General features: G+C 43.3%; 1 protein-coding gene across 1 annotated transcript; it reads left to right on the forward strand.

Moving 5' to 3' along the window:
* Positions 1-5253: 5253 nt before the first annotated feature.
* On the forward strand, positions 5254-60703 carry CHMP4C (charged multivesicular body protein 4C). Its single transcript, XM_073631876.1, has 5 exons — positions 5254-5621; positions 42802-42979; positions 57215-57329; positions 57453-57561; positions 60136-60703. Exons 1-5 carry the CDS (start codon positions 5426-5428, stop codon positions 60198-60200), a joined length of 663 nt encoding a protein of 220 aa, XP_073487977.1. The 5' UTR covers positions 5254-5425; the 3' UTR covers positions 60201-60703.
* The last annotated feature ends 245 nt before the right edge of the window (positions 60704-60948 follow it).

Genomic DNA, 60948 nt, shown 5'->3' on the forward strand with positions numbered 1-60948 from the left:
ACTTCTTGGATGCAAAAAAGTTTTTATTTCTTTTAACAGTCCTTTTTATATTTTGCAAGGGAAAGAGGGTTAGGGCCAGGACACCCTTAAGTGGTTGCAATTTCAATAGGCAGACTCCGAGACTTCAATAAGAAGACAGCCGTACCGGGAAAGGCCCCAGCAAGGTGCTACTTCTGCACGTGCAGTTTTGCTGTCTCCTATGGCAACAGTATCTAACAGTCCCTAACACAAAGTTCAACAGTTCTCCTAGCTTCACTACAATATGCACTTGTAGCTCTTTAGCCCCTTGAGCATTTAGTGTCTCTCACTGGACTCTCTGATTCAATGACTCTAAATCCCGTGAGTTCCTCAAGACTTTTGCGGTGGTATCTCCCTCAAGCGTCACCCACGCTTCCCTGCTTGGTCCCTAGTTTGGCACTCCAGATACCTTTCAAGCTTCACCCCTGCTGACTGGCTCGGTCCCTGGCTTGACACACAAGGCTGCTCTGCAAGCGTCATCTCCGCTGGTTGGGTCCCTGACTTGATCACCGTCTGAAGTTTCCCGATTCTCCACCGTGCCCGTTTGGTGAGAAGGTTGCTCCGGTACTTGTTTTAGTTACTCGCTGTGGTTCCTGGTAAAGGTGGTTGGTTCCTTAGTGGTGACCGCTTCCCTTCTACCTCCGATCATGGCAGGTTCTCCGGCCAGCAGAACCGTCACTTTTGGTTGGACTGCAAGCCGCAGTCCCAACTCTGCACTGCCTTCTTACTTCTGGATAGGCCCTCACACAGCCTGGCAGCCAGATGCTCCTGGGATAGGCCCAATCTCCGGCCTAGCAGCCCTGGGCATACGACACACGTCCACCCAGACGGCAGTCCGGGTGGCACAGAACATAGATCACCTGACTCCACCCGAATATATAGGTTCTCCCAGCAGGCTAAAGGATTCAAGAAAACCCCTGCCCATTGGCTGAGATATCCCATATACCCATAACTTGACATTGAGATGTCCTTCTCACATCTAATGCCACCAAGTGCCCGGCCACCTAGTGGCAGAAGAGAAAAGTACAACAAGGACAAACTTAGGTAGAAATCAATGAATCTCTAACAACTATCTACAGTAGCTAGCCCTGACAAGGAATTTGGTGAGGAGCTCCCTGACTAAACCCCACAGGGCTACACTTGCAATCCAAGGTTTTACTGTATACTGTATAGGGCTAATGAAATGCAGCTATAAGGCTGAAGGCCATTACAAAACATATTGTGCAGAGGAGAGTAGTTATGCTATTACACGTGAACAATCCTTCCTGACTGTATGGATTGTACTGTATTCCAGTGACATGTGCACTATTAATTTGTGACATGTGCATTATGATTATGTGGGTGTTATTGTATAAGATGTTTAATAAATAGAGTTATGCTGCTGTGCATTTTATTCCCTTTATTCCTCCGCCCACAGAGACATTCATAGGACATTATGGAGTAAACAATGGCCATAGGAGGTAAGTTTTCTAGAATCAAAGTAATGCTGAATTAGGAGTATATTCTTGCCATAGTTGTGGCTTATATTAAATTTATTAGTAAGAGGCAGATTGAAATTTGGAGTCCATTTCCAACAGTGTGCTAGTGATGGTTCAAAAGGAACTTGTTTGTGCGTGGTTTTGGATGTGATTCACAGGATTTATGAATGGACTATTGTTACTATATAGATATTGTAAAACTCATGCCTTGCAGCTCTGCATTCTGTCTTTGAATCCCACAAGGGGCATTATATGCATGGAATTTCTATGTTCTGCCTGTTTGTCTTCCTCCAGGTGCTCTAGTTTACCCCCCAACCAAAGAATAATATGTAGGTTATTCGGAATCTGACAAGCTCTGATATGTGAATGGCTGTGTTTTTATAACTGTAAGTTGCTGCATGGATCGATATGTGGACAAATTATTAAATGTAAATGTCTGTGTATTTTGTCAGTTACTGTACATTATATAATACTCATTTTGAATCACTACATTGCAGCCAAGACGTACCCCATTTTTGTGACAAAATGCTAGATATGTGCGGTGTGGTAGGCTGCCCGATACTGTTTATTCTACATTAGAGTGCCTTTCAAAACCGATGGCACCGCACGCAGTACACAGTGCAGTTAAACATGCTTTTTGCTGTGCATTAGGGCAATTTATTTTTAATAGGTCCCTGCAGGTTTATGCCATAATGTGCTAGTCTTCTTTCCGGGTTAGCATTCTCTGGTCATTTGAATGGCCAGGCCACTATGATGTCACTCCTGCGCATGTGGTAGTCACGATCGCTGCATGGTGTTCTCTGTATTCACAATACACTCTGTGCACCCTGAATACAGAGTGCACTGACATCATGTGACTTTGTGAATATCTCCTAAACAAAGCATGTTTAGAAGATAGTCATGGTACCTACAAGTTTTTAACTGCATCCAATTAACAGAACATGTGAATGTGACCTGCTTTCAATGGAGCCGACATGTCTGGGGCAGCTGCGGTTCAGTGTTGAAAAGGGTCCTGTGCGTTTTTGGGTCTGGTTTAGGTGCGAATTCAGGCAAAAATTTGCATCTGAATAGCACCCGAACTGGTGAACAGGAACGCAATGGACTCTGGACTGCAAACCGCAGCCGGACATGTGTGCACCCAGCCTAAGTATACGCTTGCAGATGCCTTAAGGTTGGCACAGCAGAGAGAGGCTGGCACAGAATAGCGGCAGGCTGTAGGTGACACCATTACATGACACAACTCTTTCTACCACAAGCACTGCAGAATTTTCTGTCAGGAATACGATGTTTATACATCAGTACTGTATGGTTTTACACGATGTGCAACTGCTTGGTGTATTTTCACATGTACATCGGTTCTGAAACAGACGACAGGTCTATAGTCCAGTCTTTCTATACCAGAGCTGTGGGGATTTGAGTTGTCCATACAGGAAACACCTGGGAGATCTATCTTGTCTGTTGAATGTCTACTTACCTCTGCCTGTGTGACTCATTATCTTACTGTATTTGGGTCCACATTTTCTGGTAAGCGTACCCTTATCACCCTTGCTTGCAGGATTCTCACATTGGTGGCCATCCATATTCAAAGATCACCATCCTAAGCACTTATATGTAAGGATGAGCTCAGGTGTGTTTTTGCAAGTCCACGTGCCTGTGCCCGTGCCTGCCAGGAAGCTGACACTCCGCAGCGCTAATCAGAGGCAGTGAGATCGGATCGGGAAATGTCTCACTGCCTGTGATTAGCGATGCGGAGTGTCAGCTTCCTGGCGGGCGTGGGCGCAGGCACGTGGACTTACGAACACACCTGAGTTCATCCTAACTTGTATGCACTTTTATGCACCGTGTTATTGCACGGTTACACTATAGGTGGCCCTTTATGGACAATTTTATATATGAACTTTCGTTTGTTTTATTTTTTTACACATGTAAAGTGTCGTCACTTGAGTGTACCTTTTGTATTTATATGTATGGATTCATTTTAGGTCCACGTTGCAAATTGTGATAACCATATTGCACTTATTTGGCGCGGCACTTTTATATTTCTGTTTTTGCACAATAATTGTCAATTGTGGTGCTTGCTGCTCTGTTCAAACATCAGCACGGTAATTTTCTCTGAATTTTATTTTAAGTATACGCTTACCTGTAGGTCCAAGTTTTAAGTTAAGTTCACTCCCCTGAAGAAGTCACGTGATCGGTGATGACACGCGTAGGGACGGAATAGGCTGTTTCACATTGCTAGACACAGAACGAGTTCGCTGCTCGTAGGAGAGAGGTTTGCTCTGCATTGTTTTTATGTGAGTACATCTACTTACATAAGTAGATGTAATAATAAAGCATTACCTGGTTAATACATACTTCACTATCAAGTACCTTTGTCCTGCATATTCCTGTACATACATACCTGAGATGTGGAGGCTGAGCTAGGATCCGCGCTGGTCCAGGACCCCTGATAGGACCATAGCCACTTGTAATCAGCTGCCATTAGGATAACCCAACACCGGCAAGCGTGGATATAGGGACGCGATTGAGGCTCAGGACCTGGCGTTTTAGCTACAATTCATGCGGTTGACCTAGCACCGCTAGGTAAGGGGCCACTGCTTACATTAGTGTTTTATGCACGAAGAGGACACTGAGTGAATTGCATCCCAGACACCCCACTGTTGTTTTATTGAATTCACCAGAACTTGCTTTTGCACCTTCAATGACTTTTACACTGGCACTTTAAAGCTGGCCATACACCTATAGATTATCTGCAGATTTTCTATGGTTAGATGGAAAAAGTGCAACAGATTTCTCCATGTTCCCTAAACTTTGTGGATGGAGGAATCTCCCACTTTTTCCATCTAACCATAGAAAATCTGCAGATAATCTATAGGTGTATGGCCAGTTTTAGTTTGCTGCACTTACTGGCATGTCATTGGTCATTTGTTTCGCAGGCCAGCACAATATATTTTATATCACTATTATTGGGACATTTATTTATATTATTTATTATCCATATTGCGTTGGATTGATGTGTTTTATTTGCGATATCTAGATCACCTTTAAGCACTGGCACTTTGTATGTTTTGCACCATTTATAAGGATATGTTTTTGATGGTTATTTCTGATTTATTCTATGTATTTTTATTTAGAATTATTCACATGAAGTAGTGTTTATGTCCCTTTGTGCACCAACACATGATTATCTAGATTTATATGTTTTTAGTGTCAACACTTATTTATGCGATTTAACATGCAATTTTTTTTGTCATTTAGTATATACCAATTGAAAAGGATTTTTTATGCACTTTTTATCACATACACATGATGCTGATTATTTAGACTTGAATGTTTTTTAGTGTCAACACTTATTTATGCGATTTATTATGCGATTTTATGTCATTTTATTAATTGACCACAGACAGAGATTTACAGCTTTCTTCTGGTTAGCGCAGCACCTCCCCCCCCTATACCTAAGTTCACTACCGCTTTCATGGGCCTAAATGTTTTCATTATTTTCATTCTAATAAGATAGGCAAAAGAAAACTGTCATTCATAATTTCAGCTTTTGTTGATACATATAATTGTACATGGGATTGTGACACTTACTTGCTAAAAGTAGCAGGGTTAGTCATTGTTTAGCTGTGGATGATGTCAGTGAAACATATAATGAAATTTAATTTGGTATATGCCATGTGGTAGGGTGTGCGATCATCAGAAAAGGTATTCACCTACGTAACAAGTCACTTGATCATGCTAATCTTGCCCCACCCCACTGGCAGGTCAGCTGAAGTTGCCTTTCAAGTTTTACTAGTCAGGAAATGACAGGTGTCTGCCTAGCAGGACTGTTCTCCGTTCCTCTCTTCCTGAATCCAGAGTTCTGAGAGGGATAATCCTGCTGGGTGGCTTATTTCTCACTGGTGACAAGCAGAAAATAACACACAGCCATGAGTAAAATCGCCAAACTTTTCAAGCCCTCCGGTGGGTCTTCTAAAGACAGGAAAGGGGGCCCCAGTGCCCAGGAGGCTTTGTTCAGACTGCGGGAAACAGAGGACATGCTAACTAAGAAACAGGAATATTTGGAAAAGAAGATCGAACAGGAATTGAGCACCGCAAGGAAGCACGGAACCAAAAACAAGAGAGGTGAGGACGTCACCACCCTTCCAGGATCTTGTCTTCACTTTAACCCTTCCTATTGCTTTTATTAACAGTGTTCTTCATAACTTGTAACTATGAACACTAAAACTATTTCTTAAAAAAAAAAAAAAAAATGTAGCACACACTTCTTAAATAGGGAATCATGTTATAGTCTTTATAGTACATAATTTATCTGTGCCTTGGGCAAGGTTTGTCTGGTGTTTTGCAAATGGCTGTCTGGGATCTTAGGACATCCGCTTCTGCCCTGCTGTAGTGAGTGTGGCTGATTTAGTATATTATTCCTGTGAGATCTCTGGTGAACAGTGGGACGGTGTAGAATAGGCTTTCTCAACCAGGGTTCCCTGGAACCTTGGGGTTCCTTTAGGGATTACGAGGGGTTCCTTAAGCAATGAACAATTCCTGACTCTCTGATAAGCAACCACTGATACCAGTCATCTTTATCACTATCTGTAAGGGGGGTATTCTTTCCACAGACCACCAATGTAAGGTGCATTCTTTCCAGTGGCCACCAGTGTAATGGGGCCCTTCTCTCATTGACAATTTATAAGACCGTGTAAGGGAACCTTTCTACACTGACTACCAATGTAAGGAAACAGTTCACTAACCACCAATGGATGGTGGCACTACACTGGCTACTAATGTAAAGGTGCACTTCACTGGCCTCAGATGTAATGGGCCCTTTACACTGACCCTCATAATAAGCAAGCCTTTCTAAACTGACCTCCAATATTAGGGAAAACTACAGACTATTATTACAATTTGTTTCATTCCATTAGCACTAAAAATAATTTTGTCATATATGTAGATCAACCCTGGGTGTAAAATACACCCCCCACATTCCTTATTCTTTTTCTTATTGTGTACGTTCTCAACATACCATAGTAAAAGCGTTAGGAAGCGTTAAACTAAAGACTAACAACCCACATTCCTTTTTCTCTTCTTATTCTGTAAGTTTGTAATTAACCATTCACACTGAGCTACACAGTATATGTAGTAATTATTAGCACTAAGGCTAGGTTTCCACTAGTGCGTCCCCAAAGTCGCGCGATTTTACCACGACTTTTTACCGCGATTTGAAGCAATGCCTGTATCTATAGACCTCAAGTCGCATCAAAGTGGGACCAAAGTAGTGCAGGGACTACTTTGAAGTCGCTGCGACTTGAAGTCGCACAGATATGAACGGTACTCATTGGAAATCATGGGAAACAATTTGTCATGCGACTTTTCAGTCCCAAGTCGCATGAAAAGTCGCACTAGTGGAAACAGAGCCTAAAAGTTATTTGAAGGGTTATAAAGGCTGGTATAGAGGCCCTTAGCTTATCATGCTTAGACTCCGCATGATAACAGCAATGCAGGCCATACATTAAGCAACCCATGATTGCATGAAAGAAAATTGCTCGGTTCCCCCATTAACACAGTCAGTGTTGATGAGGGGAATCTCTCCTGCAGAGCTATTGTTTTCTGACTGTGGAAGGTTTCCCAGCCATCAGAATACAATAATTACTGCCGGCAGTGATCAAATGGAAAAATCTGACAGGCTGGTTGTACTGAAGTCGATTGGTGGATCAACTTCAGTACAGCCAGCCTGCCCACACATGGATTGAAATGCGGCTGTTCGGGAGCGTGTCAACTTCCGGTATGTGAGCAGCGTTTCTTCGGAGCTCTGAGCCGCACTAAAATCCTGCATTATATGTACAGCCATACACCAAAATTTTTAGGAGGCAACCACACAGACATGTCAGTGTACACCCGGGGCACACAATAATGATCAAATACGGACCTAGCGTAGACCCGTCGCCCGCAGAAAGGCTCGCTCATTTAGCTCACGAGACCAGCCAAGATGGCGCCCAACACCTGGAGGAGAGGCCACATGCCTCGGCTGCTGCAGACCAGCCCTGGGCAGAACTGGAGGACGCTACGGACCCCTTAGCAATCCCAGTCCCACCTTCAGAAGAAGAGGCCACAGGCTCAGGTTCCCAGGTAGGTGAACCATTCCTGTCCCAAATCATGGCAACCATTAAAAGCTGCCATGCGTCCTTGTTGACCCAGATAGAGACCACTCGGGTGGACTTTGCCCTGCTAAAAGATGATGTCCACAAAATTAGGAACCGTGTCACCACAGCTGAACACCGCATCAGTGCGGATGAAGATGATTTGACCCCGCTCATGGTGACGGTCCGGGAGGTGACGGCGGACCACAAGTCCCAGGAAGCCAAGCTCGGAGACATCGGGACAGACTACGCAGGAATAACCTGCATTTCCTGGGATTCCCAGAGGGGAAGCAGCCCATTTCTTATACTTTAGGGACAAGCCGGAAATTCTGACCGTGTGTGGGCTTCGTCGGACTTTTTCCATCGGAATTTCCGACACACAAAGTTTGATGCCCCGTACACACGGTCGGATTTTCCGATGGAAAATGTCCGATCGGAGCGTGTTGTTGGAAATTCCGACCGTGTGTGGGCTCCATCGGACATTTTACATCGGATTTTCCGACACACAAAGTTGGAGAGCAGGAGATAAAGTTTTCCGACAACAAAATCCGTTGTCGTAAATTCCAATCGTGTGTACACAAATCCGACTGACAAAGTGCCACGCATGCTCAGAATAAATAGAGATGAAAGCTATTGGCCACTGCCCCGTTTATAGTCCCAACGTACATGTTTTACGTTACCGCGTTTAAAACGATCGGATTTTCCAACAACTTTGTGTGACCGTGTGTATGCAAGACAAGTTTGAGCCAACATCCGTCGGAAAAAATCCTAGGATTTTGTTGTCGGAATGTCCGAACAAAGTCCGACCATGTGTACGGGGCATGAGAGCTGGCTATAAAATCCGTTGTCGGAGCAGCACTGGCTATTGAATTTCATTTTTCTCGGCTCGTTGTATGTGTTGTACGTCAGCGCGTTCTTGACGTTCGGAATTTCCAACCAACTTTGTGTGACCGTGTGTATGCAAGACAAGTTTGAGCCAACATCTGTCTGAAAACATCCCATGGATTTTGTTGTCTGAAAATCCTATCGTGGGTACAGGGCATTACAGTTTCTTGGTGACTGCAATGAATATTTCTTCTATCAAGTGGTTCACGTTTCGCTCAACCGCTCACCAAGTTATCATTCTTCCCCTTTCTATCCGGCTGGATAAGAAGAGACTCACCCCTGATAGGGTGACACTGATGTTGTTTGGGGAAGAGGCCTGTAGTATGTTGGGGACTACGGGCAAGGAGGGGGTGGGGGGCTGTGTTTTGGATCACTAACTACCAAGTTGGGGACTCAAGTTTTTTTTATTTTTTTTTATCTGTTTTTTTTTCTCTCTTCTATGTTCTTCAATCCACTACCTAACTATGCAACTACCTATGATAAGCTGGCAATGACTGCTATTGTAAGTTACCCACCCAGTGGGCTGTTATATGCATTACCATATGTGCTCCAGAGGAGCCCTCTGCCATTACCCCGCTATGGCGGGCCTCACAACATAAACACAGTTCACTATGACACCAATGCTAAATACTCTTAAACTCCTGTCCTGGAATGTAAGAGGCCTTAACTCCAGAATTAAAAGGGCATTAGTATTTAACTATATTCAGAAGCGTAATCCTCATGTAATTTTCCTACAGGAAACGCATCTGGTAGGCTCTAAAATTATGGCTCTTCAGAGGGCATTTGTAAAATATGCATTTAATTCAACTTACTCTAATTATGCAAGGGGAATGTTTGTCTTTGTAACAAAATCCTTACTATGTACCCTGGAGGAGGTTGTAACAGACCCCTTCGGATACAGTAATGGCAAAGGTGCTCCTGGTGGCAAAAGGCCCAATTATCATGGCAGGGGACTTAAATGCAGTACTATCCCCCAATATGGATAGATTCCAGACCGTCTCTAAATGTGCCCACCATTGGCAGCATGTGCGGAACAGTATGGTCTGGTGGAGGCATGGCGCTGGAAGAACGCTGAAGCAAGAGAGCATTCATGTTTCTTCTCCTCATATACCACGTTATCCAGACTAGATATGTATTTTGTGACCAAGGAAGTGTTGCCGAGGGTGGCTGATGTAAGATATCTCCCAAGGGCCATATCGGACCACTCCCCCCGTTACTCTCCATGAACATGAGGTGGTCCCAAGGTTATACACTCTGGAGACAGCCCACTATGGTTAAAGGAGAAGTGTTTTGAGAGGTCAACAGCCACTGATATTACAAGCTTCTGGTAGTAAACAAAGGGGAGGTTCCCCTTAGTAGCACTTGGGATGCTTTTAAGGCCACTCTCCGGGGTCCAGTTCGGGGGTTAATTAAAAAACTCAGGTCTGACAGAGAATAGAAGGTTAAAGAATGTGAGCAGGTCGCTACAGAAGCGGAAGTAGAATATATCAATAATCCTACCTCTGCCAACCTTGGGGTATGGAGGGATAAGGCCCGCCACCTAGACCTAGTGTTGGTTGAAAAGACTCAAAAAAAGCCAATCACAAGGTATCTTCAAGTTTGGTGATAAGAACAGTAAATTATTAGCATTTTTGGCCCACTCGCAGCAAGCACCGGCCTCTATTTCCCAAATTTATAACGAACAACATACCCTCTGTACAAAACACGAAGATTTAGCTGCTGCTTTTTTTTACTTCTATTCAGATCTATACACATCCAGGGTGGATTACGCAATGGAGGAGGTCTGCCAATATTTGGCGCCGATCCCTCTCCGGGAGCTGCCCAGGGATTTGGTGGAGGATTTGGAAGTCCCTTTTTAGCACAGACGAAATTATGTCCACAATACTTTCTTTGAACCCGAATAAAACACCCGGTCTGGATGGATACCTGGCTGAGTGGTACAGTGTCTATAAGGAATTTCTGGCACCAAAACTACTAGAAGTATATAATGACACACTGAAGAAGAGAGTGCTCCCAGACTCTCTGAGGGAGGCACTGAATTGTATTGAATCCCCCAAGCCTCACAAAGACCATGACTACTGCAAATCATATAGGCCCATATCATTGATTAATGTAGATGCAAAACGTTTAGCTAAAATTCTAGCCAAACGATTAAATAAGGTGATACTGTCTGTTGTCCATTCAGACCAGATGGGTTTCATCCCAATGAGATCTATGGCCATAAATTTGAGGAGGTATTACAATCCGAGGGTCCTACTCCGGATACCCGGGTTGTAGTGTCATTGGACACCCATAAGGCCCTTGACTCTATCGAATGGCCTTATTTGTGGGCAGTTCTTGAACGGCTCTGCTTCAGCCCCAAATTTATAGCTTGGGGGAAATTATTGTATGCTAAACTTCTAGCACAGTTGAGGGTTAATAACATTGTCACAGATACTTTTGAAATAGCTAGGGGCACTCGGCAGGGGTGTCCATTGTCGCCCCTGTTGTTAGAGCCATTAGCGGCACAGTTGAAGTAGAATGAAGAGGTGAAGGGCTGCTGGATAAACACTAAGGAAAAAAGACCTCTTTGTATGCCGATGATATGCTGCTATACCTGGCAGAGGCTGAGAGCTCTTTGGCCGTAGCTTTGAGTAGAATTACAAGATTTGTGGGGTATTCAGGGTTTAGAGTTAATTGGGAAAAGTAACTGATTTTCCCCATCTGCCCTGAATACTCACTGAATCTGCCTAAAGAAGTCCCACTAAAAAAAGTTTCCCGATTCCGATACCTCGGGGTTGAGGTCCAGCTATCACCAAGCATATATATTAAAAACAACCTACATCCTTGTGGTACGTCTGAAGGATAACTTGCAGACTTGGTCTAAGCTGCCCCTCAACCTCCTGGGCCGCATCAATATATTCAAGATTATATATCTCTCCAGGTTTCTATATTTGTTATGGCATGCACCAACCTATGTCCCCAAAAAACTATTCATGGAGATTAACACGTTACTATCCTCATTTCTTTGGGACTCTAGACCACCTAGAGTATCCCTAGACACTTTGTTTTTACTGACTCAAGCTGGTGGGCTGGCCCTACCAAACCTACAATGCTACTACTTAGCAGCACAGCTAACACACATCCACTGGTGATTTTTGAACCACTGGGCCCTTACCTTTCCCAAGGGGCAGACATACTGAAACTTTCATACAAGATTTTTCATATTTGCAATAAAAGAACGAGGGGTAGTCCACTGATCTTCTCTTCCCCCGAATGCTACTTTATGGTATAACCCCCAGTTAAAAGACATATATAAAATCCCTGATGGAGCATGCTGGGCCCAGTATGGTCTCAAATATGTTTACCAATTATGTAGGAACCAAACGTTTAGAAATGTCAAGGATATTCAAATTGAATATAAATGCCCCAACACCTATTTTTATCGATATTTGCAACTGCGGCATGCTGTGGCAGCTCAATTCGGGCTTCGGGAGTTTCAGCTCACCCATTCTGAGTTGGAGAAATTACTGTTAGAGGAAGATCACTCAAAACTTATCTCAAGATATTATTTCGCCCTGCTGACCTCTTCCTCACCTAGGATGGAGAGAGTGGAAGCTCAGTGGAGAATTGATATCCCATCCCTTACAAAGGACTTCTGGGCCGAGGTCATCGACTCAATGTTGCTATCGATGATTTTGGCTAGGGACAAAATTATCTAGTTTAACTATCTCCACCGGGTATATTGTACGCCTGCATAAGATGGGCAGGGTGGGAACACCAGAATGTCATAGATGTAGGGCTGAGGTAGATTACTTTTCATATGGTATGGTGGTGCCCTCAGGTGGAGAAGTTTTTGAGCAGCAATCTTAAAACTCTTAGAGGAAAAATTAGCCCTTCCAAATATATATGCCCTAGCCAGATGCCTACTGGGTGACTTTGGGGAGGAAGAATTGTCTGAATCCAAAAAGACTCTTTTAAGAATACTCTTTTTCGATGCTAAAAACGCTTTAGCTTTGAACTTGAAGGATACAAGGCCTCCATCCCTCCAGTATTGGGTGGACCTAGTCAATCGGGCCCTACCAAAATATAAATTGACTTACATTTCCAGGGGATGCCCAAAAAAAAGTAACAAAATATGGGTTGGTTGGATTAAATCAGTGTCTGGAGATATAGAGGTGTAAAGGCAGAATATATGAGACCAGGAATGATTTATGTCTTTATCATTATAAAAATTAAATAAAAAAATACTGCTACAGAGCGAAGTTAACGAGTTTATAACATGCTGTAAAAAGTGGATTACTATATTTACAATGTTGAGTATGGTTAGTTTTTCTTGTTTTGTTTTTTTTCTTTTTTGTTCTTCTTTTACATCCTACGAAGTCAGGGGAATTCCTCTGGAAATGAAGGAGGTTGGAATTAAACACTGCTGAATATATGGAACGCTAGTAATGTAAATAATGTTGCTTAGCAGCCAATCATTTTGAATATGTATGTCACTGTCTCTTCATTTATTGGATGTTATCCTTTGTAACAAGAATGTTTTGACTACTGTAGTTTCTTACCTGAAAAATGAATACATTTACCTTTTTAAAAAAAAAAAAAGAAATGCGGCTGTTCACTGCTGAACCTGCTGAATTTCGATACGTCTATGGCCAGCTTAAGCCTTCTCCATTCGTGATACTGCATCTGTGCTTTATATTTATTTATAATGTATATGCAGCGATGGGTGATTGACATTATCTTCCCGTTTCATCTGCCTCATTGTTCTTTCATCACCCAGAAACATACTGTTACTTTAATTGGATTCCTTCCAGCTGGAACCTAATTGTATGTGACAGGAACATTAGATTGTAAATGTATTCAGAGGCGGCGTTTGATGTGAATGGATGAAGATTCTGAGTAGAGCTGTGTCAGTAATGTATAAATAAATACATTGTATATCAATATATACCCCAGTAAAATATAAAATGTGCTATATTCCCATTATCGCTTCAATGGAAGCATCAAAGTTGCCTAATAACTAAGAGTTTGTTACATTGTGTGTAGCGTTGTACTGTTTTGTGGTTTTGTTGCTGACCGTTAATAGTGAGGAAATATTATTGGAGTTTACCTTCCTTCATCACTTTATGTATGTCCCTAATTACACAAAAATAGTTGGAGAGAACCAGCCACAACACAGCTAATACAACAATCTGAAAGCCAAAACTTTTTTTATTTGTTAAAGAGGTTGTATACCCTATTTTTTAACTTTTACCTACAGGTAAGCCAATAATAAGGCTTACCTGTAGGTAAAATCAATATGGTTTAGGAGAAATCTGTATGGTTTAGGAGATATTTACTTTGCAGCCACTAAAGTCAGTGCATGTACTGTGAAGGTCCGGCAGACGCTGCCAGACCTTGCCGGGAAAAAGACTTGCGCGCGGGAGTGACGTAATCACGGCTTCGGCCACTCACCGCGCCGAAGCCGCGATACCCAGAAGAAACGCAGAGGGAACATGTCGGCTCCCTCGGCGTGGACCACGATCAGATGTCGAGGCCTCGTTCTAAGGTGAGTATTTCATAATGAGCTAGTATGTGCTGCATACTAGCTCGTTATGCCTTTGCCTTGCAGGCTTTTTTTGTATGCCCGCAAAAAAAGGTGCGGGCATACAACCGCTTTAATTTTGGATATAGCAAGGGAAGGTAAAACACCTACCTCTGTCAATTTTTTATTTTTTTTACTATCTGTGTCTAATAGAGGTATAAATATTTAAAGCCTCGAAGCAAAGCTTTATATATTGAAGCTTGCCAGTCCTTACATGTGGTTGCTGCAATAATGGTTTTTTTTTTTTTTTTTTTTTTTTTTTGAGGCCAAATACATTCTCTGTAAGTACAGAAAAATGCCTGTTGATTCTGACGGAAACTAATTATTATTATTATTTTTTGTAACTTCCTGTGTACAAAACTCTTCTCAAACTATTTTACCAGCTTTTTACAAAACAAACCCCCCTACAAATTGGGGACGAGGAAAGGGGGAGTTTGTTTGTGGTGCAGATCAGGAGGGCAGCCTAGGGTGATGACACTTCTCCTCCATAGATACAGGACTGTGAGTGATGTCACCCTGGAACAGGAAGTGTGCTACTGGCAGGACTACAAGTGCAAAAAAAAAAAAGAGGAAAAAGGCCTAAAAAATAAAACTAATGCAGCCTCCACATCTAAGGACTGGTAAGCTGTAAAATATGCTATTTTTGGTTTAGATATGCTTTAATAGGTCTAAACCATTTCATAATAACACCAGAGTCTTGCTTAATCTAGTCATGACCAGTTCTCTTTGAGCCACAGCGAGTGGCAAAAATTTTCTAAGCAAACCGCAGCCTTTGGGATTCAGGTCTATTCTTAGAACTCCGCAGGAAAGGCGTGCCTTGTTTTGTTTCTTTGATGGCTTTATGATTACAGACATCATATTCTAGTTTGCTTTTTTCGGAGTCTCTGCCGGGAGAGATGTTGACCTTAGATGTTTGTGAATTTCTTCTAATGAATAATAGAGCGCCTTAGACAGAGAACTGAATCCTGAGGTGAAATACTATCCTGGAGAAATAGAAGAAATGTTTTACCAGGAGATTTGAAACCCAAAGTTGTGGAAAGATAAGAGAACAGAGGAGCACTGAGAAACTTATACTCTAAAACACTATTGTGAATACATTTCCGAGGAGAGTCTTGACTGCTAGTCATACAACATTTAAATAAAGCATCAACACTCAGTCAGACAATAACAAATTGAAATGTCTTATCAAATTGTATAAATGGCAGTGTCAAATTAGAAATAATTTCTTAAAGCAGACCCTAAAGTCAAATATTGGCTGTCCCACTCCCACCAACCACATAGGCCATTGTCCACACTGCCACTTCAGACAACCCAGGCTGCAGCTCTACAACTACTCTTTAGTAGTTAATTAACTCTATTGCTGGGAAATGATTTTCTTTTAAAAAGGACCCCTTAGACCAGAATGATGTTCTTTATGTTGCTGTAGACAGTGGGGCTGGTGCTCCATTTTTTTTTTTTTTTTGGGGGGGGGGGTGGGGGGGGTGGAAAAAAAACACACCACACTCCCCAACCACTGATAAAGTGTCAAGGGTTGCAATGGTGACCCCACCCCATGCTCTTGAGGGCCAGTGCAGCCTCCCTGTCTCATTTTTGTTTTACACCTAGACAGAAGGAGCAACAGGGTCAGCATACAGGAACCGATATCCTCCATTTTCCTTCTAAAACCGCTGAAAGCCAGCTTATCTTCCTCTCCCTCCCACCAGCATTCAGCGACTGCAAGAGTAAAATGTTCATTATGCTATTCAAAATAAAAAAAAATTGAAATTCTGAACTATTTCAGTTCATTGTGACCCATGACCAGTTATTAAATCACATAAGTGGCCCTCACTCTAAAAAAGATTGAGCACCCCTGGTTTATACTTGCCTCTCTGGTGGCCGCTGACTCGGATTTGTTGCTTTACTGATCTATGTGCGCTGAAGATTCTTCATCATCCGAACCACTTTGAGTATTTGCTGTGGGTTCTCCTCATGGCCTCTATATGAATACTGCGTACTGTTGTAACTTGGTAGCTGGGGATGTGACATTCCAGGAACTCCTTTTTAATGTAGACTTGTAAAGTTGCACATATGGTAAGTCTCCCTTAAGTAAACCTGTGGTCCCTGATTCATACTGCAGGAACCTCTGGTGCCAGAGAACCCTTAGTGAATATCAAACACATCTTTCATGGTTGATTTTTTTTTTTTTAGCATAGTTTATAACTTGGAATACTGGGCCCACCTCTTCCCACCAATGTGCATTTTTATAGGCCCCTGGGGATGCCCATAACATTTGGTGGCCAATGAGAAGGCAAGGAGGTAAGCAAAAAATCCACAGCAGTCAATCATTGTCTATGTTTTCAGGATACCTGGGTGCACAGTGGATATAAAGTGTGGTATGGTAATACCCATAAAGGACCGATGAGCCTAAGTTAAAGCTAGGGCATGTATATTTGACCATATTAAGTTAAAGGAAGCCTACCACATGGTTTTTCAACTTTTTTTTTTTTTTTTCAATCAAGACCCTCTTTAAAATTATGCACAATCTCAAGGCTCCCACTTCTAACTTTATGTGTAGCAAGGTCACAGGCCTTCTTTAGTCTAATGAGAATCTCCAGAGTTAGGGACAGCTGACATCCTTCTGTATAGAGTGGGTTGCAAGACACAGTGGCTGTAATGCAAGGTAGATTCATGGGCGCCAGACACTTCTTGAATGCTGAGATTTATTTTCTCTTGAACAGAAAGGTGGGAGAGAGGGTTTAGGGCCAGGGCACCCTTAGGTAGTTGCAATGTCAATTGGCAGACTCAGACTTCTACAGGTAGACAGCCATGCAAGGAAAGGCATCTAGCAAGACGCCACATCTGCATGTGTAGGAGCACTGTCTCCTATGGCAACAGTCTTAGAACAGTTCCTAACACACATTGTAACAAACTCCTTTACTTTTTATGCAATCACTTCTTGTAGATGCTCAGCGCACTGAGCTCTGTCTCTCTCACTAGACTTGCTGATTCACTGGCACTAAATCCCTTGAGCTCTTCTAATGTTCTTACTTTAGTTTCTTCATACAAGCGTCACCCCCGCTTCCCTGCTGGGTCCCTGGTTTGGCACTCCAGATACTCCTTAAGCATCACTCCACTGGCTGGGTCCCTGGCTTGGCACCTGCTGAAGTTTCAAGATTCTTCACCATCCCATTCAGTTGGTGAGAATACTGCTCCTTGCTTCAGCTACTCACTGTGGTCCCTGTTAACAAGATGGTTGGTCCCTTAGTGGCCACAGCTTCCCCTCTACCTCCGACCACGACAGGTTCTCCGGCCGGCAAAACCATCACTTCTGGTTGGACTGCAAGCCGCAGTCCCAACCCTATGCAGCTCCCTTGCTTCTGGATAGTCGCTCAGACAGCCTAGCAGCCAGATGTGCCTGGGATAAGCCCAAACTCCAGCCTAGCAGCCTGGGCAGCACAAAACACGTCCACCCAGACAGCCATCCAGGTGGCACAGAACATAGATCACCTGACCTCACCCGAATATATAGGCTCTCCCAGCAGGGCTGGGGATTTAAGAAAACCCCTGCCCATTGGCTGAGATAACCCATATACTCCTAATCTGTCCTTGCATCACCCTTATCTTATCTAATGTCACCAGATACCCGGCCACCTAGAGGCAGAAGAGAGAAGTGCAGCAATTCCAGACTTAGGGTGAACTCAATTGATCCCCAATAATTGGCCAAGGCAAATACACCTGGCAGGTAAATTTAATAGCAACCCTGCTTAAACATCAGGGTGTTACATATAAAACAAAACAGTTTTACATAACGTATCACCATCTACACATGTAGGACACGCAGCATTAGAGGTGATTAATTCTTCCAAAGGAAATATACCTTTGCACACTGGTACTGGTATTCCAATGTTTCTCTTCTTCCCCAGTTTGTCTGCCTCACCCAGCTAACATGACCCCAGTGCTGATGGAGAAGGGCAGGGAAGGGCCCAACAAGGATGCTGTGCAGGTGCCGGACTTCCTCCTTATCAACCAATTACATCATTGGTTGTTAGGACACCGGTAGCTGGAAGGTTGTAATTGTGCACCTATGGCTTTCTTTTAACTAAAATTCATCCATCCACTGGCTTGTATACTATTTTTTTTGGACAATTTTTAGGCATTTTGCCAAGGCACCCCTGAGCAAATCTGAAGGCACCCCAGGGTTCCTGGACACCCTGGTTGAAAAAGGCTGGCCCACCAGATCACACAAATGGGGAAATTTAATAAAGCACTAACAACACTTTAATGGCAGTATGGCCCCTTTAAAATGACTAGTGCCAGATTGAAAAATCCCTGCCGCCAGTTTTATCAGCTTTACTGACACATGTGGCAGATTTGTATAGTTCAGTTTTACAAAGTGGTGCTATTGCTGCAATAAATTCAAAAATAACTACCTCAGTTCATGGATAATGAAACTGGAGGCAATTAAGACCAGCTTTAACTTGCTGTACAGAGACAGACAGAGTGTCTGTCTCAGTATGCTGTGTAGCAGAGTGGCATGTTTGCCACCACTACCCTCTCCCCACTTGCCACTGGTTGTCAAGGATGCTGTTGGCTTCACAGCCGACAGGCTTCTAGCAAATTGTGATGCTGAAAATGGGTTGAACTTAAAAGGGAAGCTGAGCGACTAGTTCCCTATCAGGTCCGCCCTCTCCTTTCTATTCTACGCCCATTTGCAGGCTTTATATCGGCTACTAATTAGCTCAATGTCAATCACAAGGAGAGAGCAGACCTGATGGGGAACTAGTGTCTCTAATTCCTCATCAGGCTCCACCCACCCAGATACAAAACCTGTGCGCCTTTGCACACAGCGCTTGCCCACAAGTTAACTTACCTGTTTACAACAGGTATATGAACATGTTGCCCGCACCGACATTAGCCATGTGGGGGGCAAGATGGAATTTTAAAAGGTTCATAGATGCTGTTAAAGAGGAGCTCCACCCAAAAGGGGATGTTCTGCTTTAAGACACCCCCCCCCCCCCCCTTTGCCTAACTTGGCATGTCATTTTGGAGGGTGGGGGAGCGAGTACCTGGTTTTGAAGTTTTCCTCTCAAAGCGCTTCGGCAGCGGTGCTTTGCGGGCCTTTTTAACCCTTTTTCAGACGCTAGTGGTGGGTTAAAAGCGCCCTGCTAGCGGCCGAAAAGCACGACTAAAATGACAGTAAAGCACTACTAAAACTAGCAGCGATTTACCACCGACGTGGCCAGCGCCTCATTGTGAAAGTGGCCTTATAGCTTTGCATAGGAAATGTATATCTCAGGGGCAACTCAAGTAAATACGGTACTTTAGCTGACTTACCTTGACAACACCACCCCAACTCTCCATGAATGACCTAAGCCAGGGATCTTCAAACTACGGCCCTCCAGCTGTTCCGGAACTACACATCCCATGAGGCATTGAAAAACTCTGACATTCACAGACATGACTAGGCATGATGGGAATTGTAGTTCAGGAACAACTGGAGGGCCGTAGTTTGAAGACCCCTAACCTAAGCTTTCAGTTATGAAGGGCACCTCTCCACCCACAATGCAGTGCTCAGTGTCTTGTCTTAGTGAGTGACTTGCTTCAGGAATGAGCTCTGTGACATGATCAGTTGTAAATGGCAAATGTGTTTAATAAAAATTGCAAATAGAAGTTTTAATAGAAGTTGATTATTGATTTATTAATTTGCTGCTTTGCAGATATGCCTCATGTAACTTTTGTTTGACTGTAATGGTCTTTTTTACAGTATTCATCCATGATGTGTTTTTATCATCTCAGAAATGGAAAGCTTTTACAAATTACATGTTTTGTTCTGGTTTGTTTTTTACACTTTGGATAATCTCTGCTGTCTTTACAAGTATACATCTATACTGCAATTTTCAGTCACTGTAACAGCTCTCACACACCCCCTCTGGCTTGGCATTTGCTGTTATTACACTTTATCAGAGAATGTATCTTCTGTTGCTCGCTGGCTCTGTGGGCTTTAAAATCAATCATTAAAGGATAAGTTCACCATTATTAACACGTTATATGTTACACCCTCTCCCCGAACCCACTGTCACAATTTAAAAAGTAGTGCAGCTGTGTGGGGATCCATTCACACAGCCGTGTCATTAATTCACAGTGTCCTGTGAACGATTAAACTGTCTGCCACCACAGCAGATGGCTTGTAGTTCTCAATGAACCGTGAGGGTGCTGGTGAACACTCTCATAGTTCCTTGATTCTTCCTGCTCTACTGGAGGTACAGGGAGACAGGTGTACTGAGTGTCTGCAGGAGCCTGACATTGCACCCGCGATCTATTGATCACGGGTGCAATGCCTTGCAGGCTCCATTGTAAAAAAAAAAAAGACACATATTTTTTTACCTGCAAAATCATGTGGATTTCTTTTATTGTTTTTTTACAAAAGGTGAACTCAGGGGCGGACTGACAACTCATGGGGCCCCCGGGCAATAGGAGAAGACAATAGGAGATTATGGGGTCCCCAGGCAATAGGAGATTATGGGGCCACACAGTATACACACAAACATACAGTATACACACACAATATACACACACAATATACACACCCAGTATACACACACAGAATACACATACACACACTAAAAGGGTACTGGAGAGGCGGGGCAGCTATAATCTTGGGATTTTTTTAATTAACACAGATTTTTACATACTGTCCCTGGCAACCCTTATGGGGCCCCTTAGTGGCATGGGGCCCTCAGGCAGTGCCTGGGTGCCCGAATGGTCAGTCCGCCCCTGGGTGAACTTAACCTTTTAAGGTGGCCCACCTCAGCTTGCTGGGGGTGAGCCTTCTATTTGCATCTCTGCATATACCCCTAAAAGAGAAGTATGGGCTTGTGTAAAAAAAAAAAAAAAAAAAAGTATGCTCGCCTAGATAGATAAAGCATCCATCCCCCACCGGCTCTAAGACTGAGAAGTGAGCGATCAAACACCGCTGACCGCTCAGGTCTCTGCCTTCAGTGAGCAGAGAGCCATGACCATCAGTCACCTACTCTCTGCTCTGCCCCTCCAATGCTCACTGGAGTGCGGGGCTGTGGAGGGGGTGGGAGCGGCTGGCTCAGGCTCTGTGGCTCGCTGAGGGGCTGAGCCAGCTGCTGGCCCAGGCTTCTGGTTTGATTCTGAATGTAAAGTCGGGATCTTTCACGAACCTGGCTCGGCTTAGTGATATCAGCCGAGAAAGGACCTTAGCCTGCTGTCGGCTGAAAATGGGTCACTGAAGTGCAGAACGAACTGCACTCCTGTCATCCATAGGAGAAGTATAGCCAAAATCGCTTTGGCTATACTTCTGCTTTTAATATTCAGTGAACTGTAAGGCCTCATTCAGAAGTTTATTGCCAATGTAAAGTACCAGTGGGATTAGACCAATTCTTGCAGGTTAAAAAACACCTGAAATATGCCTGAAAAAAACACTTGACTTGAAGTGTTTACAGACATTCCATTAAAGTCTCTGGGGCCAAAATGCTCAAACCTGCCTCAAAAGTAGCTCATGTAACCTTGGGAGCATCAACTGTCATGCTACAGGTACCAAATCGCTCATATATAAATGGCCATCATTGAATTACATGTGATTTTGGATGTTGAATGTTGTGGAGCTTCGAGCTACAAAATGCTCAAGTGTGAACGAAGTCTTAGGCCTTGTTCACACGAGTCGTATCAATGTATACCCTATGTGAGGGCCATGTTTGCCAACATAGGGAGGCACAGGTGTTACGTGAATCCCCATGCAGGCAGGTTCATTGATGTCAGTTGGGATACAGCAGCTGCACAGACACAGATGCTGCTCCCAGTTTGACATCCGCACAGGTGCACAACACCAAACGCAAACTATTTGAGTTCAGACACACACACACACCTGAACCCACACGGATGTCAAATTGGGAGTAGCGGCTGTGTCCATGCCATCAATGGGACTACCTGCAAAGGGATGCATGAAACACCTGTGCATCCTCCTGCAGGTCAAGATGGCTCTCACATGTTGTCCACAATGATGTGCTCCATGTGAACGAGACCTAAGGCCTTATTCACACTTGAGCGTTTTGTAGCTCAAAGCTCCACAACGCTCAACAGCCAAAATCCCTTGTACTTCAATGATGGACATTCACATATGAGCACTCAGGTAACTGTAGCAAGACACTTGATGCTTCAAAAGCTACATGAGCTACTTTTGGGGCAGTTTTGGGCATTTTGGCCCCCATAGACTTTAATGGGAATGTCTTTAAATACATGAATCAAGTGTTATTTCAGGTGTTTTTTTAGGCTGTAAGAACTGATCTAATCCCCCTGGTGCTTTCCATTGGAAAAAACAAAAACGCTTGAAGCTTAAATATACATGTAAAATGCTTGAAATACACTTCTAATGCCGCATACACACGGTCGGACTTTCTAGAAAGCTAGGTCCGACGTACTTGCCGCCAGACTTCCGGCGGACTACCGCCGGACTTTCTGAACGGGCGGACTTGCCTACACACGGCCGGACTTTCCAGAATCCGGTCTTCCCGACGGACTTTCAGAATGAATGGACTTTCCCACACACGGACAAGTCCGTTCATTTTGAATGTGACTTGGGTACGACGGGACTAGAAAAGGAATTCCGCTTTTTTTGGCGAGATTGAAACCTTGCGAGCCCCGTCGCAGGCCCTTAGGTCTGGTATGGAACTTTAAGGGGAACCCCCTACGCCGAAAAACCGGCGTGGGGGTCCCCCCAAAATCCATACCAGACCCCGATCCGAGCACGCAGCCCGGCCGGTCAGGAAAGGGGGTGGGGACGAGCGAGCGCCCCCCCCCCCCTCCTGAACCGTACCAGGCCGCATGCCCTCAACATGGGGGGGTGCTTTGGGGGAGGGGGCGCCTTGCGGTGCCCCCCCACCACAAAGCACCTTGTCCCCATGTTGATGAGGACAAGGGCCTCTTCCCGACAACCCTGGCCGTTGGTTGTCGGGGTCTGCGGGCGGGGGGCTTATCGGAATCCGGGAGCCCCCTATAATAAGAGGGCCCCCAGATCCCGGCCCCCCCACCCTATGTGAATGAGTATGGGGTACATGGTACCCCTACCCATTCACCTAGGTAAAAAGTGTCAATAATAAAACACAACACAGGTTTTTATGCCCAGGGACTGTGACATCATATGGGGGCGGGGTCTCCGCCTATATAAGTCACAACGCAGCCCTCAGAGACCAGTCCAGCCGGAGAGAGCGTCGTGTCAACATCTGGGGGAAGAGAAGAGAACACAAGAAGCCAAGAAGCCAAGAAGTCCGGACCTCCGCTGGCAATAGAGCTACCTGAAGACAGCGGAGGGGCCGGCCGAAGACCTGGGACACCGGGAGAAGAGGCCGGAGAGCGGAGAAGAACCAACCGGACGCCGGGAGAAGATGAACCAGAGGGACCCCCGAAGACGGAAGAAGACCCCCCCCCCCCGGAGCTGTTTAATAAATTATTTTAAAAACCTGTGTTGTGTTTTATTATTGACACTTTTTACCTAGGTGAATGGGTAGGGGTACCATGTACCCCATACTCATTCACATAGGGTGGGGGGGCCGGGATCTGGGGGCCCTCTTATTATAGGGGGCTCCCGGATTCCGATAAGCCCCCCGCCCGCAGACCCCGACAACCAACGGCCAGGGTTGTCGGGAAGAGGCCCTTGTCCTCATCAACATGGGGACAAGGTGCTTTGTGGTGGGGGGGGGACCGCAAGGCGCCCCCTCCCCCAAAGCACCCCCCCATGTTGAGGGCATGCGGCCTGGTACGGTTCAGGAGGGGGGGGGTGCTCGCTCGTCCCCACCCCCTTTCCTGACCGGCCGGGCTGCGTGCTCGGATCGGGGTCTGGTATGGATTTTGGGGGACCCCCACGCCGGTTTTTCGGCGTAGGGGGTTCTCCTTAAAGTTCCATACCAGACCTAAGGGCCTGGGATGCCCCCCGCGCTCGCCGCAATGGGAAAATTAGTTTTTCCTATTGCAGCGAGCGCGAGATGCAGTAACCTGCTCCTCCGTCGTATCTGGTCCTTCGGACTAGCATACAGACGAACGGGCTTTCCGTCAGGAACTGAGTCCGGCGGAGGTACGACGTAAAGATTTGAAGCAGGCTTCAAATCTAAAGTACGTCGGATTTCCACCCGAAACGGTCCGTCGGAAGTCCGATGGGGACCACACACGGTCGGATTGTCCGCCGGACTTGGTCCGGCGGCGTCCGTCGGACTTTTGCAGGTGAAAAGTCCAACCGTGTGTACGCGGCATAACACACAAAAGCGTTCAAGGTGCTTTCCATTTGCAATAACACTTTAAGCTTGAATATACATGTAAAATGCTTGAAATACACTTCTAACACGTAAAAGCTTTCAAATTAAAACGTCTGAAAGTCATTCTGCTCAGATATGCATGTAGACTAATTGCTAAAAATGTGTGAATGTTTGTGGAGCTTTGATGTCCATTTACAGGCAGATCTCTCACTGAGAAAAATAAGTATGACCAGCTGCCTGGCAGTCACTATACTGCAGTGCCAGGATTCACAATAGACCTCTCCTTGACTTAGCTGGAAGTGTGGTGCACATGCAGTGAAATGTTTGTTCCTTTTGAAGCCACAGAAAATTAACATGAAGGAACATGAAGCATCTGGTTTTGTTTTGAGTAAGGGAACGTTATAACCCCTATCAGTTTTTATTTATTTATTTTTTATGACCTGTGTGCCTTTTGGGTAAATTTCCCTTTACTTCCTGCCCCATAGCCAAAACAGGAAGTGAGAGGAATTCCCTCCAAGGTGAGGAAATCTCTGGTTATCAACAGAACTAGTTTCCTATTGGAAGATTTCCACACTATTACTGTTTAGGTGACAACCAAAATCTGGGATTTTCTTTCACTTTCAATAATAAGGGTACACAAGAAAAATAGAGAGGATGAATCCCCCTAATCTGGACAAAGACAACAATAAAATCCCAACATGTGTTCTAATCTTTCTCAGAAAAAGTTTTGCCTATACAGTAGTTACAATTTAAATGTCCTCATCATCACACAAGATTCTGAGACCTTTTGCATTTCTTGATATTATTCGGTTGTGTAAGAACAATGAAACTTAAAAAAAATTTTATTGTGAAGTTAAGCACTGTTCATAACCCAGGGAGAAATGGGATCCAGCTGGTATCTATGCAGTAGCATAGCTAAGCTGTTTTTGATATAAAAGGTGAACTAAGACACTGTTTGGACAACTCTTATCTATCAAAGTTTGTACCTTTTGCACTCTTGGCAGAAAAGACACTAACTGGGATTTCAGTTAAGCCTTAATGGCACTTTTGTGGCGGTAGTTTTCTTTAGAACTACCTGCATCTAATTCAGGCAAGCATTTGCACCAAAACAATCAGAAACGGTACTGCTCACATGCCCCCAAACCTATTTTAGTCAGATCAGCATGTGAATAGACTGGCGCAAGACAGACAAGATTGGCTTGTCAGGCTGTAGTAGACTTCAACATAATGGTGACCATCTGTAAAACACCCCTGTTGCATAGTAATGAATGAGATGGGTAAAAGTTGGCATCAACATCTGTTCCCCACCTATAGAAAACTCCTCAGACATATTTTGCCCTTTTTGGGGCTTAATTGTAGAGGTCTCAGGAACTGACAGATTCACATACCTATCTGTGACAAATACATGAATTAGCTGCAAGCGCCACCACTTTCAGTGAGGCAACCCCACAGATTTCTAAAGTGTGTTTATAACACCCTTTAAACCCCCCCCCCCCCCTTCAAGGCCTCATTCACACTCGGCGTTTAGCCCAGGTGAATGGGGCTTTGGCATTTACCTAGCTGTGAGCTGAGGGCACAGGTGCACCATGGTTGGGGCTGAGCAGTGTGGTATGAACATATACTGCAATATGTGCCAGGGATGAATGCCCGGAATGCAAGCATTTTGCATCCCTGGGTGCAATCTGCCGTAGATGGAAGTACGACTGAGTACACCATCCAGCAGTGTCTAACCCTGGCAGCTGACAGTTGACAGACTCGCATAGAGTTTGACAGGCTAAATGCCAGAACCTCACGCACCGAAGATAAACACCCAGTGTGCACTGGGCCCAAGAATGATATTGTAGAAAATGACTTTAGGTAAGACAAAATCATGAAGATATATCTGTGTTCACATCTTACAGGAACAGAAATGGCAAAGAAATAATATAAAATTATTAGTAGAGTAGTATTTTTTTCTAGCTCAGGGCCCAAGTGCAGGTAAATTTAGCCAGGCCTGTGCTTTAAGCTGGGCCTGGTTGTTGTGATTTGGTACTGGGATTGATTAGTGTAGTCGGGGGTGTGGCCCAATGTAGTGGGGGGGGGGGGGGTGCTGATTTGGTTACTTAGCAATCCGCCAATCACCCTTCTGACAAACTCCCCACGACCAATTGAAGCAAAGAACAGTCAGTTTTATGATTTTGTCATATTTATTTCAGGATGCAACTTGGCTGGGAAAAGGATCATATGAGATGCCCATAGTATTTAGCAACTTGATGCACTGCTTGCACCTTAGTCTCTTTTAGTTTGAATAACTCTTCTGCAGACTATTACTTCCACTTTCTTTGTGCAGATCCTTACTGAAAAAACACACTAATATCCTATTTCTTCACTACCACTTGAACAAAGAAGAATCACTCTGAATAATTCCCCATTTGTAGACCATGATGGGATTGTCCATGCGACTCAAAGAGCCAGAAGCGCACACAGCCTCTTCCCGATGCCCAGAGAATCAGACATCCACACAGTCTTTGGAAGGCACTACCAATGTGCTAACCAGGCCAGAGGTAACACGATACCTCCCCTCCAACGACCTGACACATGGCAGTGAACGGACCACTGCTTTCAGCCAGTCCAAGGGTACCAATGCTGTGTTCCCCGGCCACAGCATTCTACACTGTTCTTGATAACGTCTCTTGTTCTGTAACTGACCTTTGGTTACTTTGGCCGTTCTGTGTCCCCGGTCACCTCCTCCGCTTGACTGCTACTTCTTCCTTCCAGATCTCCTCCAGCATGCAAGTCCTGTGTTCCCTGGTCACAGCAGCTTGATACTCCTTTAAGGATGATGATCTTTATCTTAAGCTCCCTCCTGGCGGTTCCTCCATCCCTCCTCCGCACATGGCGAATCCCCATGTGGGGACGCCAGGAACAGCAACTCGATACTACATTGTCTGTTCCTACTTTCCAGATCTCATCCCTGGAAGCATGAGACCCCAGCTTATATGAGAGGCCTGCCCCCTGCCAATACCGCAAGATAATGCATCAGGGGAGGCATCACAGAGTCAGAGCACAAGTGGCCACAACCCCACTACACTGAACACTCCCAGTCCCAAATAACAACAACCAGGCTCAGCCTAAAGCACAGGCCTGGCTAAATTTACCTGCACTTGGGCCCTGAGCTAGAAAAATACTACTCTAGCATCTACCTTTTAGGTAGAGGGTGCTACATATAAAAGGTCAATGAGTTTCTGGACTCCTAAGAGACCCTTGCATCTTTCATCCAGTGCTGCACTGACGTTTCTGTATTCTGAGTCATGGGGAAAGCAAGAGAAATGTCAAAGGATCTGCGGGAAAAGGTAGTTGAACTGTATAAAACAGGAAAGGGATATAAAAAGATATCCAAGGAATTGAGAATGCCAATCAGCAGTGTTTAAACTTTAATCAAGAAGTGGAAAATTTTTAAATCAAACCACGGTCAGGTAGACCAACTAAAAATTTCAGCCACAATTGCCAGGAAAATTGTTCGGGATGCAAAGAAAAACCGACAAATAACTTCAGGTGAAATACAGGACGCTCTGAAAACATGTGGTGTGGCTGTTTCAAGATGCACAATAAGGAGGCACTTAAAAAAAGATGAGCTGTATGTTCAAGTCGCCAGAAGAAAGCCATTACTCCGCAAATGCCACAAAGTATCCCATTTACAATACGCCAAACAGCACAGAGACAAGCCTCAAACCTTCTGGCACAAAGTCATTTGGCGTAATGAGACCAAAATTTAGCTTTTTGGCCACAACCATAAACGCTTCATTTGGAGAGGAGTCAGCAAGGCCTATGATGAAAGGTACACCATGCCTACTGTGAAACACGGAGGTGTTTTGGGGATGTGTGAGCTACAAAGGCACAGGAAATTTGGTCAAAATTGTTGGCGAGATAATTCCACTATGTTATCAAAAAATACTGGAGGAACATTTGCATTCATCAGATAGGAAGCTGCACATGGGACGTACTTGGACATTCCAACATGACAATAAACCAAGTCAACCTGTTATTGGCTACAGCAGAATAAAGTGAAGGTTCTGGAGTGGCCATCTCAGTCTCCTGACCTCAATATCATTGAGCCCATCTGGGGAGATCTCAAACTGCAGTTCATGCAAGACAGCCCAATAATTCACAGGATCGGGAGGCTGTTTGCAAAGAGGAATGGGCAGCTTTACCATCTGAGAAGATAAAGAGCCTCATCCACAAATACCACAAAAGACTTCAAGCTGTCATTGATGTTAAAGGGGCAATACACAGAATTATGAACTGGGGTGTGTAAACTTTTGATCAGGGTTATTTGGGCAGTTTCTGTTGTCATTCTGATTTAAAAAGCGTAAAACACAGTTGATGGTTAGTGTTTGGCTGAAGCTATTGATTATCAATGAGTGAAAGAAAAGTTTTTGTGTTTATTCATATTTTCTGAAAAATGGGCAAGAAATCATAAATCTGCAAGGGTATGTAAACTTATGAGCACAACTGTATATAACGCTGTGAGATAATCTTGGGAATCTAAATGCAGTTTGTAACTATATTAAGTAACTTTTTGATTTACAGCAGTTGTAGTGTTTGCTGCAATGAGTTAGCAGCTCGCTCAATGCATTTATGTGTCGTCTGGAATTGTTGCTTAAGAAATGTCAGCTTGCTCATTGAAATCACTGCATGCATCTCAAGAGTTAATTGAAATTCATTATAATAAAAGGATGTTTGACAAGTCACAGTGCTGTAAAATTTCCCATACACACCCAATAATCAGTACAGACAGGTCAACCGGCTTCCAGGATCTGCACCCCTAACTTCTCTGTTCTTAAAGTACATGACAATAAAAGTTTTACAATATTGACAGCTTTGTTTATCCTAGAAATAAGCTAAAAATGCTAGGGGGATATTTTACAAAAGGATTTCTCAACAAAATAAAGCATGGAGACATGGATGGATGGGTGAGTTTGCTTTATAGATAAAAATGAATCAAATTGTGTTTTGGTTTGTGGCGCTCAGATACAATTAATTTCCATTTTAATGTAAATTACATACATTGACTTTGTTAAATAATATAGTAGACTAGGGAACCTTATTAATCTACTCATTTCTCAGATGTACTCCGCTGCAGCTAACCATCCAGTTGGATGTAGCCATAGTGCAGAGTGCTGCTGCATCCAGATGCTGAGTTTAGTTGTATCCAAGTGCTGCAGCCTAGCTGCCCATCAGAATGAGCCTTCTTCTCCATGGTCTCCATAACTAGGTGCATTACAGGGGTGTGCCCTTTGCCTACATATTTTGTGCTAAAAGATGTCCCTCTTTTTAATCCCAGAAAGTTGGGAAGAATGCTGTTATAATGCTATAAAAGAGGTTTTTTTTTTTTCATATCATATACAGAAAATGTTATGCATACAGTATATATAGAATTAAAAAAGGGTGTGCTTGGCCAATATAGTGAAAGACTGCAGCACTGAAAAAATCCCTGAATGTGGTAAATGTGGTAAATGTGGTACTGAGTGTAAAGTGAGCTGTCAAAACGAAATGTATAAGTTCATAGACCTATATGCAAATACCAAATGTTATAAACAATTGATAAAAAATGAAAAAAAAAAACGTGAAACAAACCAGTGAAACACAGTCTGTAAAACAAGAGTCCTGAAATGAAATAAAATTATGAGTGCAAAAAACCTCCTGATAGGTACGTTCAAAATTATGGCGACTGATCATAACTAGCTGAATTATCCTGGTGGACACACACACAAAGTTCCTGCTGAAATTTCTTCAGCAGCAGGGGGAGTCTGTGTTTCAGCCTGAGTTCCAGCAAGTGATCTTTAACAGCCGATTTCCCATTGTGGAAAAAACATGCATATACAGTGGATATAGAATGTCAGCTTTCTGTGATGTAAAAAAATTAGACAAAGATAAATCATTTCAGAATTTTTTCCACCTTTTAATGTGACTTATAAACTGTACAACTCAGTTGAACAACAAACCGAAATCTTTTAGGTGGAGGGAGATACAAATAATAGAATAAAATATGGTTGCATAAGTGTGCACACTAATACTTTGTTGAAGCACCTTTCAGTCTTTTTGGGTATGAGTCCATCAGCATGGCACATCTTGACTTGGCAATATCTGCCCACTCTTCTTTGCAAAAAACACTTCAAATCTGTCAGAGTGCGAGGGCATCTCCTGTGCACAGACCTCTTCAGATCACCCCACAAATTTTCAATCCGATTCAGGTCTGGGCTTTGGCTAACCCATTCCAAAACTTTAGTCTTCTTCTGGTGAAGCCATTCCTTTGTTGATTTGGATGCATGCTTTGGGTCATTGCATGCTGAAAGATGAAGTTCCTCTTCATGTTCAACTTTCTAGCAGAAGCCTGAAGGTTTTGTGCAAATATTGACTGGTATTTGGAACTGTTCATAATTTCCTCTACCTTGACTAAGGCCCCTGTTCCAGCTGAAGAAAAACAGCCCCAATGCATGATGCTGCCACCGCCATGCTTCACTGTGGGTGTGGTATTCTTTTGGTGATGTGCAGTGTTGTTTTTTGCTCCAAAAATATATCTTTTGGAATTATAGCCAAAAAAGTTCAACTTTGGTTTCATTAGACCATAACACATTTTCCCCACATGCTTTTGGGAGACTTCAGATGTGTTTTTCAAAATTTAGCCGGGCTTAAATGTTTTTCTTAAGAAAAGGCTTCCGTCTTGCCACTTTACCCCATAGCCCAGACATATGAAGAATACGGGAGATTGTTATCGCATGTACCACACAGCCAGAACTTGCCAGATATTCCTGCAGCACCTTTAACCACTTCAGCCCCGGAAGGTTTGGCTGCTCAATGACCAGGCCACTTTTTGCGATGCAGCACTGCATCGCTTTAACTGACAATTGTGCGGTCGTGCGACGCTGTACCCAAACAAAATTTTCATCAACGTCCTTTTTTTTCCCCACAAATAGAGCTTTCTTTTGGTGGTATTTGATCATCTCTGCGTTTTTTTTAATTTTTTACGCTATAAACAAAAGAGTGACAATTTTGAAAAATACACAATATTTTGTACTTTTTGCTATAATAAATATCCCTGTTTTTTAGCTATTTTTTTAAAAGAAAAAAAAAGAAAAAAATTTTCCTCAGTTTAGACTGATATGTATTGTTCTACATATTTTTGATAATAAAAATCGCAATAGGTGTATATTGATTGGTTTGCACAAAAGTTATAGCATCTACAAGATACACACACATATATAGATAGAGATAGAGATAGAGATAGAGATATATATCTATATAGATAGATATATCTATATATAGATAGAGAAATATATACATACTTTTTTTTTTTTTTTTTTTTTTTTTTATCGGAACTGCGACATTATGGCGGACATATCGGACACTTCTGACACATTTTTGGGACCATTAACAATTATACAGCGATCAGTGCTATTAAAATGCACTGATTACAGTGTAAATGTCACTGGCAGGGAAGGGGTTAACTGTGTTGCCTATGTGTGTGTTCCAACTGTGTGGGGGGATGGGACTGACTAGAGGAGTAGGAACTCACGATCTGTCTCTCCTCACAAAACCTGGATTTGTGTGTTCACACACACACACACACACGTTCCTGTTCTGGCTCTCGTGGCTGGCAGTTATCGCGACCGCCGGCCATGCGCATCGGCCCCCCCGCAGTGCAACGCGCGCCTGCTACCCCGCTTAAAGGAGCCGACGTACAGCTACGACGGTTCGCAAGAACGTGCCGACCTTCCGCAGTATAATGATGGTGGCTGGTTGGCAAGTGGTTAATGTTGCTGTAGGCCTCTTGGCAGTGTCCCTGACCAGTTTTCTTCTTGTCTTTTCATCAATTTTGGAGGGACGTCCAGTTCTTGGTAATGTCACTGTTGTGCCATATTTTCTCCACTTGATGATGACTGTCTTCACTGTGTTCCATGGTATATTATTATTATTATACAGTATTTATATAGCGCCAACAGTTTACGTAGCGCTTAACAACTTGAGGGTAGACAGTACAAATACAATACAATTTGATACAGTAGGAATCAGAGGGCCCTGCTCCTTTAGAGCTTACAATCTAAGAGGGAAGGTCAAGACATACAAGAGGTAATAACTGTGGGTGATGTGCTGATTGAGAAGATAAATGTACAGTTGTTAGGTGGGGGCCAGATAGGCTTCTCTGAAGAGATGAGTTTTCAGGGATCGTCTGAAAGTGGATAAAGTAGGAGAAAATCGGACGGATTGGGGTAGAGCATTCCAGAGGATGGGGGAGGCTCTGGAGAAGTCCTGAAGGCGAGCATGGGATGAGGTGACAAGGGAGTTTGAGAGCAGGAGGTCTTGGGAGGAGCGAAGAGAACGATTAGGTTGGTATTTTGTGACTAGGTTAGAGATGTAGCTAGGGGCCAGGTTGTGGATGGCTTTGTAGGTTATAGTTAGTATCTTGAATTTAATTCGGTGACTGAGTGGCAGCCAATGGAGGGATTGGCAGAGGGGTGTAGCAGACGCTGAGCGGTTTGTGTGGTGGATGAGCCTGGCCGCAGCGTTCATGATGGACTGAAGTGGGGATAGCCTATTTAGAGGTAAACCAATGAGGAGGGAGTTGCAGTAGTCAAGGCGGGAGATGACCAAGGAGTGGATTAGAAGCTTTGTGGTGTCATTGGTTAGGAAGGGGCGTATCTTGGAGATGTTGCGAAGACAGAGGCGGCAAGCTTTGGATAGTGATAGAATGTGGGGTCGAAAGGTTAGTTCAGAGTCCAGGATTACACCTAGGACCTTGGCGTGGGGAGATGGGTTGATAGTTGAGCCGTTGATCTTGACAGGGAGATCAGGGGAAGTGGCACCTGAGGGAGGAAATATCATGAGCTCGGTTTTGGATAGGTTGAGTTTGAGAAAGTGATGTGACATCCAGGCTGATATGTCTGCTAGTAAGTTGGTAATGCGTGAGGAGACAGATGGAGAGAGCTGGGGGGTGGAGAGATAGATTTGGGTGTCATCAGCGTAGAGATGATATTTAAAGCCGTGGGAGGCAATCAACTGACCCAAGGAGGTGGTGTAGATTGAGAAAAGGAGAGGTCCGAGAACAGAACCTTGGGGGACCCCAACGGAAAAAGGAAGAGGAGAGGAGGAAGTAGAGTTGTAAGTGACACTGAAGGAGCGGTGGGATAGGTAGGATGAGAACCAGCGAAGAGTACAGTCACGGAGACCAAAGGAGTGGAGTTTTTTGAGGAGGAGGGGGTGGTCCACTGTGTCAAAGGCAGCAGAGAGATCCAGGAGAAGTAGTACAGAATAGTGTCCATTGGCTTTAGCCATTAGTAGGTCATTTGAGAGTTTAAGGAGAGCAGTTTCCGTGGAGTGTTGAGGGCGAAAACCGGACTGAAGGGGATCAAGAAGTTTATTCATGGTCAGATGGTCGCTTAGTCGGTTGTAGACCAGTCTTTCAAGAAGTTTGGAGGAGAAGGAGAGTAAGGAGATGGGACGTAAGTTGTTGAGATTGGTGGGATCCAGTGAGGGCTTTTTAGTATGGGGGTGACTAGCGCATGTTTTAGAGAGTTTGGGAAGATGCCACAAGAGAGGGAGAGGTTGAAAATGTGAGTTAGAGAGCGTAGAATCGAGTCAGAGGGTGAGCGTAGCATTTGCGAGGGAACAGGATCCAGGGGGCAAGTGGTTAGATGAGTGCTAGATAAAAGTTTAGCAACCTCAGTAGTAGTAGCAGGGTTGAATGAGGGAAGTAATGATTGTATCTGTGGACATGGGGTGTTGCATGGGGGAGGTTTTTGCGCATTGCGTATATCTAATGCCTTGGAAATACTTTTGTACCCTTCTCCTGACTGATACCTTTTAACAATGAGTTAGAAAAAGTCAGAAAAGACCTAATAGAACAGCTGAACTTTATTTGAGGTTAATCAGAGGCACTCTAAATGACGGCAGGTGTGTACTGACTCCTATTTAACCACTTGACGACCGCCTCACGCCGATGTACGTCGGCAAAGTGGCACGGACAGGCAAAATCACGTACAGGGTACGTGATTTGCCTTCCGCGGGTGGGGGGTCCGATCGGACCCCCCCCCGGTGCCCGAGGCGGTCGTCTTTTGTCCAGCGGCGATCGGTGATGAGGGGGAGACCATCCGTTCGTGGCCCCCCCCTCGCGATCGCCGCCGGCCAATGAAAACACTCCTTTGCTGCTGTATGCTAAACAGCAGCAAAGGAAGTGATGTCATCTCCCCTCGGCTCGGTATTTTCCGTTCCGGCCCGAGGAGAGAAGACATCTATGTGAGTGCACCAACACACACACACACAGTAGAACATGCCAGGCACACAAAACACCCCGATTCCCCCCCCAATCACCCCCCCCCCCCTGTCACAAACTGACACCAGCAGTTTTTGTTTTTTTTTTTTCTGATTACTGCATAGTGTCAGTTTGTGACAGTTACAGTGTTGGGACAGTGAGTATTACCCCCCTTTAGGTCTAGGGTACCCCCCTAACCCCCCCTAATAAAGTTTTAACCCCTTGATCACCCCCTGTCACCAGTGTCACTAAGCGATCATTTTTCTGATCGCTGTATTAGTGTCGCTGGTGACGCTAGTTAGTGAGGTAAATATTTAGGTTCGCCGTCAGCGTTTTATAGCGTCAGGGACCCCCCTATACTACCGAATAAATGTTTTAACCCCTTGATTGCCCCCTAGTTAACCCTTTCACCACTGATCACCGTATAACCGTTACGGGTGACGCTGGTTAGTTCGTTTATTTTTTATAGTGTCAGGGCACCCGCCGTTTATTACCAAATAAAGGTTTAGCCCCCTGATCGCCCGGCGGTGATATGCGTCGCCCCAGGCAGCGTCAGATTAGCGCCAGTACCGCTAACACCCACGCACGCAGCATACGCCTCCCTTAGTGGTATAGTATCTGATCGGATCAATATCTGATCCGATCAGATCTATACTAGCGTCCCCAGCAGTTTAGGGTTCCCAAAAACGCAGTGTTAGCGGGATCAGCCCAGATACCTGCTAGCACCTGCGTTTTGTGCCTCCGCCCAGCCCACCCAAGTGCAGTATCGATCGATCACTGTCACTTACAAAACACTAAACGCATAACTGCAGCGTTCGCAGAGTCAGGCCTGATCCCTGCGATCGCTAACAGTTTTTTTGGTAGCATTTTGGTGAACTGGCAAGCACCAGCCCCAGGCGTCAGGTTAGCGCCAGTACCGCTAACACCCACGCACGCAGCATACGCCTCCCTTAGTGGTATAGTATCTGAACGGATCAATATCTGATCCGATCAGATCTATACTAGCGTCCCCAGCAGTTTAGGGTTCCCAAAAACGCAGTGTTAGCGGAATCAGCCCAGATACCTGCTAGCACCTGCGTTTTGCCCCTCCGCCCGGCCCAGCCCAGCCCACCCAAGTGCAGTATCGATCGATCACTGACACTTACAAAACACTAAACGCATAACTGCAGCGTTCGCAGAGTCAGGCCTGATCCCTGCGATCGCTAACGTTTTTTGGTAGCGTTTTGGTGAACTGGCAAGCGCCAGCGGCCTAGTACACCCCGGTCGTAGTCAAACCAGCACTGCAGTAACACTTGGTGACGTGGCGAGTCCCATAAGTGCAGTTGAAGCTGGTGAGGTGGCAAGCACAAGTAGTGTCCCGCTGCCACCAAAAAGACAAACACAGGCCCATCGTGCCCATAGTGCCCTTCCTGCTGCATTTGCCAATCCTAATTGGGAACCCACCGCTTCTGCAGCGCCCGTACTTCCCCCAATCACATCCCCAACCAAATGCAGTCGGCTGCATGAGAGGCATTTTTATGTCCTCCCGAGTACCCCTACCCAACGAACCCCCCCAAAAAAGATGTCGTGTCTGCAGCAAGCGCGGATATAGGCGTGACACCCTCTATTATTGTCCCTCCTGTCCTGACAATCCTGGTCTTTGCATTGGTGAATGTTTTGAACGCTACCATTCACTAGTTGAGTATTAGCGTAGGGTACAGCATTGCACAGACTAGGCACACTTTCACAGGGTCTCCCAAGATGCCATCGCATTTTGAGAGACCCGAACCTGGAACCGGTTACCGTTATAAAAGTTAGTTACAAAAAAAGTGTAAAAAAAAAAAAAAATATGAAATAAAAAAAAATAGTTGTTGTTTTATTGTTCTCTCTCTCTCTATTGTTCTGCTCTTTTTTACTGTATTCTATTCTGCAATGTTTTATTGTTATTGTTATTATGTTTTATCATGTTTGTTTTTCAGGTGTGTAATTATTTACACTTTACTGTGCTTTATTGTTAACCATTGTTAACCATTTTTTTGTCTTCAGGTACGCCATTCACGACTTTGAGTGGTTATACCAGAATGATGCCTGCAGGTTTAGGTATCATCTTGGTATCATTCTTTTCAGCCAGCGGTCGGCTTTCATGTAAAAGCAATCCTAGCGGCTAATTAGCCTCTAGACTGCTTTTACAAGCCGTGGGAGGGAATGCCCCCCCCCCCCACCGTCTTCCGTGTTTTTCTCTGGCTCTCCTGTCTCAACAGGGAACCTGAGAATGCAGCCGGTGATTCAGCCAGCTGACCATAGAGCTGATCAGAGACCAGAGTGGCTCCAAACATCTCTATGGCCTAAGAAACCGGAAGCTACGAGTATTTCATGACTTAGATTTCGCCGGATGTAAATAGCGCCATTGGGAAATTGGGGAAGCATTTTATCACACCGATCTTGGTGTGGTCAGATGCTTTGAGGGCAGAGGAGAGATCTAGGGTCTAATAGACCACAATTTTTTCAAAAAAGAGTACCTGTCACTACCTATTGCTATCATAGGGGATATTTACATTCCCCGAGATAACAATAAAAATGATTAAAAAAAAAAATATGAAAGGAACAGTTTAAAAGTAAGATTAAAAAAGCAAAAAAATAATAAAGAAAAAAAAAAAAAAAAAAAAAACACCCCTGTCGCCCCCTGCTCTCGCGCTAAGGCGAACGCAAGCGGCGGTCTGTCGTCAAACATAAACAGCAATTGCACCATGCATGTGAGGTATCACCGCGAAGGCCAGATCGAGTGCAGTAATTTTTCCAGTAGACCTCCTCTGTAAATCTAAAGTGGTAACCTGTAAAGGCTTTTGAAGGCTTTTAAACATGTATTTATTTTGTTGCCACTGCACGTTTGTGCGCAATTTTAAAGCATGTCATGTTTGGTATCCATGTACTCGGCCTAAGATCATCTTTTTTATTTCATCAAACATTTGGGCAATATAGCGTGTTTTAGTGCATTAAAATTAAAAAAAGTGTGTTTTTTCCCCAAAAAATGCGTTTGAAAAATCGCTGCGCAATTACTGTGTGAAAAAAAAAAAATGAAACACCCACCATTTTAATCTGTAGGGCATTTGCTTTAAAAAAATATATAATGTTTGGGGGTTCAAAGTAATTTTTTTGCAAAAAAAAAAAAACTTTTTCATGTAAACAATAAGTGTCAGAAAGGGCTTTGTCTTCAAGTGGTTAGAAGAGTGGGTGATGTGTGACATAAGCTTCTAAATGTTGTGCATAAAATGCCAGGACAGTTCAAAACCCCCCCAAATGACCCCATTTTGGAAAGTAGACACCCCAAGCTATTTGCTGAGAGGCATGTCGAGTCCATGGAATATTTTATATTGCGACACAAGTTGCGGGAAAGAGACAAATTTTTTTTTTTTTTTTTGCACAAAGTTGTCACTAAATGATATATTGCTCAAACATGCCATGGAAATATGTGAAATTACACCCCAAAATACATTCTGCTGCTTCTCCTGAGTACGGGGATACCACATGTGTGAGACTTTTTGGGAGCCTAGCCGCGTACGGGACCCCGAAAACCAAGCACCGCCTTCAGGCTTTCTAAGGGCGTGAATTTTTGATTTCACTCTTCACTGCCTATCACAGTTTCGGAGGCCATGGAATGCCCAGGTGGCACAAAACCCCCCCAAATGACCCCATTTTGGAAAGTAGACACCCCAAGCTATTTGCTGAGAGGTATAGTGAGTATTTTGCAGACCTCACTTTTTGTCACAAAGTTTTGAAAATTGAAAAAAGAAAAAAAAAAAAATGTTTTTTCTTGTCTTTCTTCATTTTCAAAAACAAATGAGAGCTGCAAAATACTCACCATGCCTTTCAGCAAATAGCTTGGGGTGTCTACTTTCCAAAATGGGGTCATTTGGGGGGGTTTTGTGCCACCTGGGCATTCCATGGCCTCCGAAACTGTGATAGGCAGTAAAGAGTGAAATCAAAAATTTTCACCCTTAGAAATCCTGAAGGCAGTGATTGGTTTTCGGGGTCCAGTACGCGGCTAGGCTCCCAAAAAGTCCCACACATGTGGTATCCCCATACTCAGGAGAAGCAGCTAAATGTATTTTGGGGTGCAATTCCACATATGCCCATGGCCTGTGTGAGCAATATATCATTTAGTGACAACTTTATGAAAAAAAAAAAAAAAAAAAAAAAAAGAGTGTCACTTTCCCGCAACTTGTGTCAAAATATAAAATATTCCATGGACTCAATATGCCTCTCAGCAAATAGCTTGGGGTGTCTACTTTCCAAAATGGGGTCATTTTGGGGGGTTTTGTGCCACCTGGGCATTCCATGGCCTCCGAAACTGTGATAGGCAGTGAAGAGTGAAAGCAAAAATTTACACCCTTAGAAATCCTGAAGGCGGTGATTGGTTTTCGGGGCCCCGTACGCGGCTAGGCTCCCAAAAAGTCCCACACATGTGGTATCCCCGTACTCAGGAGAAGCAGCTAAATGTATTTTGGGGTGCAATTCCACATAGGCCCATGGCCTGTGTGAGCAATATATCATTTAGTGACGACTTTTTGTAAATATTATTTTTTTTTTTTTTTTGTCATTTTTCAATCACTTGGGACAAAAAAAATAAATATTCAATGGGTTCAACATGCCTCTCAGCAATTTCCTTGGGGTGTCTACTTTCCAAAATGGGGTCATTTGGGGGGGGTTTGTACTGCCCTGCCATTTTAGCACCTCAAGAAATGACATAGGCAGTCATAAACTAAAAGCTGTGTAAATTCCAGAAAATGTACCCTAGTTTGTAGACGCTATAACTTTTGCGCAAACCAATAAATATACGCTTATTGACATTTTTTTTACCAAAGACATGTGGCCGAATACATTTTGGCCTAAATGTATGACTAAAATTTAGTTTATTGGATTTTTTTTATAACAAAAAGTAGAAAATATCATTTTTTTTTCAAAATTTTCGGTCTTTTTCCGTTTATAGCGCAAAAAATAAAAACCGCAGAGGTGATCAAATACCATCAAAAGAAAGCTCTATTTGTGGGAAGAAAAGGACGCAAATTTCGTTTGGGTACAGCATTGCATGACCGCGCAATTAGCAGTTAAAGCGACGCAGTGCCAAATTGGAAAAAGACCTCTGGTCCTTAGGCAGCATAATGGTCCGGGGCTCAAGTGGTTAACATCAGTTTGAATGTGATTGCTTTATTCTGAACACAGCTACAACTTGAGTTATAAGAGGGTGTGCACACATTATTATTATTATTATTATTATACAGGATTTATATAGCGCCAACAGTTTGCGCAGCACTTTACAACATGAGGGCAGACATTACACTTACAATACAAATCAATACAGGAGGAATCAGAGGGCCCTGCTCGTTAGAGATTAAAATCTAGAAGGGAGGGTCAAGTGAAACAAAAGGTGATAACTCTGGGGGATGAGGTGATGGAGAAATTGAAAATACAGTTGTTAGGTGTGGGTAGGGTAGGCATCTCTGAAGAGAAGGGTTTTCAGGGATCGTCTAATCGAGTAGGAGATAATGGGACAGATTTGGGTAAGGCGTTTCATAGGATTGGAGAGGCTTTGGAGAAGTCCTGGAGGCGAGCATGGGAGGAGGTGACGAGGGAGCTAGAGAGCAGGAGGTCTTGAAAGGAACGAAGAGAACGAGTAGGTTGGTATTTAGAGACTAGGCTAGTGATGTAGCTGGGGGCAGAGCTGTAGATGGCTTTGTAGGTTGTTGTTAGTATTTTGAATTTAATTTGTTGGGTGAGCGGACACAGAGTGATTGGTAAGGTGGATAATAAGGCAACCATATTATTTTATTTTTACTTCCCCTCCCTAAAAGAATTCAGTTTGTTTTTCAATTGAGTTGTACAGTTTATAGGTTACATTAAAGGTGGAAAAAGTTCTGAAGTGATTTAGCTTTTGTCTAATTTTTTTACATCCCAGAAACCTGACATTTTAACAGGGGTGTGTAGACTTTTTATATCCACTGTAGATCCTTTAGGATCTTTGGATCTGGTAAGCTTCCATCTACTTATTCCTTAGCATGGCGATGAAGTATTTTTGGATATGTTTGCACTGAATCTTTGCTCGTATTGTTTTGGATTGACATTTTCATTGAATCTAGCATTTGATTCGCAGATGGACTAATTTTTATACACACAATTTTTTGTTATCAAGGTTGTTCTTAACATAACCATAATTTTGAACTTACCTATTAGAGGTTTTTTGCACTCATAATTTTATTTCATTTCAGGACTCTTGTTTTTCAGACTTTGTTTCACTGGTTTGTGTAAATTTTTTTTTTGTCACAAAAAATGCACTTCTGGAAGAATGGTCAAACATTCCCATAGACACACTCCTAAACCTTGTGGACAGCCTTCCCAGAAGATTTGAAGCTGTTATAGCTGCAAAGGGTGGACCAACTCAATATTGAACCCTACAGACTAAGGGGGGAGATTTACTAAAACTGAAGCGTGCAAAATCTTGTGCAGCTCTGCATAGAAATCATCAGTTTCCATGTTTGTCAAAGCTTAATTGTAGAAGCTGATTGGCTGCCATGCACAGCTGCACCAGACTGAGTGCACTAGTTTTAGTAAATAACCCCAAGACTGGGATGCCATTAAAGTTCATGCGCGTGTAAAGGCGGGTGTCCCAATATTTTTGGTAATATAGTGTATCTACACTTGGGTCTGGTTTAACGTTTATCTAAACCCAAGAATAGGAATGTAATATATTGCAGATTACAGGTCCCTAGATGTGGTGGCTGCGTTCATTTTCTTTCTTTATTAGGATTTATTTTTTTCTTTATTCTCTCCCAGTGATCTTGCCAGTAACATACAGTATGTCCTGTGCTAGGTAAGCAAAGCTCACACACTATTCTGTATCTGTGGAGGAGCAGCGTTTTAACCAAGGCTGTTCTTCTGATTTACTACAAACATTTCTTATTTTCCTCATCCTAAAACACTGTTTGAGATTTTAGTTCTGTGCACAGGAAGGACACTTCATTTCTAACAGGATCAACAGGTTTTTTTTCTGTACCCCACATCTAGGATGGGTAGTCTGCAATATACACCGATCACTCAAAGCTTTATGACCACCCACCTTCTATTGAATAGGCCCCCTTTTTGCTGCCAAACAGCCCTGACCTGTTGAGGCATGGATGCCACTAGACCTCTGAAGGTATGCAGTAGTATCTGACACCAAGCTGTCAGTAGCAGATCCTTTTAGTCCTGTAAGTTACAAGGTGGGACCTCCATGGACTTATATTTCCAGCACATCTCACAGATGCTTGATTTGGATTGAAATCTGGAAAGTTTGGAGTCAACACCTCAAATTCATTGTTGTGTTCCTTAAACCATTCTTGAACCATTTCACAGTATAGCAGAGTGCAATATCTTGCTGAAAGAGGCCACTGCCATCAGGGAATACTGTTTCCCTAAAAGGGTGTACTTGGTCATCAGACCAGGCCACCTTCTTCTATTGTTTCATGGTCCAGTTCTAATGCTCACGTGGCCATTGTAGGCACTTTGGGCTGTAGACATGGGTCAGCATGGGCACTCTGACCAATCCTGTGGCTATACAGCCCCATACAGAAAAAAATGCATAGCTCCTAACTGTCCCAGATTTCGAGGGACTGTCCCTGATTTGGAGCAATGTCCCTCTGTCCCTCATTCCCCCTCATTTGTCCCTCATTTTGGTCTGATCTATATAGATGTTTTTAAACGTGTTTAAATGCACTTTTTATCTATCAAAAAGCTTTTTCCAGCAGTAAACCTTTCATCTGATTTCTAAATTGCTGCATTTGTAAATTCCAAAAGCCAATATAAAGGAATAGTAGTGGTAAAAAAGCACTTGTGGGTTTAACCAATCCTGTTTTTTTTCTTGTACAATTCTCCTTTAAGGGGCGTGTTAGGGGGTGTGTCCTATGCCTGCATGCTTTTGCTGATAGTTTCAACACATCAACTTCAGGGACAACATGTTTACTTGCTGCCCAATAAATCCCACCGACTTTCAGAAGCCATTGTAACATGATGATCGATGTTATTAATTTAGCCTGTCAGTGGTCATAAAGTTATGGCTCAGTGTATTACATTTCAAGTCTTGGGTTTAGGGATTATATCTGTTCTAGTAGTTGATTGGACACATTTAATGAATGAGTCTGAATGAATGTTCATAATGGGTCTTTTTCTTGTTTAGCTGCATTACAGGCTTTAAAGAGAAAAAAGAGACTAGAGAAGCAGTTATTGCAGATTGATGGCACGCTCTCCACCATTGAGTTCCAGAGAGAAGCACTAGAAAACTCCCACACAAACACGGAGGTGCTAAAAAACATGGGCTATGCTGCCAAGGCCATGAAAACAGTACACCAAAACATGTAAGTATGTAGAATGGTGTGTCTATGGCAGCAAAAAATACTTATTTCCACCAAATGTTTGTAACAAGTGATTTGTCTGATCTAGGATACATGGAGATGCAGCTGCTACTGTTTACACCAGAATGCCACATTAGGGGCCCTTCACACCAGGAAAGTCACGTTTCATATGCGTCTCCTACACTGCAGTCGAATGCATTGCCCTTGCAATCTGCATGCGGGTGCCAATTTAATGTTGACACCACCCCCAATGCAGATCGCAAACCGTGCATTTGTGGACACCAAATTGCATGGTACCACAGTACCATGCAATTTGGTGTAACAGTTTTTTAAAAGTAGTGCATGCACTACTTTTTCTACGTTCTGGTGCGATTTTCAGCCCATTAAAATGAATTGCCTGCAAAATCGCGGCGCGCATTCCTGTTCAATCCCGGTGTGACCCTTACATGAATGCAACCAAATGATACCAAAACATAACATGCAGCATCAGGATTTAGGTCAGTGTTTGTCATGAATTACTAACTCCTGTAAACACTTCAGAGATAAGTAATCTTAAAAGTGATATGCACAGGTTTACACTGCAGTCAGGGTATGTTGGGCTTTAAAGCTGAACAAATGCCTTACCTTCAGTCTTGCACAGCTGTGCAAACTCTTCTCATGGACTGCATTTGTTTACCCTGACTTCACTACATACTGTGAGTTCTCACAGTGTGCATTAGAGCCACAGCAAGTCAAATATACAGTAGCCCACCTCATTTTCTGGATGGAGGACATCCACCATAGTTTAATTCTTTCCTTCCCACACTGACTGTCCCTGGCCCACCCCTTTTATTTATTCGATTTCAGTTATGGAGGCTCATTAATACAGGTTGGCATTATCTAGGGAAGTCTGCATGCAAGTAAAACCTGCCCAGGAACGCCCACTCCTTCAGACTGACATCTACCCTTCAAGGCATTTTCATATTTGCACAATTCTTACCAAGAGCCAGTCCACTGTTTTCATCAGGTCTGGGGGCTTTTAGGAGATGTACTGAGTTCTGTGATTATTTCAGAAATAAAGGCTGTTGGAGTTATAAGCGGCTTGGCACTATCTTCCACCACTCAAGTTCCCCTATGGGCTGTGGCTGCTACCCAGATAGCAAGCAATTGTGCTTCAAGTTTGAAAATGACTTGCTAAGCTATTGCTAGATTTGCCAGGCTTCAGAAGTTTGTTGCACAATTGCAGCAAGTCCGCATTGCATGACTCCAGATCAACTTTCTTAGCAAACCTTCTGCAAGTCTGCTGCAAGTTCTGGTTCAGTTATGTTGTGCAATGGTCATCCCACCACAGGGGGCACTGTGGCTGAATTTTCATTCTTTAGACTTACAGAGCTCTTGCTGTAGACTCACCACTGCAACTTTGCTCTTGCTAGAGACTTGCCACGCAAATTTGCTACAAATTGGAAAAGTGTCAAACAGAACTTGTGGTTCAAGTGCTCTGCAAGTGTACAACCTGCCAGTGAAAATGTGCAGCAAGTTAACAGACTTACAATTCAATACTGCCACAAATGGCAAGTTATCCTTGCTATCTGGGTAATTAGTTTAATAGACCAATAAAGAAGAGGGCGGCACAAGGGGCAGGGGTACGCTCAATTTTACAGGAAATATAATTTTTTTTTAGTTTATTACATACCCTATTTTAGACCCAATGAAGTCACCATTGGGTCTTTGTGCTGCAATTCGTGGTTGGTGGGAGGACCGGTAGGGTGCTTTTCGTATATTCCTGAAAACATCTCAGTACCTTGCCTCAGTACTCCTCTCAAGAGCCCTCAGTCTGACAACCAGTGACCTGGATCTGGAGAGGGGTTAGGCAAATATCAAAATGCGTTAATGGGTGGAAATCAGTCTAGATGACTTGGCGTTCCTATGTAGGCTGCATTTGCATGCAGACCTCCCTAGGCAATGCCCACATGTCATACAGAACCTTCATAATTGAAAAAGATAAAATAGATGTAAATTAATGGGGTGCACCAGAGACGGTAAAGCTGAAGGGGAAGAGATGGATGATTCTGGACAGCCAGGAAATTAGGTTGGTTCTTTTTCAATTGTTGCAACTTCTAATGCACACTTTGAGAAGCTCACAGTGTGCAGTGAGGTCAGAGTAAGCAATTTTGGAACAGATGAGGAGCCTTTAACCATAAGTCCCTAAGACGAAATCTAACAAAATATAGGGCATTCACTTCCTACTAGGCTGGCATGAAAATCAGAGCAGACTCTGTCTTCTTCTAAATTTTTAGTTAAAGTCCTTTAGCAGTTGGTACATAAAATGTTGTTATATGAAGTAGGTTATGGGTGTCTGAAGAATATAAGTTTCAACAGAAAGTGATAATGGTTTTGCTTGGCTGTAAAACAGTAACTCACATTGATAAAAACCTGATTACACAAGGCTTTGTGTTGGAGTCATGTGCAGGAGCCTTTCAGCAAAGGTGACTAATGATCCTTTATCTGGGGCTGTATACACATACAAGCCATGACATGAATAGGAATCGCTCAGCATATACCCACCGGAAGTTGTCAGAGCCAGATCTTACGATCTTGTGCAAAGCCATATTTCAGTCACATGCCCTCTTGGTCACTGCAGAAGTCCCGACCACAGATCTTTATGATTGTCCATTTCAGTCTCCAGCATCATTTTTAGGAGCAGCTGCACAAGGACCCTCTGGGGTATAGGAGTCCATTTTTTTTTTTACCAGATGTGGGTCAGATGGGTGTTGGGACCTCTTCGCTTAGTTCTATGTAGCTGTCAAGCCTTTTCACTTAGCCAGCAATTCAATGGGGGGTCCAAACGAGGGTTGCCACCTTTTCTTCAAGTCAAACCCGAACACTTTAGTGGTGCAGGCCAAATTGTTTTTGTAGTATACACTATAGGATTGTAAAATTCCTGGTACACCTTAGGGTGACACTACCCAGGCCCAGCGGCGCCCCACAATCCCGGACATGCATACAGCTGCAATTAGTGAGAGCGGGGGGTGGGGACAGGGACGGGATCTGCCCCGGCCGGTATGTGAGTGAACAGGACACTATACTGATCACTTCCAGTCATCCCGATCCCTATGCAACAAACTGACTCTCCTAGAAGCCTGCATAGAGGGAGCCACACTCTGGTCTGAATGTGTCCTAATTTCAGGCGGGCTGAAACCCGGACACATGATTCAGAACCCGGACTGTCTGGGTGAATCCCGGACTGGTGGCAACCCTAGTCCAAACACTGGTCTTGCGCAGGGGCCCTTTGGTGTCTGCCATCAACCAGATTTTTAGAGAATTTATTAGGGGAATTCACTTAATCCCTACTGACACTTTTCTGGCACTATAGCCCTTTAAAATAGCCTGTACCAGATGCGAAAATCCCTGTAGCCCATTTTGGTAACTTTACCATCAGCAGATTCAGGTAGTTTTTAAGAGCTCCACTTTTACAAAGTGGAGCTATCAATGAACCAAATTTAAAAAATAATTATTTCCAGTTCATAGATAATCAAACTTTTTATGTACCGTATTTATTGGCGTATAACACGCACCCCAATTTAAGAGAGAAGTTTCAGGAAAAAAAACTTTAAAAAAAAAATAAACCACTTTGAAGCAAAATAATGGTCATTGAGCTTCAATGCAGCCTGATTAGTGCCCATGTGCAGCTTCAGTGCAGCCTGATCTGTGCCCATCTGCAGCCTGATCAGTGCCCATGTGCAGCCTAATTAGTGCCCATCTGCAGTCTAATTAGTGCCCACCTGCAGCATTGCTCCTCACTGCAGCTTGATCGGTGTCCATCTGCAGCTTTGCCGAAATATAGGCTGCTACCGAGGGGAAGGAGGGGATGAGCGCTGCCGAAATAGTGCTGGATCTCCTGTGTACTCGGCTCGGCTCGGCGCCCCTTGGCCCAGATCCTATGATGGACATAACACCAGTCCAATGCCGGGACGTCAATGTTAGGAGATGTCCAGAGGGCGGGACTGAGCGTGACTGCGAGCCAAGCAGAGTACACAGGAGATCCGGCTCTATTTCGGCAGCGCTTGTCCCTTCCTTCCCCTCGGTGGCAGCCTATATCGGCGTATAACACGCACATACAATTTCCCCCCTATTTTAACGCCGATAAATACGGTAATTAAGACCAACTGTAAGTTGGCATACAGAGACAGGCAGAATACCTGTCTCTGTACGCAGTGTAGATGGACACTCAGTGTACCTCCACGTTGGTGCAATCCCCAGATTCATGTACCTCCCCTATATGTCTCCTACTGCTTGTACACACCAGCCTGCATGCTAATACAATCTGAAGCTGCCGCTCAAAGGTGGATGGTAACTTTGGGTAAGCTCCAGTGCGTTGCAAAAAATTGCAGCATTTCTTTATTTTTTTCACAACGCACTGCAACCCACCCCAAGGAAACATTTTTGTGTAAACAGGGCACATAGAGAAAACAACTGAGCAGGCACTGAAAAAGGCTTGTTTAAAAAAAATAAAAATAACAAAAATGTTATACTAACCTCCTCTGTGCAGCTGGATTTGCACAGAGCAGCCTGGATCCTCCTCTTCTTGGGTCCCTCTTCTGTTCTCCTGGCCCCTCTCTCATATCGAGTGTCCCCTCAGCCAGCAGCTTGCTACAGAAGAATGCATTAAGATAAAAAACCTTCTGCCTTTACAACTCCTTTTTAATCTATTCTTCCTTCCAAGTAAGAGAGAAGATGGATCTCAGCACTGTAGAAGACACGCATTCAGTAGATGGTGATAAATATTTATTCTGCTGTAAGACTAAGCCCCCGTTTATGCCGGTGCGACATGTCATGCGATTTGACAGTTCCAAATCGCATGACAAGTCGCACCCCATTACCAGCAATGGAATAATTCATATCGTCGAGACTCATGTCGCAGTGATTATGAAAAAGGTTCCTGCACTACTTTTTACCGATTTTAATTGCAACTTGCATAGACTTCCGTTAAATGAAGTTGCAAGCCGTAAAAAGTTGCAAGCAATTAAATCGGCAGTGCAAATAGCACCGTCTAGACCGTTTATAAACAACAAAGTGACTCTTTGCCAGTTAATCCAAAGGAGATATAATAGACATGGCGATTGCCTGACATTAAATGAATGTAAAACAGGCATTGGTCTCAGCGGGGAGCATCGATAGTTTAAAAAAACTATTAGATAAGCACCTGAACAACCGCAACATACAGGGATATACAATGTAATACTGACATATAATCACACACATAGGTTGGACTTGATGGACTTGTGTCTTTTCTTTTCAACCTCACCTACTATGTAACTATGTAAGATCTTACAAGCGCACATCTACTTCACTTAACCACTTGACCTCCGGAAGATTTACCCTCCTTCATGACCAGACCATTTTTTGCGATTCGGCACTGCGTTACTTCAACTGACGATTGCGCGGGCGCGCATTGCTGTACCCAAACAAAATTTATGTCCTTTTCTTCTCACAAATAGAGCTTTCTTTTGGCGGTAGTTGATCACCACTGCGGTTTTTACTTTTTGTGCTATAAACAAAAAAATGAGCGTCAATTTTGAAAAAAACAAAAAACAATATTTTTTTACTTTCTGTTATAAAACAGATCCAATTAAAAAAAAACAAAAACAAATGTCTTCATAAATTTAAGCCGCTATATATGCTGCTACATATTTTTGGTAAATAAAACCCCCAAAAAGCGTATATATTGGTTTGCTCAAAAGTTATAGTGTCTACAAACTATGGGATATTTTTATTTATTTATTTACATTTTTTTACTAGTCATGGTGGCAATCAGTGTCTTATAGCGGGACTGCGATATTGCGGGGGACAAATCAAACACTGACACTTTTGACGCTTTTTGGGGACCAGCGACACTAATACAATGATCAGTGCTAAAAAATATGCACTGTCACTGTACTAATGACACTGGCTGTGAAGGGGTTAACATCAGAAGCGATCAAAGGGTTAACTGTGTGCCCAGCCTGTGTTTCAGTGTAATGGGGGAGGTGATTTTACTAGGAGAAGACATGTATCGGTATTCCTGCTTTATAAGAACACTGGATCATTGCCTTCTGAACTGACTAAAACAGCAATCTGCCTTGTTTACATAGGGAGACTGCATTTCTGCTTGTGTACCAAAGCATTGGCCGGTGCTGGCGGACAACGCGTCCACCCTACCTGTCGATCGGCTCCTGCTGTGTATAATCACAACAGGAGCACCCCAAACCCAGAAGTGCAGGATCACGTACTAGGTAGGAGATCCTGCGCAGGAGAGCCGCCGTATATGTAAGCTATACGGTCGGCAAGCGCTTAAAGTGGAACTTTACCCATAACAACTTGATACATATATTGTTCTTTAGCAAGGAACATACATTCCACTTTAATAATGATGCTACGATAATAGTGGTCTCTTCAGCGGATTCGACGCAAGATCACTTTTATCGGCGGCGGGAGAGGACCCCCCCCCCCCCGCTGCTCTCCGGTGCACTCCGCCACTTACCGGAGCCGTCGGTAGTGGCGGAGGCGATCCGGTCCTTCTCCTGGCTTGGTATGGAGATGAGTGAGGGGAAGATGGCCCCCACCCGTCTCCATACCATTGCAGGGCAGAAGCGACGTCAAAACGTCACTTTCACCCATGCGTCTTAAAGCAACATTTTTTTTTTTTTTTAATTACATTTTTTTAATTTTTTGTGTAAATATGAGATCGGAGGTCTTTTTGACCCCAGATCTCATACTTAAGAGGTCCTGTCATGCTTTTTTTCTATTACAAGGGATGTTTACATTTGTTGTGATAGGAATAAAAGTGACGCCATTTTTTTTTTTTTTAAACAGTGCAAAAATAAAAAAAGCTAAAATAAGAGCTTGCGTGCAGAAGTGAACGCATACGTGAGCAGTGCCCACATATGGAACCGGTGTTCAAACCACACGTGAAGTATCGCCGCGATTGGTAGAGCGAGAGCAATGATTCTAGCCCTAGACCTCCTCTGTAACTCAAAACATGCAACCTGTAGAATTTTTTAAACGTTGCCTATGGAGAATTTTGAGGGTAAACTTTTGTCGCCATTCCACGAGCAGGCGCAATTTTGAAGCGTGACATGTTGGGTATCAGCTTACTCGGTGTAACATGATCTTTCACAATATAAAAAAAATTGGGCTAACTTTACTGTTGTCTTATTTTTTAATTAAAAAAGTGTATTTTTTCCAAAAAAAGTGCGCTTGTAAGACCGCTGCGCAAATACAGTGAGACAAAGTATTGCAACGACCGCCATTTTATTCTCTAGGGTGTTAGGGGAAAAAAATGTATGTTTGGGGGTTCTAAGTAATTTTTCTAGCAAAAAAACCCAGTTTTTAACTTGTAAACACCAAATCTCAGAAAAAGGCTTCGTCCTTAAGTGGTTAAACAATATAGAAGCTTATTTTTAATGTTTTACATAACTATACCTACAAAAGGGGCCAGCCTGAAGTGTTCTAGCAAGACTTAGTTTTCTGACTAAAGTTCCACTTTAACCACTTAAAGAACGCCTGCCGTACATATACTGTCGCGGCTCTATTGTGCAAAATCGCGTACCTGTACATGATTTTGTTCAATAGCCACTGGGTGGCGCGCGCGTGCTGCCAAAGCCGTGATCGCGCACTGATTGGCCACAGGGGGATCACTCCCCACAGAGACAGAACGGCGGTCTGCTGATGTAAACAAGCAGACCACCGCGCTGTCAGGCATGGATACTGATCCATGTTCCTGCTAATCAGGAACAGGGATCACAGTGTCCATGCAGTGAGCCCATCCCCCCACAGTAAGAATTACAATTAGGGAATACACTTAACCCTTTGATCGCCCATCATGTTACCCCTTCACTGCCAGTGTCATTGCATATTTTTAGCACTGATCACTGTAATAATGTCACTGGTTCCCAAAATAGTGTCAAAATTGTGAGCTAGGTGTCCGCTCTGTCCGCCGCAATGTCACAGTCTTGCTAAATATCGCTGATCACCGCCATTACAAGTAAAAATATCAAAATAAATAATTAAGAATGCCATAATTCTATCCCCAATTTTGTAGACGCTATAATTTTTGCGCAAACCAATCAATATACGCTTATTGGTATTTTTTGCCAAAAAATATGTAGCAGAATTAGTATTGGCCTAGTTTGTTAAAGACATTTTTTTTTTAATGTTTTATAGCAGAAAATAAAAAATGTTGCGGTGTTTTTTGTTTTTTTGTTTTTTTAAATTGTCGTTCTTTTTTTGTTTTATATTGCAAAAATAAAAAACGCAGAGATGATCAAATACCACCAAAAGAAAGCTCTATTTGTGGAGGAAAAAAAGGACATCGCCTTTATTCAGGTACAGCGTCGCACGACCGCGCAATTATCAGTTAAATATAGCGCAGTGCTGTATCGCAAGAAATGGCCTGCCCATAAAGTGGTTGTACACCCTGTACAACCACTTTTATCTACAGGTAAGCCTATATTAAGGCTTACCTGTAAGTGCTTGAAATATCTCCTAAACCTCCACGGTTTAGGAGACATTCACTAAAAGATGAGCGCCGATAACTTTGGCGCATGCGCCCTTTAGAAAGGGCACATCGTGCCGTTTCTAATAGGGGTCATGCCATGACTGGCGGTTCCCGTGCGCATGCCGGAGTTTGTGGCCCCGGAAGGCAGAGGGGCAAAGATGGACACTCCCTGCTCGTGGAGTCAACGGCGACAGCGCGGGCTTTGGTGTCAGGTAAGAGACACATAATGGGCTACTATGCGATAGCAGGGAAATAAAGAGGAAGTAAAACCCACCAGGGTTTACTTCCTCTTTAAGAGGGTAAATCTTCTGCGGCTGAAGTGGCAATGTCTTTTGTGGCTTTGATATTTAATAAGTATGTAGGTTCTACAACTTCCTGTAATAAGGACCGATCACTGCTGCTCTCTCTCCTTGTGCAGTGTGACTGGTCTTGTCTCCGCCCCCTCCCATTGTTTTCTGCAGGCAGCCTGTAGTGGGTGGGGATACTGGGTCCCTCCCACAGCTCTACTTTCTGCGCAGGCTATGTGGAGGTAAGGTAGGGACATAGCTAATTTATTTTTAAAACAGAATTGCGTTTCTGATGTCATCAAAATACATGAAACTTTGGATTTATTCGTAGCAATCGGAAACCAATGAATTTGAACTGAAACATTATATAAAAGTACTTTAAGCATAAACAAATGTTCTTTTCTATCATTTATTATTGTTAATGCAGTTTAATGGAATAAATCTTTAATAAGACATCTTTTTAGTAGTGATAAATATTTATTTATTTTGCTGTAAGATTAAGACGTGCGCGTCTAGACAGTTTATACATAACAAAGGATCACATTGCCAGTTAATCCATAGGAGATATAATAGGAGGGACACGCGGCTTGCTTGTTTCCTGACATTAAATTGATGTAAAAGAAGATCTTACAAGAGCACAATACACTTCACTGAAGGAATAACAATGTCTTTTGTGACTCTGATATTCAATAACTCTGTAGGGTCTACATGGTAGCTTTTAGAGAAGAAAATTCATAGCTTGTATCCGCAGTCAATTCAGACTTGTTCTGCAATTATGATCTGTTTATTGTGCGCTATCTGTAACACTACATATTTATATCCGGGCTCCTGCAATCAAATACCTCCTCATTTCTATGCAGCTTCTTTTGATCAGCCTGTATCCAGCAGGTATTGTAGCACAAAGCTCACAGCAAGTACAAACGATCTATTTATCTCTGCTATTAAATGTAGATTGTTGTAATAAAAGGAAAATAAAGGAAACTTTGGAATTATGTATAATGTAAAGGAAACGTGTTTCTCAGAGGCAATCTTCTGCCTTCGATTTCTCTCTCTTTCTCCAATCAGCTTACAACTAACATAATGTTTTTGAAAATATGATTTATTTATTTTTTTCTTATTGACATTTTTAGCCTGGGATTAGAGCTGCGGGATAGACTTAAAGTGTCACTAAGCTCTTCAAGCTTTGGTTTATAAAATAAAAATTCTATTCAAATATGTCTTCTTAAAGCTGTAGTAAACCGCTGTGTGTGTGTGTTTGTTGTTTTTTTTTGCAACCCGCAAGGTAAAGCCATAATGTGCTAATATCACATACTAGCACATTATGTGAAGCTTACCTGAAAACAAAGTCCTCCAGCGCTGCAATGTCACCACTGAGAGGTCTTCATTCTTCACTCGGTCTTCCTTCCAGGTTCGCAGGCTCCTTGCAACCTGCAAGGTAAAGCCATAATGTGCTAGTATTGCATACTGGCACATTATGTGAAACTCATCTGAAAATGCAGCCCTCCAGCACTGTCACCGCTGAGAGGGCTTTCATCTTCACCCGGATTTCCTTCCGGGTTTGCGGTCTCTGGCTGATTCAGTGGCCGGAGCCGCGATGATGTGCCGCCCCTTACGGCACAGGACTCTGAAGGAATGGTCTGGATGGCCATTCCTTCTGAGCGTGCGCCTGTGTCGTCACTGGATGCATGTACAGTGAATATCTCCTGAACAGTGCAGGTTTAGGAGATATTTACAATACCTATAGGTAAGCCTTATTATAGACTTACTTATAGGTAAAAGTCAGAGATGGGAGTTTACTCTCACTTTTAACTCAAAAAGTACCTTCTATTACTCTCAGCCTTTTCCAAACTTCCATATTCCTTGTCCCTTATTAGAGGGTGGCTACGTTTATTCTCCATGGTCGCACTGTATGTAGGACAGTAACTACCCTTTCTTGTTTGCCCCCATAGGTGTGCATAGCCTATTGCATTAGGGTGTGCACCCCAAAGCTCAAACACACGTGTGTATATATATGTGTGTGTGTGTGTGTATAATATATTAATATATATATATATATATATATATATATATATATATATATATATATATATATATATATATATGACACACACTCTTATAAATAAATGTAAACCTTTTAAATTTATTAACATGGATAGTGTCAGTAGAGCAGTGAACAGTGTCAGGCCCCTTTCACACAGGCGCCTCCGCATAACGGAATCCGCTTGCTCAGCGGGGGATCACTCCACGCAGCGGAGCAGACATGGACACAGTCCTGCTCTCCTCTATAGGGAAAATCGGACCAACGGTCCGTTTTTCCATCCGATCCGAGCCGATCCCATCCGCTGGACAGGTAGAAAATAGGACCATCATCTGTCTGTTTTTGGCAGACAGGATCGGATCGAATGGCAGCAGGGGTCAGTAGTCTCTGCTGACATCAGCCGCTCCATAGAGGAGACTGCAGGGACCGATTAGGTCCACCTGAAAAACTGACAGGCAGACCTGATCGGACAATCCATGCGAAAGGGCCCAAAGTCAGTAGAGCGGTGGATGTGTCAGTAGGGCAGAGGTTGGTGCCTGTCAGTAGAGCAGTGGATGGTGTCAGTAGGCAGAGGGTATAATTTTTTTTTTTTTTTTTTTTTTTTTACAATTTTTACTTTTATTTTTTTACAATATTACTTTTTTCTTTCTTTTTAGGAGCCCCGTTGGGGGCTTTGGTAAAAAATCAGGGGTCTACACAGACCCCTGATGACTCACTTTTGAGACAGAGAAAGGGACTGAGGACAGAGATTCTCTCCAGTCCTTTCTCTGCAGCCTCAGCTGCACTGGACAGTGAATGAATGAGAAAGTGCTCTGTGCTGAGCGGCTTCCTGTTCATTCACAAACTGAAGCATAGCAACTGTGTTTACTATGCTTCAGTTATGAATTAACACAGGGGCGAACAGTACTGATCACAGATACATATTTACTGGCCCCTTCCCCTGCTCTCCATCTTGAAATGTCCTCTGCGGCAGCTGGTCGGAGAGCCGAGGAGGGATTTGTAGTGTGCATAGAGCAGTGCACAGGACTGCAACTAACTTGCACTGCTTGTTCCAAGCAAACAGAAATGAGAAGAAAAAAAAGGTTCAGGAGCCAACAAAGGACTTTATAAAGAGGCAGAAAAGCACAGTAAGAAACAATTTAATGAAAAATAGATTACACAGCCATTAAGTAGTGAATATGTATGGATTACTTTTAGAGAATAAGGATATTTTTTTGCATCACTTTAAAGAGGAGCATGAAGTATTGAAGCTAAACCCAAAACAGGCAAGCGGAGGTTAAGGGACTTGTCACCAGAATTAGCTGTCGACTCCCTGCAGCTGATATTTACCCCATTCTATGTTTTGTTCTGCATTGTGTCTCTCTGTGGAGGTAGTCACCTTGGTAGGGGGGCAGCGTTTTGTTTTCTGATGTCATTGCTGCCCCCCTACTGACTGCTGATCTGATTACTGATGGGGTAACGATCCAGTAGCAGCAGGAAAGGTTGCGAAAACACAGATTCACAGAATAAATGCAGCAGGAGCAGGGAGATGCCTGCACCATGGGTCCTCAGGTACAGCTTGCTCTCTGCAAAGAGAACAATGAGTAGCATAGAAACCATGACTCCATCAAATCTCACTCCAAACCTCCTGATATTAGCAAGAAGGGGCACCAGTGCCCTAAAGCAGAGGTCTCCAAACTTGAAAAACATAGGGCCAGATTATTGTCCTTCAGACCTTAGTGGGGCCGGACTGTGATCAATGAGAGCAGAAAATGCCCCATCAGCAGTGGAAGTAGACAATGGGGGTTATTTACGAAAGGCAAATCCACTTTGCACTACAAGTGCAAACTACAAGTGCAAAGTGCACTTGAAATTGCACTGAAAGTGCACTTGGAAGTGCAGTTGCTGTAAATCTGAGGGGTAGATCTGAAATGAGGGGAAACTCTGCTGATTTTATCATCCAATCATGTGCAAGCTAAAATGCTGTTTTTTTTATCTTCCTTAAATGTCTCCCTCGGATCTACAGCGATTGCACTTCCAAGTGCACTTTGCACTTGTAGTTTGCACTTGTAGTGCAAAGTGGATTTGCCTTTAGTAAATAACCCCCAATGTCTCAGAGTGCACTTTTATTTTTTAGAAGGAATTCAAGACCAAAGGTAACATTTCATGGTAACCATTTTTAACCATTCTCCACTCTATTTGCAGAATGTAGATATGCTTTAAGCCCTTAGTGCTGCCTCCCAGCGGCCTGTTAAAGTACAACTATAGGCAAAACTTCTTTTTTTTTTTTTTTTTTTTTTAGTTTTGAATAGCGTAGAGACTGATTAGAACGCTTGCCAGTTTTTATTGTTGTCTGTGCCTCCATTTCACCATCTCTATTTGTCCTATTTACCATTATGATTGAAAGTGAACGTAAAATAAGTTCCCAAATTTGGGCTTTTCCTCAGAAAAGTAATAGAGAGGAAATCTTCCAACAGGGACACTAGTTCTGGTGACCTGGAGGTCCCCAAGCGATTCCCTTAATTTGCAGGGATTACCTCTCACTTCCTGGCTATGGGACAGGAAGTGAACGTAAATCTCCCCAATGGGACACAAATGGCAAAAAAAAACCTACCCTATCCAAAAAGAAATAAAAATTTTGCCTATAGTTCTACTTTAAGATGCTTTAATCATTATTTATTTATGGTACATCAATTTATGCAGTGCTTTACATTTATGACTGGGATATGGCACAGCTTCTCACATGATAATGTGACCGTTGTGATTGGCTCTCGCAGTGGTTATATGATTGGTCGCCTATTGGGCTGGCTCACGATCAAAGGTCTTGATCAAGAGCTGTCAATGTGCTCATAGTGAGCATGGACACATACATGCTGCAGATGGACGGTAAAGCCCACTTTTCTTAGTGCTGCATGTATGCATAATGTGGTTGGCAAGAGGTTAAGAGCATCATGAAAGCCCCGTACACATGGGCAGAATGACAAGAGACATTTACCGGTAAAAAAAATACCGGCCGACATTCTGCCCGTGTGTATGTTGGTCTGTCCGACAGAAGCCCACCGTTCGGCCAGCTTCTGTCGGACATGCATGCTGGAAAACCATCAGCCGACCGACTCCTGATCAGAGCTCTCAGCCAATGGCAGAGATCGCTGATCGGAGTGTTCTGGCCGGGGGGGCCGTCCCCCTGTCAGAACACAACAGCTCAGCAGGTGAGATCGCTGGGTTAACCTTCCATGGTTAGTACAGCAGCTCCCAACCAGAGCTGTCAGGTTTTTTTTCGTACAACCCATGAAAAAAAAACTGTAGTGTGTACCCGGCTTAAACACAACCTCTCTGGTGTAGAACACAGTGTAATCTCCTGTAATTGATGTTTTCTTAGTGGTCCTTATCAGCTTACAGTATGCTTCTTTTATTTGTAGGGATCTTGATAAGATTGATGACCTAATGCAGGATATTCATGAGCAGCAAGATGTTGCACAAGAAATTTCCGATGCCATTTCTCGACCAGTTGGTATCAGTGAAGATTTTGATGAGGTAAATAGCAAACGTCATAACTAAATTACAGTATATTGTTATATTTGTTGTACGAGCATATTAACTTATAATTATATTTTGGCTGTTGTCAAGTATTTAATTGTATGTCTATTAACCTTTCAGGATGAGTTATTGGCAGAATTAGAAGAGCTGGAACAGGAGGATCTCAACAGACATATGGCCAGTGTCACGTTGCCTAGTGTACCATCTCACAAACTTCCTGCCCGCCCAGGTATACATCTTTCTGAATGTCTTGTATTAGTCAAGTAATTATCTATACCTTAGTGGGCACCAGGCAGTGCTTCGTGAGCCCCATATGACTCCATACATTATAATAAAGCTTTCCAATGAATTCTAAACTAAAAATCTAAAAAAAAAACTGATCTAGGCGAACTTTCTACATTCTACATTTCTGATAAACCAGTCAAGAGCTCTCCAACTGCATACAGTTCAACGGCTTATTATTTATACATTTTGGAGCAACATAGTGTTGCTTGCCATAATTTCAGTTATTTACAGACAAGACATAGAGCAGACCGATAGAAAAACGTTTGTCTCTGCAGCCTACATGGTCATCCCACCCACAATAGTATAATAATGCCAGTGGACAGAGAAAACCAAAATCTTCTCGTGTCTGCTGAGGACTCCAGCTGTGAGATTTCAGCACCCAAACTCCCAGATGCATCTATTCTCAATGGTCACTATAAAAAAGTCTTCAGCTACAGTGCCTTGAAAAAGTATCCATAACCCTTGAAATTTTCCAAATTTTGCCATGTTACAACTAAAAATGTAAATGTATTTTATTGGGATTTTATGTAATAGACCAACACAAAGTGGCACATAATTGTGAAGTGGAAGGAAAATGATAAATGGTGACTGCCGGAGCCTGACATTGCACGTGCGATCTACTGAGTGCGGGTGCAATGCTTTGCAGTGTCAGAAAAAAATAATGAATGCACATTTTTTTCCTGCAAAAAATGTGTATTTTTACATTTTTTTCCTAAAGGTGAACTTGGCCATTTAAGTCAACTCATTTCATTCAAAAGTCCTTGCAAATTTTATCCAGACCTACTACATGACAGGATTCCCAGACATATTAAACAGGGTTCTTTTATTGCTTATGAAATATTTATTTATATTCATATTTGGAAGTATATTTAAATTTACATTATGTTCAGCCAATAGGAGATGTATATACAGTATCTCACAAAAGTGAGTACACCCTTCACATTTTTGTAACACTGAAGAAATGACACTTTGCTACAATGTAAAGTAGTGAGTGTACAGCTTGTATAACAGTGTAAATTTGCTGTCCCCTCAAAATAATTCAACACACAGCCATTAATGTCTAAACCGCTGGCAACAAAAGTGAGTACACCCCTAAGTGAAAATGTCCAAATTGGGCCCAATTAGCCATTTTTCCCTCCCCTGTGTCATGTGACTCGTTAGTGTTACATGGTCTCAGGTGTGAATGGGGAGCAGGTGTGTTAAATTTGGTGTTTTATTGTTCTCACTCTTTTACACTGGTCACTGGAAGTTCAACATGGCACCTCATGGCAAAGAACTCTCTGAGGATCTAAAAAAAAAAAAGAATTGTTGCTCTACATAAAGAAGGCCTAGGCTATAATAAGATTGCCAAGACCCTGAAGCAGAGCTGCAGCATGGTGGCCAAGACCATACAGCGGTTTAACAGGACAGGTTCCACTCAGAACAGGCCTCTCCATGGTCCACCAAAGAAGTTGAGTGCACGTGAACAGCGTCATATCCAGAGGTTGTCTTTGGGAAATAGAAGTATGAGTGCTGCCAGTATTGGTGCAGAGGTTGAAGGGGGTGGGGGGGTCAGCCTGTCAGTGCTCAGACCATACGCTGCACACTGCATCAAATTGGTCTGCGTGGCTGTCATCCCAGAAGGAAGCTTTTTTTTAAAGATGATGCAAAAAAAAAAAAAAAAAAAATTACAAAAATGTGAGGGGTGTACTTACTTGTGTGTGTATAATAAATATATATATATATATAATGTATATGTCTTTGTTTGAGCCTGGGTTCACACTGCTGCAGTGTGAAACACTGCATGTAATTTGCACAGGAATCGCAGGACATTCCTGTGCAAATTACATGCAGTGTCTCTGGGGTGTGATTTGAGCCATTAATTTTCATGGCTCAAATCGCACTGCATTCGCACCAAACTGGTGCAGGACCCTTTTTTTTGTCTGCACCAGATCTCGCTGTCTTTTGAAAACCGATTGCGGGGTGTCGTTAACTTAACATACACCCTGCAATCGGTTTGCATAGAGGGGTTGCAATTTAGACGTGGTGCTGAATCTGCAGCGAATTTGCGGTGAATTCGCACTGCATCTAGTGTGAACCCAGGCTCATGCAAATCACAAATGATGCCTTTTATCAACACTCATTCTGGGTTCAAACTAGATGTCACGCAAATTCGGTACCGCATCTGAATCACAACCCGTCCATGCGAACCAATTGCAGAGTGTATGTTAACGACACCCCGCAATCAGTTGGCAAAACGCATCGCGATTTGCATAATCGGATTGCATGGGTGTTCACAAATCTGGTGCGGACAAAAAAGGGTCCTGCACCAGATTGGTGCGAACGCGGTGCGATTTGAGCCATACAAATCCATGGCTTAAATCGTACCCCAGAGACACCGCATGTAATTCGCACAGGAATGTGTCTAGCACCGCAGCAGTGTGAACCCAGGCTTAATCTGCCCAAGAGGCTCTAAATTCATCTTTCAATTACGCAGCTCAGGTTCCTCATTACTTAACCTTGTTTTGCTTTTCTACAGCCTCATCACGGAAGAAGGTGGAGGATGAGGATGACATGAAGATGTTGGCTGCCTGGGCTACTTAATTTGGAACTTTTTCTACTCTCTGTAGAGATTTGTAAATTCTGATTATCATTATATACACAGACCAAGGATCATGAATGTGTGCTTCATTAACTGCGGTGATACAATTACTGGAACTCGACAAGCTGAACACTATCACTCATTTAAAATGGCAAATAGGAGTGGGAATCAAAACATTAAAGTGACATTGTATCTTGTGTACCTTTGCTGGGCCCTCCAGGTCTCCATTGTGGTCACACTGAACAGCTACACTCACCCAACTGAGAATCAATTGACCAATACTTGTCAAATTGTATAAGCTGTGGAAACACTACTGAATGTGCTCATTTATTTAAAGCTGAACTCTGGGGTAAGCAGATATTGTCTAATTACAAGAGGCATGTGTACTCTTACTTGACTTTTGGGGTGATGTGAGTATTTCTTCCAGATCTTTGCAGTAATCCATTGTGAAACGTCCATTCTATGCAGGAACTTCCTGTAATAAAGACTGCTCACTTCTGTTTCATTTCCTTGTGTACGGTGACTGGTCTGGTCTCCGCCCCTTCCTGTAGTTTTCTTCAGGGATGTCACCACAATGTTTACAAGGCAATAACTAGGTATGCAAAATCATTTGATCCACATAAAAAGGCTTTATCATTTTTGTGGTTAATGAGAAATTTATTTAAATGAAAATTTTGTACCAAGAGTTCAGTTTAAAAACATTACCTGAGACTGGTCCTAAGAAGATATGGCGAATACTAATGCAAGAAT

The sequence above is a fragment of the Aquarana catesbeiana genome, linkage group LG05, assembly GCF_042186555.1.
Source record: "Aquarana catesbeiana isolate 2022-GZ linkage group LG05, ASM4218655v1, whole genome shotgun sequence".
Lineage (NCBI taxonomy): Eukaryota > Metazoa > Chordata > Amphibia > Anura > Ranidae > Aquarana > Aquarana catesbeiana.

Bases quoted from the DNA above. Each gene is read 5' to 3' on its own strand.
- CHMP4C (XM_073631876.1), top strand. From the start codon at position 5,426: ATGAGTAAAATCGCCAAACTTTTCAAGCCCTCCGGTGGGTCTTCTAAA. The intron at 5,622-42,801 runs GTGAGGACGTCA...TTTCTTGTTTAG, and splicing joins CGGAACCAAAAACAAGAGAG to CTGCATTACAGGCTTTAAAG. The intron at 57,562-60,135 runs GTATACATCTTT...GCTTTTCTACAG, and splicing joins CAAACTTCCTGCCCGCCCAG to CCTCATCACGGAAGAAGGTG.